We start from the raw sequence: 61019 nt of genomic DNA on the forward strand, positions 1-61019 counted from the left end.
CCATGGTTCTGCAACAGAGGGTGGGCCCTGGGCTGATCTTGTCCCCTCCGCTTCCTGAGCTGAGGAGCTGGGTGAACTGGGAGGAGCGTCGCTGTGGATGTCTGGCTGGAGCACTGCAGGGGGACTCTCATTTGGTGGGAAATGACATAACTCCAACTCAGGCAAAAAGGCCCAAGTTGGCCCATGTGCCAGGAAAGGCTGGGGGGCCACTCCTGGGGCTCTGGCATGATGGCCAGGTCCCGGTTGCCCTGTGCCTTGTTTCCTTCTGTGCCATTGCATTCCCAGCAGGCCATCCCCAGGTCGGGCACGGATGCTGCGAGGCTCCAGGCTGCCCGCCCAGGAGCTTGGCCACCCCAGCTGAAAGAGAGAGCCCTTTTTTCTTTCTTTCTTTCTTTATTTATTCGACAGAGATAGAGATAGCCAGCGAGAGAGGGAACACAAGCAGGGGGAGTGGGAGAGGAAGAAGCAGGCTCCTAGCGGAGGAGCCCGATGTGGGGCTCGATCCCATAACGCCGGGATCACGCCCTGAGCCAAAGGCAGACGCTTAACCGCTGTGCCACCCAGGCGCCCCGAGAGAGCCCTTTCTTAACCAGCTTGAGTCACACTGGCCTGGCTGTTCACTGTCGCCAAGTGGTGGCACCCTCTGGCGGGCCGGGGGGCCTGAGGCACAGGGAAGCCAGGCAGACTGGGGGTGGTGGGTGGGACTGCGCTGCTAGAGGCGGCCCCAGCCTTCCAGTACTCACCATTCCTGCCGAAGGAGAGCCCCAGCAGCGGGAGCCAGGCGGGAACTCCCTGGGTCACAAGGGCCCGGAGTCTCGCTCCTGGGGAGGCCTGGCCTTGGCCCCAGATCATAAATCAGCTCGTAGGAAATGATGGATAACGTTGGCTGGGTCTGACCCAGACACAGAATTTGCTTTTTTCTTGTTCCATTGTGTGTGTCACTGTGGGAAAGGAAGGGGCCGCTCTGGGGGCAAGGGGCTCAGGATTTAGGTTTCTGGGCCCGTCCCCAGAAAATAAGAGGCTGCGGGGGCCCCCGATGTCAGCTCCATCTGGGGCTGTGTCCTGGGGGTGCGGGGGCAGCGTGGCCGGTCCCCGAGCCTCCCTGACGCCCTGCCCCCAGGTGCCCTTCTTCCTGTTCATCGTCTTCGTGGCATACACGCTGCTGCCCTTCAGCATGCAGGGGGCTGTCGTGGCCGGGGTGGTCTCCAGCCTCTCCCACCTCCTGGTGCTGGGAGTTCTGATGAAGGCCTTCACGATGCCCAGTGTCCAGGTGGGACTGCAGGTGAGGTGTGCCCAGGCGGCTGGGGGCGGGGCAGCCAAAGGCCCCTGCGCGGGGGCTGTGGTTTGGGCCTGAGGACGGAAGAGGTGGGTGTGGGTGAGTTGGTCCTGAGGCCTCAACGCCTCCCAGGGGGCTAGGGAAGCCGGCCCCCCAGGGGCAGGGGTGAGCCCTGCGGCCTTTCTTGGCTGGCCCGCGGTGCCCCAGATGCTCTGGCCCTCCTCCCCGAGTCCAGCGCGCGGCTGTGAGGGTGAGTCTCACCTGCAGAGCCCCGTCTCGACAGGGCTGGGAGTATCATCGGGCGCCCCGTCTTGTCTTTGCATCGAGTGACTGAGACATGCACAGGTTCGCGGTGGTCCCCAGATGGGTTTTCCTCTGACCGGGCCTGGCAATGGCTCTGGAGAGCAGGGCTCCGAGCTCTGGGCACTCATTGGGGCACCATGCCTTCTGTGACTGTCCTCGGTGCCCCCCTTGGGCTCTGTGAGATGATGCACTTGGGCTCCCCTGGTCTCTGGGGCCCCAGCTCTCCAGCTGCAGAGAAGGAGGGCCTGAGACCTGGTCTTAGGGTCACAGGGACTCTAGGGCACCAGCGCCCGTCTGGGCTAACGTTTTCCTGCCTGCCCGCGAAGGGTGCTGGCCCTGGAGGGTGGGAGGTCAGGGAACAGGGACGGGGTGCCATCACTGCGCCAGCCCGGGGAGCAGGCCAGACTGAATGCTGAGCCCACGCTTGGCTCGCCCCCAGCTGCTGGCCAACGCTGTCATCTTCCTGTGCGGGAACCTCACGGGCGCCTTCCACAAGCACCAGATGCAGGACGCCTCTCGAGACCTCTTCATCTACACCGTAAAGTGCATCCAGATCCGTCGTAAGCTGCGCATCGAGAAGCGTCAGCAGGTGTGGACGCTGCGTCCCCCTGGAGCCGGAGCCTGGCCCTGCCCGGCCCTCCCGGGCCCCACGCCCCACGCCCCACGTCCTTTCTCTCTGCACGTCAGACACTCGCTGAGCAGCGTGTGCCTGGGGCGCGGGGCGGGACACCCATGCCGGCCTCACTGCGGGGGGGCTGCAGGGGCTGTGGGGGGCCGGGCTGGCTTGGGGGCAGGACGCAGGCTGGCGGAGATGCAGGGGGCCGTGGGCAGAGCAGGCAGGACCCCCGGAACACAGAGGCTGGGCCGCCGAGCTTGGGGCCTGACGTCCCTCTGCCTGTCCCCCTGGGGCGCAGGAGAGCTTGCTGCTGTCAGTGCTGCCGGCCCACATCTCCATGGGCATGAAGCTCGCCATCATCGAGCGGCTCAAGGAGCGCGGGGACCGCCGCTACGTGCCCGACAACAACTTCCACAGCCTCTACGTCAAGCGGCACCAGAACGTCAGGTGGGCAGCCGGCCGGGCCTGTGCGCGGGGTCCCCTGGGGCGGGGGGCTGGCCTCAGTCTCCCCATTCGTTTCCCCAGGGGACGGGATCAGATCCGATTGGTGCCGGGGGAGATCCAGTAACCCCCTAAAATTGTCAGACTCCATGCCTAAGTATGTCGCTGGGGAAGAAAGGGGTCCTTTCAGGTGATGCTCAAGGGAGCACAGGTCCCCCAAAAAGAGGTGAAGTCTCCCAGTCCTTGGCGGATCCCAAGGGGCTATAGCATCTTACTCGAAGGCACGAGGCTCAGGGACCCGAAGATGTGGGTGCCATGAGCTCACAGACTCCGGCTCTGGGAGGTCGGTGCACGCTGCCGCTTGGCTTCCAGCAGGCCTCAGCCCGAGCCTCGGTTTGCTCACCTGCGGGATGGGTCCTCCCAGGAGCGTGTGTGTAGTGTCGGGCGTGGAGCTTGGCTTGGGGGAACGTGGAGTCGTATCCCTCCACACGGTTGGGTTTGGAAGGTGTGAGGCGGCCGAAGGATGTTCTGAGGCACCGCCATCCTGTGGTCTGCAGGGACTGGGGCCTGGGGGAGGCAGTTCTCAAGGGCCCTGCGACTCTGGGGCTGCCCCCTTTTGCCTCAGTGCTGAGCCTCTAGAATGTTCATTCCTCCTTACGGCCCGGAGCCTCCCTCCCATCCCTCCGGAGCCTGAGGAGTTGCCGGGGCGATTGGGGTGAGGGCTGGCGGGCGCTCAGGGGCTTCCAGAGACCCGGCTCTGACCCCCGCCCCCCCCACGCCCCAGCATCCTCTATGCCGACATCGTGGGCTTCACGCGGCTGGCCAGCGACTGCTCCCCGAAAGAGCTGGTGGTGGTGCTGAATGAGCTCTTCGGCAAGTTTGACCAGATTGCCAAGGTGAGCCCGCGGGCCTTCGTGCCGGCCCCTTGCCCCCGGGGGTGGCGTGTGCCCCGTGCTGGGCCAACGTGGGCGCGCGGAGGCCCCGGCTAAACTTTAGCACTCCGTCTGCAACTGCTTCAGAGCGCTCCATGGTGCAGGTGAGGTTGCGTGGTGGCCACGACAGCCAGGACCCCATCCCCAGAGAGAGAGGCCGCTGGGGAGACTGCCAGTATGCACGGGGGCACGCTCAGGAGCTCGGGGAGACAATCAGGAAGGCTTCCTGGAGGAGGAGATGCCTCCATCTCCCTGCACAAGGGCAGCGGAAGCCGGCCTCTTGGGGTGGGGGGGGGGCGGGTGGGCTGGGGAGGGCCATGCAGTGCCAGGCCTCTCCCCCAGTCTGCCCTCCGACAAGACCTCTGGTGAACCGCGTGCACATTAAAGTTTGAGAAACCTGAAAAGAAATGCTAAAGAGGAAAAGGAACAGTTCTGAGCAGAGGGAAGAGCGTGTGCAAAAGCCTGGAGGAGAAAGAAGCCTCCGAGGGCCCTTGGAAGGGATGTGGCCCAGCGTGACTGGGAGGAATAGGAGCGGATCGAGGGGCCAGGGGCAGACGTGTGAGGATTTAGGGCTGAAGTGAGGGGAACTTGACCTGAAGCCACTGGGGAACGTGGCAGGTGCTGAGCGGGGGAGGGCACTGGGTGAGGAGGGGCTCCCAGGTCTGAGCAGGGAGAGGTCTGGAGATGGGCAGGGCTGTGCTGATCTGTTTGTCCTCATGGGCAGCGCGGGGGCCGTGCATGCACGCACGTGTGTGTGTACGTGTGTGCATGTATGTGTACGTGTGTACATGTACGTATACGTACGTGTGTGTACGTGTACGTGTGTGTACATGTACGTGTGTGTACGTAGGTGCGCTCGCTCATTAGCTCATCCGATGGTCCTGGGACCTGCCCGGTGGCAGCCTTGAGCTCCAGTGGCTCCTGGCCTGTATGCTGCGGGCTTTGGAGAGGGGTGTAGGGGGTTGAGGGCTTGGGGAGCACCTAAGCATCGCTTCAGGTGAAGACGGGCTTAGTGGCGGCCACCAAGTGGAGACCCGCGCGTTAAGATTCGCGGTGTGGCTGTCTGTGTGGGCTGCACATTCAAATCGCATACAGCTTCGGCCTGGGCGAGTTCCGAAGTGCCCTCAGGCGCCTCCATGTGCAGAGAATCAATGGTCTGGACCTTGGTGGGAAGCCAGTTCGGGTCCCCTACTGGGAAGACTTTCTCATGGTCAGAGCTGCTCTGTTCTAGAAGGGACGGCCTCACTAGGAGTGGCTCCTACCTTAGGGCTCACCACCGCAGAGGTGACCAAGCCGCAGGCCGGGGGGGGCCCCGGAGCACTGTCCCTCAGGGTATTGTGAACCGGGGGGCTCGGAGGGCCTGTCTAGTCTGGGGCCTTCCTCCAGGAGCCTCCTTCCATCACGATACCTCTTAAACCAGCAGGTGGGGGTTCCCAGTATCTGGGCCATGTGTGGGCTAGGGGCCTGGGCTTCCGGTCCCTGCCATCAAGCCCAGGGGCCTGCCCTTGTCCTCTTGGACGCAGCCCTCCCTCTGTGGCAGGTGCAGGAGGCAGGCCCTTTGTACAGATGGGGGAGAGGGAGGCCTTCCGGCAGCCTGCTAAGGCCTCCGTGAGGGGTGGGGCTGGGGAGTGGGCCTAGAGCCGGCATGTAGCCCCTTATTCAGAGCCCCTAAATCCCCACCCCCAAGGCCTTGGTATGTGTGGTTACCTTTGCCAAGGGCTGACAGAGGGTCTAGTGGCCACAGTACTACCTTTGATGGAACCTCAGACAGCCTGCCTGGGCCCCCCGCCCAGGGGTATTCTCCTATGTGGCCCCAGTCTCAGTGTTCACTTCCATCTTTCTGTTTTCTCCCCACTCCCTAGACCCTGCTGGTTTGCATCCCTGGCCGCCTAGCCATCTTTCGGGGTACCTTGATGCCTGCTGGCCCCTTGGCTTGTGGCCTCTGCCACCCGTCTTCATATCCTCCACTTCCTCCGCTCCAGCCGCACGGGCTGCTTTGCTGGGTCTCAAATAGCTTTCTGCCCACAGGGCCTTTGCACATGCTGCGTCTTTCATCTGCCCCAAATGCTCTTCCTCAGATACTGGTGTGGCTTGTTCCCTCAGTTCCTTCGGGTCTTTCCCAAATGTTACCTTTTCTGGGAGGCCTTCTGTGGCCTCCTGGAGCTTCCTCTCCCCTCCCACCCCTCATTTTCCTCCGTAGCACTTATCACTAGCTGGTGTCTATGGATTTTGTCTAGTTTAGCATCTAACTGCCACTGGTGTGTGAGCCGTTTGTTGTAGGGAGTTTTGTCTCTTTTGCTCACTGTTGTGTGCCAGTGCCTCGGGCGGGGCCGGGTGCTCAGCACACATTTCAACATCGCAAGACTGAATGAAGGGAAGACGGTCTCCCCCAGAGGCACTCAGGTGGCCATCCTTAGTAACACTCGCTGTCGCCCCTGATGTTCGCTTTGGGGTTCCTCCTGGAGGGCCCTCCGTGTCCCTAATCCTTTTTCCAGGCCTGGAAGCAGCTCCTGGTGGCCGGTCCCCCAGAGGAAGCCTCTGGCCAGGAAGGAGTCTGGCTCCCTCTGAAGGGTGAGGGGCAGTGGCTGGCATGTGTGGACCCCGGTTTTTAGCCGTCTGCCGACCAGGCCCCTGCTTGCCTTGCCCTGCAGGCCAATGAGTGTATGCGGATCAAGATCCTGGGGGACTGCTACTACTGCGTGTCGGGTCTGCCCGTATCCCTGCCCACCCATGCCCGGAACTGCGTGAAGATGGGCCTGGACATGTGTGAGGCCATTAAGTAGGTACCATGGGCAGGCCCGGGGCACTGGGGCCTGTCCCTATCACGGACCCCTCCTGCTTCCCAAGGCACGGTAGGGAATGCCTTGTACCCACTTTGCAGATGAGGAAGCTGGGGCTCGGGGTGCAAGTGGCTTGCCTGGGTCCCTCCTCCACCCTGGCTGGGATGGGGTGACGGGACTGCTCTGCCCAGGCAGGTGCGAGAGGCCACGGGTGTGGACATCAGCATGCGTGTGGGCATACACTCAGGGAACGTGCTGTGTGGGGTCATTGGGCTGCGCAAGTGGCAGTACGACGTGTGGTCCCACGATGTGTCCCTGGCCAACAGGATGGAGGCGGCTGGAGTCCCTGGGTGAGGCTCAGCGGGCCCGTGGTGGGGTCAGAGGCCGTGGGCCAGCTGCGGGCTGGGCGGGGAGTGGGGGGGTTGGTCAGAGTGGGGTCAGAGATGGAAGCGATGACCTCGCATTGGGGGAGCCAGGCTGGGCTCTGGCCTGCTCGGCCCTGCGTGCTGTTCGTCCCCGAGGTGGGTGCCGGCCTTCTCTGGGCCCTGCTGCTCTGACTCGGGGCTGGTCCCCCGCAGCCGGGTGCACATCACGGAGGCGACGCTGAACCACCTGGACAAGGCGTATGAGGTGGAGGATGGGCACGGGCAGCAGCGGGACCCCTACCTGAAAGAAATGAACATTCGTACCTACCTGGTCATCGACCCCCGGGTACGAGGGCTCAGAAGCAGCGGGACGGCTGGCGGGGGGTTTACGGGGGCCGGGACTGTGGAGGGGAGCGGGGTCCACACCCCGGGGAGACCCCCATGGAGGGAGTGATTTTCTCTTCCAGGCTGTAGAGAGGTAGGGAAGAGGCCCGGCCGGAGTGGGAGTGAGCTCCCTGTCCCTGAGTGTTCTAGGCTCCACAGCTTCTCTGGGCCTCAGTGAAATTGCAGTGACAACAGTAGGAAGGGGGGGTAGGGCTCAGGAGGGGGTAGGGCTCGTGTGAGCGAGGCATTCACCACAGGCTGGGCACCTCATATACGTTCTGGAAATGATAGTCACTGCTAGTTTATTTTCCAGGGGGTGGTCACCCATTTCCTGGATTTTTGAAAAGACCCATTTGTGAGACATGCTTTGGATGAGACGCAGGAAAGCAGGGAACGGCCAGGGGGCCACGAGGCAGGAACCTCGGCGTGTCGTGGGTTCTGGCCCCCACCCCATGGGTGGCCGCCCGGCGGGCTGATGCCTCCACCTGCCGGGGGGCCCCACTTTCGTCAGGACCCCGCGGTGGAGGCAGCTGCCAGGCTGCTCCGAGGCCGGTGGGCCCTGGTCTTGCCCTGCGCCCACACAGGCCCTGCTTTCCTGCCGCGGGAGGCCAGCTCGTCTGGCGGCCTCAGTGAATCATCCTTGGGGCTTGCTCAAGAATGTCGGCCACGACGGGCTCTTTCCAGCTCCCTCTCTCTCTGGCCCTGACTGTCCTCTGAGCTGGCCCGACTGCCAGTCTCGGGGGGGGGGGGGGGGAAGGCCAGCCTGCGAGCCCCCCGCCCCCCCTGATGTTCCCCAGGGACGGGAACTGTTCAGCAACCTCCGCTCCCCGGCCGTGGGCCATGGATGCTGAGTTAGCATCTGGGGAAGCCCTTTCTGGGCACCTCGGGGCTGCGCCCGCCCCACAATCATGGAACACAGTCCAGCGCCTCACCCTGGACCCCACAGCGCTGAGCCCTGCCCTCTTCTCTGAACGCTTTGCCCTTCCTTCCCCTGAGTGCCCTTCACCCCGTCCCCTGCCCTCAACTGCCAGGCTCCTTGTACTGCAAAGAGCCCTTGTCACTGCTGCCGTCTCTGCCCGAGGCCTCTTCGCCCACTTGCCAACGCTCCCGTTTATTCTCTCTGCGTGTGTGTTGTTGGTGTGAGCTCCACGCGGGCAGGCTCAGGGCAGGGGAGCCAATTTTCCAGGCCGTGGAGCAGGTGTTCAGAGAGCGTGTGACCCGACGAAGCAAGGCCGCGGCCGCACGGCTCTCAGCCCTCGCCCGGGGGGCAGCCCGCTCAGCAAGGCTACGACTGACTGGTAGGCGAGCTCCGGTTTCAGATAAACAATGAAGATGTTTCTAGTGTGAGTGTGTTTTGTGCAGGATTTAACTGGGCATCCTACATTTTTTCCAGCCACCCTGCCTTCCCCGTCTTTGTGAAATGTCACTTATTCACATAGTTGAAAATTCAAAAAGCGCGAAGGGGGGGTTGTGGACAGTTTCCCTTACGTCCCTGTCTGCAGCTGGCGTCCCTGCTAAAGGGGACAGTGTGGTTGAGTTTCCCTTCCACAGAGGTGCCGATGCACACGTGAGGAGTCGAGAGACTGTCTTCGCCCTCACCAGGCCGAGGGTAGCGTGCCCGCGACCGGTTCGCACCTTGCTTTCTTCACCTGATGACATAGTTCGAGGCCTGCCCTTCTTGGCGCACAGACGCTCAGGGGTGCCTTCTTTGTCCTTGTGGCGGGCCTTCCCCAACTTTGGCCTCTGCATGTTGTCCAGAGGAGGCAGGTGGCTGGTGCGGGTCACCTGCGGGCTGGTGAAGGTCGCAGGTGCACCCCCTCCGGGGCCCGCTTTGGAACAGGTGCCTTTTTACTCAGAGCTGATGGGTCTTTAGTGCACATTTAGTTCTCAGGGAGTCTGCAAAGTGCCAGTGACCCTGAACTTGAGCGGCTGGGTGCCGTGGTGAAGGGGAGATGGAGACTGGGACCTCCCCTCACTCCAGGGCATGTGGCCGTCTGCGGGGCCCCACACAGCCTCTGGTGCCCTCTCACAGAGGCCAGATTCCAGCTGGTCCCGCTGGCGAGGCCGATAGGCGCATCTCCGGGCTTAAAAATGTTTCTATCCCCAAAGGAGGCTGGAAGTTTCCAGGCAAGCTGCCTCATGTGGATTAGCGAGTGTTTGTGGCCCTAGATGCTGGCCCTTGTGGGTGTTTGCAGAGACCCAAGGGGACAGGGACTCCTGGAGGGCGGGCACCTTCAGAGGGTAAGGGGACCTGGAGATGGTTCCAGCTAGTCTCCGGCGGACTTGGCGCTCTTTCTCTTCTCTCCCCCTTTCACAGGCTGCCCATTCTCCCCAGCAGGGAAGGTCCCCAGCTGTTGCGCTTATGGTGGGGGGTGGTGGGCAGGGGGCCGTGGAGGAGGCCGGGCCTGGCTAACACCCTCTCCCTGGCATAGCAGGCTCATGGCAAGTAACGGTCCCTGTCGTGGTGTGGGGGCCACACGAGGGGAACTCCCTGGAACGCCGCCCGGGGGGTGGGGCTGGCCCCTCGGTTGGCCGGCTCTCCGGGTTCCTGGCCAGTACTGCTCTTCCTCCAGCTGCTCCCTTCAGGAAGGACATGCGGCGGCCACATGTGGGTGGGCTGGGTAGGATGCTTGTGGCTTTCCTGAGCGCTGTCTCCCCAGGGTGTCCCCATGGGGAGAGGCTAATGGGCTTTCAGACCCCAAGGTGGACAGCGTCTGGTCCCACGGAGCCTCCTGGGCCTGGCGGGATCTTGGGGCTTAGGACTTTAGCCCGATCTTTCCCTGGGGAGGCGGAGAAGGGTCTGAGGGGCTGTGCACAATTGTGTGTAACCCCCGATTTCCTGGTCACCTGGGAAGGACAGGGCCCAAGCTGGGACCTCCCCTGCAACCCAGCCAAGGAGTGCACTGGGCCACAGCCGGACCCCAAGTGGTTGCAGACCCAGCAGCATTTCTGCCATTCTCTTTCCACCAGCCTAGCCAGCGCTCCGGGCAGCGTGGTGTTTTGGGGGGAGCAGGGTAGGGGCGGGGGCCCCTTCCTGGGCTGACAAGGGAGGGGACGGGACAGGTCGTGTCTGTGTCTGCCTGCAGAGCCAGCAACCGCCCCCGCCCAGCCAGCACCTCCCCAAGCCCAAGGGGGATGCGGCCCTGAAGATGCGGGCGTCTGTGCGCATGACCCGCTACCTTGAGTCCTGGGGGGCCGCGCGGCCCTTTGCGCACCTCAACCATCGTGAGAGCGTGAGCAGCGGCGAGACCCCTGTGCCCAGCGGGCGGAGGCCCAAGGTAGGACCCTCCCTGCCAGACTGCTCGGCATCTGCCCCGCGTGTCCGAGGGTGTGGGACGGACTTTGGGGGCCCCTCACTGCAGAGTAATTGTCCCCTCTCCCTTCGTTTCCAGACCATTCCCCTGCGGCGCCACCGCACCCCTGACAGGTACGTGCACTGTCCCCTCCTCTGTCAACCGTGGCCTGCCTTCCTGGCCAAGTCCTGCCCCAGTTACCCCCTTAGGGTCTGCCCTCTCCAGTCAGGCTGCCCGGCCATTCTCTGTCCAGGAGGGCAGCTTGGAGGGGTTGTGGCTTGGAATCCGAACTTCACGGTAACGGGGTGCCTGTGGTGTCCCCACGTCATCACAGGGTCAGTGGTTGGTGTGAGGGAAGTCTGCGGCTGGAGGGGGAGAGGCCTTAGAGGTCCGCTGTCTGCTTCTGGCTGGGCTGCTGGCCAGCTGGGCCTGCTGCTTGGTGCCAGGCCTCTACTTGCCCTCTCTGGGCCTCAGTGGGACCCTCCTGTTCCTCCGCCACCCTACACAAGGCTCTGGGGCCTCCTGCAGGCATCTGGGCACCCAGAGCGGGGGGCCGTCTCGCGCACACTCCTGCCTTTGGGCCAGTTGGTGATGCGGTTCGGGTTTCTGATCCAGGAACACGTCCCCCAAGGGGCGGTCGGAGGACGACTCATACGATGAGGAGATGCTGTCAGCCATCGAGGGGCTGAGCTCCACGAGGTGGGACCCCGAGACCTCTGCCCTGTTTCCCCCTCAGACGGGGGTTCCCCCATATGGCCAGGCCCACCTTGTGCCCGTGTGCCTGGTGGCCCAGCTCTCGCTGTCTCCATGCTGGCTCCTTTGCCTCCCGGGGGGCTGCCTCCTGAGGCTCGACTTCTGCCTCCCCCTATCTCCCTGCTCCCCAGGGCGGGGCCCCATCCCCCTCCCCATCCCCCGTTCCCCATCCCCTCTTCCTTTCTCCTCCTGAGGACGGGGCCCTGCTTCCTCCCCCTCCCCATCCTACACTTTCCCTTTCCGCCTTTCTCCTAAGGGTGGGCCTTGTCTCCTCCCCCACCTCCTCCCAAGGCTGGGCCCCCAGTCCCCGCAGGCCCTGTGTCTCACTGCCGTGCCTGCCACCCTTCAGGCCCTGCTGCTCCAAGTCTGATGACTTTTACACCTTTGGGTCTATCTTCCTGGAGAAGGACTTCGAGCGAGAGGTGAGGGTCCCCCAGCAGCCCCAGGAACGGGGGCTCCAGGCCCAGGGTGGGGTGCAGGTGCAGGCCACGGGGTGGCCCACACTCCCACAGCCCGGCCGGCTAGGGGGTGGGTGGGGACCCGGTCCAGCCTTGCTTGGACGCTCTTCCTGTCGGCCTCGCTCCTGTACCTGACGTGCCCCGTTGGTGTTTCTTCCACTTGGGTTTGGGAGACCTTAGCCCCCCCCACGTGCTAGAACCTCAGCTGGGAAGGGCCAGTGTGCGCCTTAGTCTGGTTCTCCCATCTGTGCTACAACTCCGTGCTTTTGTGGCCTTACACAACTGTGTACTGATTGACTGAGCGCCTACTGGGTCCCGGCCATGTCCCTGGCACACGTGTGTCCTTGAAAGCTCACATGGCTGGACAAGGTGGCCGCTGCTACCTGCTTCACAGACTTCAGAGCCCACCTTGGCCTCTGGCGTGGCCCGAGAGGGTGGCCCCAGGCCACGGGGCTCTGGTACTGGGACCACCTCTCTCCCTTCTCAGCCTCTAGGATTGGTGGGGGGGGCGGGTCTTCCTCTGGCTGGCACTTCCTGAGTTGGGGGCTCCCTAGGCGAGGAGCTTGGGGTCCGAGGGAAACCTGCCCAGCAGGCCTTCCAGCAGCTCTGTGACCCCAGGCAGGCTGCTGGACTCTCTGAGTCCTGATTTGCTCACCAGCAGCAGGATGTGGCCTGATCATGAGATCGTGCCTGGCGTAGAGGGCACGAGCAGCACGGGGTCCCCCCTCCACTAGCTAGGAGCTCAGGCCCAGCCTTACTCCTGGGTTTGGGGAGACGACAGACCCACCACCAGCCCCAGAACTCAGATTTGGTTCCCGTCCACAAGCTTGGGGCCATGGGCTTCTCAGGGACCTGGGAAATAGAGACAGAGACCTGGGTGGGGAGGGGGAGGGGAAGGGATCAGCTCTGAACATCAGGGACCTGAATGAAGGTCATTTGGTCGTGATGATGTCCCATCATCACCTGGAACTCAAGGAGGGTGTGAGGTTTTTATTTTTGAAGATTTGTTAGAGAGAGAGCGCGCACGTGCCCGCATGCATGGGGTGGGGGGGAAGGCAGAGGGAGGGGGGGAAGCAGACTCCCCGCTGAGTGGGACCCCGAGATCATGACCTGAGCCGAATGCTTCACCCACTGAGCCACCCAGGCACCCCCAGGGTGTGAGTTCTGATTTGAGACGGGGCGGGCAGTGGAGGGGCCGGAGCGAGTGGCCCTGACCACCCCGTCGCCCCCAGTACCGCCTGGCGCCCATCCCGCGGGCCCGCCACTACTTCGCCTGCGCCGGCCTCGTCTTCGTCTGCATCCTGCTGGTCCAGGTCCTGCTTGTGCCCAGGTCAGTCGGGCTGGGCGGGCCCACTAGGGTCGGGCCAGGAGTGGCGGGGGCCTGGTGGCATTCTGGCAGGGTCCCCAGGAACCCTGTGTGCACTGCCCGCCCAGCAGGATGTGACCTGAGCCCTGGAGTCCCAGAGACTGGACCGGGGGCTGTGGCCCCACACCTGGGCTCACCAGGGCTTCCTTTCGTTTCCATGGAACGTGCCTGTCCTGTCAAGCCACAGGCCTCCCCAGGCTCCTGAGACCAGTGGGGGCCTGTGGGCATGTCGCCGCCTGAGGTGTTCGCTGTCCTGGAAGGGCAGACCCCCTGAACCGTAGCTGCCGCCAGCTCCCTCTTCAATGTGGGAAACTGAGGCTTGGCTTCACGCCCTATCCGGGTGCCCGGCCCCTGCTGGCGGTGGATGGGAAGGGGCGTGGGGGGGAGGTCACAGGAAACGAGTAAGGTCTGCTACGTGATTTCTGGAAGGGTGGTGAGACCGAAGGACCCACTAGGATTGGGGTTTAGGATGTGCTTCCTAAGGACGAAGTAGGAAGAAGCCCTTCTGTCTGGGACTTGGGTGCTGGCCGCGGGCCTGGAGGCTGCGTGCCCGCCGCTTTCTTAGATACATGGCCCAGGCCTCATGGGTCATGAGCGGGGCAGCCGGAGCACGGTTCTCAGAGATCCCCTTTGCTGTGCGTAGCTGGCAGTCTGGGGGGGAAGGAGGCGACCGGGGGCCCGAGAATTGGGGCGCTGGGGGGTTGGGGAGCACACCTGCAGCTTGGCCCTGGGCAGGTGGCCCCCCAGAACCAGGGTTTTCTCTCCAGGATGGCGGCTCTGGGTGTGTCCTTCGGGCTGGTGGCCTGTGTGCTGGGGCTGGTGCTGGGCCTGTGCTTTGCCCGTGAGTTCTCGGTAAGTGAGAGGCCCCTGGCCGGGCCCCGCCCTGCTGGCCCTCCGCGCCCCTCCTGCCCGGGCGATAGTTAGCAGAGCGCTTCTCCCAGGAACCCCACCTTCCTGGGCTGCCGGCGGCCCCCAGGTGGCTGCTGCTGTCTCGGGCCCTGAAGGTGGGAACGTCCCTTCTGTCTGTGCACCCCATGTGTCCTGAGCTCTGGGCACAGGGCATGGCGCACCTGCGGCCCGTCCCTAGTGGGGCCCTCGGGAGCTCTCACGTCTGCTGGGCCCTTGGACTGAGGGGCCCCTGTCCTGGTGCTGAGCCCGTGACTCCACAGAGGTGCTGGCCGGCCCGGGGAACGTTGCAGGCCATGTCTGAGAGGGTGGAGACCCAGCCCCTGCTGCGCTTGTTCCTGGCCGTCCTGACTATTGGCAGCCTGCTCAGCATCGCCATCGTCAACCTGGTGGGTTCTGGGGGTGGGTGGGGACGGCGGGCCCCGGCGAGGAGCCCTCCTGCCTGTGTGGGCTTCCTGGGGGGGCGGGGAGCCAGTCCTTGACCTGGGCACCTTCAGGTTCTCGAATCCCAGTCTCCTGCCCGAGAGCTGCCTCTGGTGTAGCTCTCTGCAGGGCCCTGTGGGCGGGCTCTGTGAGGCTCCGGCCTCCTTCCCCTTCGCTTTTCTTTTTTTTTTTTTAAATTTTATTTTATTATATTGTGTTAATCACCATACAGTACATCCCCAGATTCCGATGTAAAGTTTGATGCTTCATTAGTTGCGTATAACACCCAGTGCACCATGCAATACGTGCCCTCCTTACTACCCATCACCAGTCTATCCCATTCCCCCACCCCCTCCCCTCTGAAGTCCTCAGTTTGCCTCTCACAGTCCATAGACTCTCATGTTTCATTCCCCCCTCTGATTACCCCCCTTTTCTTTATCCCTTTCAACGAGGACCTGGGGTCCCTGAGAGCTTACATGGCCAGCCCCACAAAGATGGGCTGTCCTGCATTCTGTACCTTCCTATCCTTCTACCTGGGGAGGCCCTGGCTTACTCTCTCTGAGACTCTGGTTCCTCGCTAGTGGCAAGTAGCCCTGGGCACAGGCGAGGGGGCACGCTAGAGCCCCTGCTTCTCAGGCCTGGCTCATGTGCTCAGTGCTGTGGACAGCACGTGTCCCTGCCGGTCCTCCCAGCTCCGACCTCTAGTGCCAGGGGCTCTCCGTGTCCCTGACGCCATGACCCCCACTCAGGGTCATCTGGGGAGAAGGGGGGGTCTCACAGACAATGCTGATCCCGGCTTCTCCCCTGCCTCCCCCAGCCCCGAATCGGCCTCTGATGCTCTGGTGATGGCACACGTGGGGCTTCATTTGACACCCCCTCTGCCCCGGACCCCTCCGCACCGTGAAGCTGATGCCTGTGTGGGGAGCCGGGGTGCCGGGGTGCCATGGCTCTGGTTGTGCCTGGAGCTGGGCCTGGCGGGAGATGTTCGTGCTGCTCGTGGAGGCCTCGACCCCGGCCCCGCTCAGCCCGGGCAGGTCCTGGAGTCCCAGGTCCCTGGACCACCCCTCATGGTGACCTGTCTTCTCTGTAGCCGCTGATGCCTCTCTGGGCCCTGGGGCTGCCTGCGGGCAACCAGACGATCCCGAGCCCGAGGGCTGTGAGCAGCAGGGAGCTGACGCTGTGCGAGCTCTTCCCGGTGAGTGCAGCCAGGCCCTGGTGCAGACCGCTGGGCCCCGCATGTCCCCACTTGGCCTGGCTCCTGAGCACGCTCTGCCCGAGTGCCTGGGGCCGCGGGATGCAGGAGGGTGCAGTCCAGCCTCTCCTGGGAGACGGAGAGAGCAAGGCCCAGGCAGGGCCGAGGTGGCCTCTGGTCCTGGAGGACAGGGCAGCTTCGGGGCCGGGGCTGCTTCATCCAAGGGTGCTGGGGAGTGTCTCTGGACAGCTCACCCGAGGCTGGCCCATTGACGAGGGGCCCGGAGAGGCTGGCTGGTTGGCCTCATGGGTGGTCGAGCCATGACTGGTGTCGGGCAGGCCGACGGCAGAAGCCAGGTCTGGGGAGCCCTGATGGACGGCGGCGGAGGGCTGTGGGACTTCAGGGGGCCGTGGTGAATTTCGAGCTGGTCTCTGAAGGGCAGAAAGGTTCCAGGACGGGATGGAGAGGGGACAGGGAGAAAAGTTGAGGCACTCAGTTCCAGGACGGGATGGAGAGGGGACAGGGAGAAAAGTTGAGGCACTCAGTGGGAGCCGGCAGGGCTGCAGGTGACAGTCGGGACATGGAGCCGGAGGTAGGTTTGATCTCCATCGGGGCAGCGTGAACGCCAGGGTAAGAGCTTGGTCTCTCTTTTGGGGGCAGTGGGGAGCCCAAGCATGATCTTGAGCGGGAGAGTAACATGGGCATCTGTGCCCTTTGGGAAGGGCAAGCTTGGGGCAGAACAGGAGGCGGGGAGGCCGTTCAGGTGTGTGTGTACCGCTGCCCTCGCCTTGGCCACATCCACAGACCGCTGCGGTTTTACTTTTTTTTTTTTTTCCTCCCTTCAATGAGTTCACCTGCCGTAAGTAGAAGTAAAAATAGCGAAAACAATGCGATGCTAGAAAGTTCTAGATTCTGTTGTCTACTCTTTGCTAAGAAGGGAGGACATCAAGGCAAGAGAGCAGTGCTGCAGACAGGATGGCACGCCGCAGGTCCCCCGCGCTGGAAAGGGGCTCAGAGTCAGAGTGCTGGTGCTAGAGGCGCGCCCTCTCCGGTGACCCTGGGTCCAGGAGCTGCCTCATGGTGACCGACACTCCCCCCCCCCCGCCCCAATCACCCCAGTATTACACCTGTAGCTGCATCCTGGCCTTTGTTGCTTGCTCGGTCTTCCTGCGGATGAGCCTGGAGCTGAAGGTCGTGCTGTTGACCGTGGCCTTGGTGGCTTACCTGGTGCTCTTCAATATCTCCCCGTGCTGGCAGTCGGGCTGCTGTGGCCACACTGTGGCCAACCTCACCGAGACCAACGGCACCCTCAGGTAGGGCCTGAAGCACCCTCTGTCTCACCGCCTGTCTCGAGTGTGGTCCTTGGGGTGTCACGTCAAACCGTGCTGCATTTGCCTTCACAGTCCCATCTGGACTGGACACCTGGTGGGCTGGGCTGGCAGGAGGCACGGTCTCCATTTTACAGAAGGGGACGTGACGGTCCCAGGTCTGTACACTCAAGAGCTGAAGAGTGTGACTCGTTTGCAGGTTCTCTGGGGGACATCCCGAGTCCCATGGAGGCTTCCTGGGTCCTCCTGTCTCTATGCCATTCTGGGGGTGCAGAGGGGGGAAGGCTTCATCTCTAGCCCAGTCCCCCTCTTTGAGCTGTGTCCCGGATCTCCACAGAGTTCTGGAAGGAGCAGTTGTCTCCTGTCTGTCTCTGGACAGGGGGCTGACCCCTGTGGCGTGTGTGTGCTTCTGGGGGCTCCGGGCCCCAGGTGGGTTGAGCAGAGGGGCCTGGCTCCCCTGGAATTTGGGGACCCAGAACAAAATCTGCTCCCGTGGGTCTGCTGGGAGCTACAAACTCCTTCTGCTAAACTTTCAGTCCCTGACTTGGACGAGTGTTAGGCCGTCCCCACCTGCCTGGAGTGCTTTTCCTTCAGACTTTGGTGTGAGCCAAGCTGTCAGTTCAGTGAGGCCTCCCCCACCTCCCAAACCCTCTTCTCTTTCCAACCCGAAGTCGCTTGTTTAGTGCCCTGTGTCCTGAGGGTGTGAGTGCTGAGGGCACGTTCTGTCCGTTCCCGCCTTCCCGTGGGCCCGCTCATGCATCCGAGGGCCCGGCGGGAGGGGAACGACTACGGCCTTTGCTTCGTGTCTGGCAGCTCCTCATTCTGCGTGTGGAAGGACCCGAAGGCCATGATCAATTTCTACCTGGTTCTGTTTTACGTCACCCTGCTCATGCTCTCCAGACAGGTAGGCCGGGAAGCCTGGCGGCCCGTGCTCAGCGGGGCCGCAGACTTGGGGGTGCACGGAAGACCCAACAGCCCTGGTCCCCAGGGCAGGGGTCCCCGAGTCCTCACCTCCCTGCATCGCCTCCCCTCAGGATGCCAGTGACGCTTGGTCACATAGGCCACTTGAGAACTGAGTCACAGCTGACTGGGATTCTGAGGCCACGGGGAGGTGGCCGCTGAGCTGGGGACATCCGTCGGTGATGCAGGGTGGAAGTGCTGAGGGGCTGGCTCAGTGGGCCCCGGGGTTACACGTGTGTCCCGCCCCCTGCCCGGTGTCCTCGTGTCCCCGCTCACAGCGGCCAGGACACCGATGCGCCCCGCTGTCTGCAGATTGACTACTACTGCCGCCTGGACTGTTTGTGGAAGACGAAGTTCAAGAAGGAACACGAGGAGTTTGAAACCATGGAGAATGTGAACCGCCTTCTTCTGGAGAATGTCTTGCCAGCCCACGTGGCCGCTCACTTCATTGGCGACAAGTTAAATGAGGTGTGGCGCCGGCAGGGGCAGGCCTGCTTGGGGTAGGGAAGGACGGAGGGTCCGGCCAGGCCCCAGGCTGTGGTTTCCACCCATGACGTGGGGCCGCCCGCGGTGGGTGGTTTGGGCATCAGCTGTGTGTCCAGGCCGTTGTGGTCTGGACGGTCCGTGCGGATGAAAACGTGCGTGTGTCGCGGGTTCCGTGCAGCAGCGTTTTACACAAGAGGGGACAGGTACTCGGGCTTAGGACCCAGGCCTCCTGCCGGTGAGCTTCGCCGTCCCCAGGGCTCTCAGCCTCCGCCGTGGGATGCAGGGTCCTGCAGAGCCAGAACCACCCCGAGCCCGACCCGCCAGCGCACTCAGGATCTGATTTTTGTAACAGCCCCCAGATAGGAGGCCCATGCGTAAGGCAGGCCGAGCGACACTTGTGTCGCGCCCCCTCCTCCCCTGAAAGTTTCGTGGGTTGGCCCAGGGCCGCGGCCCTGTGCTAGTTTGCCCCCTCCCTCGGCCGGCCGGCGCAAGGTCTTCTCCCCCGCCCCCTCCAGGACTGGTACCATCAGTCCTACGACTGCGTGTGTGTCCTGTTCGCGTCCGTGCCGGACTTCAAAGTCTTCTATACGGAGTGCGACGTCAACAAGGAGGGGCTGGAGTGTCTGCGGCTACTGAACGAGATCATCGCCGACTTCGACGAGGTACCGCCTGGCCGCGGACAGCAGGGTGCGGGCCCCCCGGGGGCGGGGGTGCCATGCAAATCACGGGGGACACACGCACCCTTTGCCGTGTTGTCCGCAGTAAGCACTTAGTTATCTTCTCTGCAAGCGGCAGCTGCAGGCTAAGATCAGACTTCGGTCCTTGGTGAAGGCAGTGGTCCCCTTATTTGTGGTTGGTTAGCTGCGGTCCGCCACGCGGGCTCTGACAGATGACCCCCTCCTGATACATGGTCAGAAGGTCAGTAGTGGCCGAACGCCACGTCCCAGCATTCCCTTCATGGGCCTCGCTTCTTGTCATCACAAGGAGGAGGAACGAATGCAGTACAGGAAGATTTTTGAGAGTGGGACCGTTCATGTAATTTTTATTAAGGCAGGCGGTTGTGTTACTAATCTTCCACTGTGCCGGATTTCTGCAGTAAGCCTCGTCACAGCAAGTTCGTGGACGGAAGAGCACGTGCTGTGTAGATGCAGGCGTTCACTGGGGTCTGGGAGTGGATAAGGGGGGCTGCTGTAGTTTGATTCCCAGCGAAGCCCACGCTGCCAACTGTTCCAGAGAAGTCGTCGGTTTGGACTTTTTTTTTTTAAAGGATTTGTTTTAGAGAAAGAGAGCTCGTATGTGCGCACACAAGTAGGGGGAGGGGCAGAGGAAGAGAATTTTAAGAAGACTGTATACTCATCATGGAGCCCAACATGGGGCTCGTTCCTAGGACCCCGAGATCGTGACCTGAGCTGAAACCAAGAGTCAGATGCTTAACTGAGCCCCCCCCTCCCAAGGCGCCCCTGGGCTTCATTCTTAGCTTCAGACATTTGACATTCCTGGGGAGATCCTGTTGGGCTATGCTTGCCCCTTAAGGACAAGAGCCCAGACGCAAATGGGAGGGCCAGGGGCAGGAGGAGGACCCGAGGCCTTGCCCCTGTGTGGACTTGGCTGTCCGGTCACAAGGGGGGCCGAACGTGAGGGATGTCAGCATCAGGAGCAGTAGCGGCAGGGATCCCCCTTCTCAGGCCGTGGGGCGTCCCTGTCCCGCAGCTGCTCCTGAAGCCCAAGTTCAGCAGCGTGGAGAAGATCAAGACCATCGGCAGCACGTACATGGCAGCTGCAGGGCTCAGCAGCCCCTCAGGGACTGAGAACCAGGTACGGAGCGGAGCCGGTGGCCTCACGTCCCAGCCCCACAGTAGGGACATTCAACAGGTCTCAGCCCTGTCACCTGACTTAGAGGAGACACCCCCTCCTGCCCTGTCCTGGGGGGGGGCAGAGGGCCTCAGAGCTCAGCCTGGGGGAGGCGCCTCATGCCACACGACACCCGGTGGGGGCGGGAAGTCGGGGCAGGGGATCCCCTAGGTCCCGTGTGCAGCACTCTGTCCCCGCAGGACCTGGAGCGGCAGCACGCACACATTGGCATCATGGTGGAGTTCAGCATCGCCCTGATGAGCAAGCTGGACGGCATCAACCGGCACTCGTTCAACTCCTTCCGCCTCCGAGTTGGTGAGGGCCCAAAGCGTGGGCGGGCGGGGGGGCGGGGCAGGCCGTGCGTCCTGGCAAGCCTGCGCTCGGGCCTGAGGGGGTGCTTCACTGTCTGGTAGGAAAGGTTTGAGAAATCCCTCTTGGTCTTACAACACTGGTGATGGGGCAATTATTCTTTCTTTGCATTCTGTTTATAAAGTTACCTTTGAAAGTTCTGAGTAGAGAGGAACAGAACACTACAGAAAATGGAGAACCCAAAAATCACCTTCTGTAAACCTTAAAACATACTGAGAACAAAGCAGAGTTATTGACCTAACTACTCCGTGTTAACTAACAGGGCTGGTACTCAAAGCCCATTTACTCTTTGTTGGGAGATGAGCAGACACTAGAAAAGTGCTAACCTCAGCCAGATTTCTGGAGCAAGGAGCCGGAAGAGGGCTGCCTGGGGAGTGCCCCTCCCATACCCTGAATGAGAGCTCCTGTCACGGGCTTGGGAAGCCCCCTCCAACCCCCATTTCAGCTGTTGGTGCTTTCTGTGGTTGCTGCTGGCCTCTGTGGGCTCCCACTAAGGGCAGAGCCTGAGGCTTGGCCTCTGAGACTCAAATGTCACCTTCAGGCATAAACCACGGGCCCGTGATTGCTGGAGTGATTGGGGCACGAAAACCTCAGTACGACATCTGGGGAAACACGGTTAACGTCGCCAGCAGGATGGAGAGCACTGGAGAACTTGGCAAGATCCAGGTACAACTCAGCTGGGTAACCTGTGACCACAGGGGGAGGAACTTCCTAGAGGCGCGGGGACCCGGGCATCGATCAGCTATGTGACTCCAGCCCTGACGTGCTTGAGGGACACCAGACGTGTGTGCTGCTTGGGGCTGATTTCTGCCTGTCCCCCCACAGCAAGTGTTGTTCCTGCTTCCCAAGACTGTTGTCCTTTTCAGGTTACTGAGGAGACATGCACCGTCCTCCAGGGACTAGGTTATTCTTGCGAATGCCGGGGACTGATCAACGTCAAAGGCAAAGGCGAGCTGAGGACTTACTTTGTCTGTACAGACACTGCCAAGTTCCAGGGGCTGGGACTGAACTGAGGGCTTCTGGTAGGTGCATAACATGCTGGAAGCGGATTTCCTTCCGTGAGACAAGCCAAGGGGAGCACTCGGCCCCACACCAGTCACAAAGGCATTCCACGGGTCTGGCCATCACTACCCCAGCAGATGGCTGTGTGTGGCTTCCTCGGACTTGTGCTAGAGGATTTCTGGAAATGTGCATCAGACCCCAGCCTGAGGTGACCACGGAGCCGTGCCACGCACAGGCAGCCGGAACCTCCGTGCCGCCCGAGTCTTTGCCATAGCCTCTAGACAGCGTGGAGAGGCTCGCTCGTGAGGTTCAGATGCTCGGTCCCCTAGGTGCTGTGGTGATGTCAGCATGAACCGCCCATACCCTGCCTGGCCTGCGAGCTGCACAGTGGGACCTGTCTTTTCTAGGTACGACACTGGGACGAGTCCTCCAGGATGGGCTGGGTGCTCCTTTCTCCCCAGCGGATCAGCCATGGGAGTCTACATTTCTCACACAGGCGTTCCGGTGACTACAGCTGGAAGGCTGTTTTCCATCTGTGGTTTCTAGGGAGGAAGAACCCCCGTGGACAGTTGTCACCTCTCGTCATCACTAGCGTGTGTCTGTTTTAAATGGGTCTACTACTAGTGGAGGTTTTACCCTTTACTGATATCTTAGATGCCAGACAAAATCTCTTCCTCCAGCGTACTGTCTTTTTAACCACGGACACGGGAGGAGAACCTACCGTCCAGTGTCTGTTTCTGGATCGGCCCAGCTGGGGGTGGTGAGGCCCGGAGGAATGTGGCAAGAAGGCAAGCGGCGGCGGAGCCCAGGAAATAAGGCACCACCTCCTAGCCCTCTGCGACCGCTCCCGCGTGTGCGCGGCACTGCCCTGCGGTCTTCCGCTAAATCTCAGCTTCTGCAGTGGAAAGGAGCGGAGTCCGTGCAGACGGGACGCAGACAACCTGTAGTGCTTCCTTCCTTTTCTTTATTCCTCACACCTAACTTGAAGAGCTGCCAAATGAAAAGCATCCACTCCACGGAAGCGTGCAGAGGGTCCCAGACGTGGGCAATGCTGAGCCGTGGGAATCATGGCAAGTGCGAAAAGCCAGGTCTGCAAGATGCGTCTCCCAGCGCTTCAATTCTCAGAGTCGGAAGTCAGCTTGAACTGTGTTTCCAGGTGAGAAGGAACCCATTCCTTTTTCTGGCTCAGCTTTGCTGCCTCCTCACCAGAGCGCGCCCGGGGTTTCTCACACAGCTGCATTTCACTACAGAGCAGGGATTCCCAGCTCGGGGGACCTCCGGGAACCCCCTGCCATTACAGGCAATCTTGCATATGGGAGACTTCAAAAGCGGACACGGGGTTGCAGCCAAGGGCAGGGAGGACTGGAGCTGAACCCGCTGTCTGCTCGGCCGGGTCTGCAGGCTTATCTGCCTGAGAAGGGGCTTATCTAGTTTGCACAGAGGAGCGGATGCGCGAGCGCGGCTCCGAGCTTGTGCGCCACTGGGAGAGAGGAATGAATTACAAGAACTTGCTGTACAAAGGAGTTTTACGGCACAACTGCTGTTAAGGGGAATAACCTCACTTAAAAACGGCTTTTATGCACCAACTTTTCATATAGAGGGCTGGTTTCCGGCGGGTACTACACTGCAACCCGTACACTTAAATCGGCAGCGACCAGGACTGCTGGGCAGGGCTCTCCTGGGAGGTCGGGAAGGTTCTGTCACGGATACGATGGCAGACACACCTAGGTGCGCTGGGTCTCTCTGAGGTGCGCCTACTTCTACTCTTGCAATATTCAAATTACTTTTTTCCTCCAGCAACAGAAATCCTAATCTGGAGTTTAAAAAGTAGGTATCAGTCCTATCTTTTTATTTCCAATTCACGCACAGTCCTCCGATAAGCACAATTTTGGAAGTTCTGAGTTTCTGATGTGCTGACCAATGTGTGGAACGGACCCTAAAAGGCACCTGCGGTCACTTTTGCTCAGCGTGTCTTCTAGGGGCCGGGCCCCTTCCTCACAGGCGTTGTTCTGTTTTATGACAGGACAAGTATCTTTTCTAACACTGACCTTTCCCTAGGGGTCATGGGCCGGCATGAAGGTGCCTCCCCGACTCTAGTGAAAGTCACACCTGAAGTTTTCTGGTTTTCTCATTCAGAAAATTTCCTAACAGAAAAAAAGATCATTAACCACGGTATACATGGTGTATATATAATAGGTCATGTCCACGAACAGGTTTTGACAAGGTGCATACCAGTAACTAGGAAGTATTCTGCATACTGAATATTTATAGATCTGTAACATTTGTTTCAAAATGTTATACTTCATTTTTATAAAGCACCAGTGTTTCTACTTTGTTTAGCCTTTCATACATTAAATCAGCAATTTGGAAAATCTAAATGTCCTAAAGTGTTTTGAATTTCAATGTTTTCTTGGTCTATTTAAAAAAATTATAATCGAAAGATATTAAACTCTAAAAAGACGATAAAAATACATAACAATTTTGAAGTTCTTTTGGCATACGGTTTTCAGTAGGTTTTTAAAAGACTGGGTTGTCTAAGACAATCAATTTTCCTTCACCCCACTTGTTCTTGCTAAATGTTCGTTTTTCGAAGCCAGGAAAATAAAAATAAAATGGCTTCTAGCTGGGGATCTTACAGGGGCTCCCTGAAGCAGGCTGCCATGTGCTGCCTGGTTATGGAAGAGGACCACATGTCTCCTGGTCTCCTACTCCGTTATCTGCTCAAGCAGCTGACCTTTGTATTTCAGATAAAAGGAGAGGACTCTTAGTTCAGGGGACACGCTGCGGTGGTGACCTGGGAGAAACAGTAAACAGAAACGTAAACTTTCCTTTAAGCTCCATGATTCCCTTTCTTATTTAGCTTCTCCTTTTATGGTAGTTCTAAGTGACACTCTCAAAAATGGAAAAAATAAACCAAATAGGACTACCAGACAGGTCAGTGCTATGAAACTCCTCGTGTGAGGCACCTCATCTTTCTACAGGAGGACATCATCCCCATCAGGTATGCAGGGGACATAACACTAAAAAAATAATTTTAGAATCTATTAGTATTTGTTTTCACAGTGTAATGATGGAAAATCTCGATGGGCATTTTAAAGAAGCGTCTAAGCTTCGGTCCTGCCTGTGAGCCCTAAGAAAACGGCACTGTGATTGATTACTCTGACCCAACTGTGCCCGGGTCCCCTCCGCATGGCAACAGGTCAGAGTCCGTCCTACTCGTTCCTCGTGAGGCCCTTCTTTGAATAAATCATCTAGGTGAAATCTGATAAGTCAGGAACTATTTGGCAAATGCGGAAAAATGAGGGAATTCAATTATTTAGGGGACTTGCTGCTTTAAACGAAGGGTCCTGAAAAGGCTGTTTTATTTCCCAAGTGTTGTTTATCACTTCATCCTCAGACCCAACCCTGGGGGAAGGTCAAGGGGCAACTCAGCTGACAGTACAACACAGCTCATAGTCCCAGGCTCAGCTTTATTACCTAATACAAGTCCAATCTCTGGAACATTAAAATTAATTGTTCCAAAGTTTAATTAAAAACACAATTTACAAATATTTAATATCTTCTGAAAAGCATTTCCAAGTTAAGAATGCAAAAAATATGTACATAATATATAATGAAATACCAGTGAGCTTCAAATCCCATCAGGTCCATACTCGGCAACATCAGGCTTTTTAGGTTCTTCAAAATCTGAAAGGAAAAGCTATGGCTCATTCAGCACTTTTTCCCTTTTAATTAAAAGGTAAAGGTATCATCTGGAAGAATAAGTGCTGACAGCCCTTCTTTACCACGTTCAAGGTTAAAGACTAGATGTACTACTAAGGGTATCATTGTAGGGTTTTTTGCAAATGTGTCAAATCTTTATTTCCTTTACGTCTTGTCTAAAGAATTAATAAAAAGTTTATACAATATCAACATAGACAAAAATCTTTCCAATGTTACTTGAGGGGAGAGGACTGATGTTCCTTTTACTCATAAAAGCCCTCCATCCTCCCAGAGACACAGGGCACGTACCTTCTGTTAAATCGACAACGTTGTTTTCCACGATGGGGGAGGGGATGGAAATCCCCATTGCTTTTCGAACTCCATACGTGCTGACAATGTCGCCTGGAGTGACTTGCTGTGCAAGTTCTTTCAGATTACTGGTCACCTGTTCAGCTAGGGAAAAGAACAGAAAAACAGTTCTAGGTGTTAAAACGTGGTTCCTTTACGTAATAATAAACAAAAAACGAGAGCAATATGAAGCTGACCCTGGAACAGCAGGGGCTGGAGCTGTGCCGGTCCACAGATAGATTTTTTTTTTTTGACAAGCACAGGACTGTAAACCTATTCTCTTCATTATTAACATTTTCTTTTCTTTAGCTTTATTGTAGGAAACAGTATATAATACGACGTACAAGATATGTGTTAGTTGACTGTAGGTAAGGCTTCCAGTCAACGGATGACTATTACAGTAAACTTTGCGGGGGGGGAGGGGAGTCAAAAATTACATGTGGGTTTTCAACTGCACGGGGTGGGGGAGGAGGGAGGTCATTCGGCACCCCTAACCCCCAGGTTGTTCAAGGGTCAACTGTGTAAATGCAAAAAAGAAACCATCCATGGTTCACTTCAGCACCACCTGACACCGTATCACTTCTCAGACGGTTTTCCTTTTAAGTACCCCCGATTCTCCTCTCACCGGAGGCGTCACATACCGAGATGCATTTCCCTGTAGGAGGGACCCAAGAGACAAATCATGTTGGGAGGGGGTCTGGTGCTCAGACGCTCGTTCTGGGCTTCCTGGAGCTCTCGGAGCAATCTGGTGGTCTCATCAAGTTTCCTCTGGAACATTTCAGCTTCTGTGTGGTGTGAAGAACAACACACTAAAGAAAACACGGACACACTTGTGTTTGATCTTGTGCAGTAAAGTGAGTCCTATGCTCTGGGGTTTTGCTATCTACTGAGTAGTCCTCTCTCCTCAAAGGAGTAATCCCCCTCGAACGACATCAACACCAGAGACATGCTTTACTCTTCACCGAAGCATGGCCAGCCAAGATCTTCCTGTGGTGAATGGCTGTATCAATGTGGACTAATGTGATATTAAATCGTGACTGCCTGGGGTCATGAAGTGACACTCACCTTCAGAGTCAAAAACTTCAACAGGAGCACCAAAATTTGTAACTGCTTTCAGTGCTGTGAGCCGGTCCTGATTACTGGAGTCTAAACGCCCTGCTGGCTCTATTTCTGTAATCTGCTTTTAAAAAGAGGGAAAAAAAAAAAAAAAAAGGAAAACAGGAATTATTTGAGCTTGCTAAGCCCCGACAGTGCTAGAATGAGAAATCAGTAAGATGGCTTGTGTTTACAGACCAAGTTAGTCCACCTATTTACTCTGGAGTTAGAATCCTGAGACCTACAAAACCATCTTCCCAGAACACTCGTAAGTGCCAGTCCCCCATCCGGGCCACACGCTATCCACAAATGCATACTTCCCGCTCCTGAAGTGATGTGTCTTACACAACACCCATCATTTGTTCCATCTGGCAGGCACTCTAAGATGAAAGGAATAAGAGCCTTGGTGGAGAGCTTCTGGGCGACTGTGATGAAGCCTCATGTTTCTGAGGCTCGCAGGCCACGTTTTGGCCCCCAGTGCATATGCTTGCACTCCCACAGTGGAGTCTGAGCACAAGCTACTTCCTGGGTCACCTCCTGGCCCCAAAGCCAGACTGTCAGTATTACACAGGGGAGAGAAAATCCTAAAATGGGTGGAGTTTTATTTTTTGGAATGACAAGACTCAGAGTTTCCATAACCTCAACACCGCTTTTGAGGAAGTGATTAGCCCAGATAACAAGTCACCAGATTAACGGTTCCTTCCATTTAGACTCTGGCGTTGCATCCCAGATGTTTATGTGAACCCCCGATTTCTCCACCTACTTAGGCGAAGAGTGTGTGGGGAGAAACTCAGTGTATACTCATGGCTTGGCGTCTGTGCTGGGCCCTCACCACCCCACTCGATAGGCTGGTCACTTTTTACCCAGCCTCCATTCCCATTCTCAAGACTTCTCGTGTTCCTGCCCCCTCAACTAAGCACATGGCCTTGCTCAAGCCTCATTCCTGCAAACACGGTTCTGTGGATACCACTCCCACCTGCATCTGTCCTTTCGTGTGCTCATCAAGTTCTCCTTCCCCTCAGTTACTGGGCTCACATCTGTCTGCTCTCACGTCCGTGCCTCCTCCACTCATTTAACTCTCTGCCGCCTACCTCCGTCCCCACCCATTTTACTGACCCCACTCTGATGAAGGCTACAAATGACAGCCTCCACTCTCCTCTCGCTGGGCCCCTGTGTAGCAACGGACCCTGCTGGACTCCTACCCCCCGTGTCGTCCTTCTCGTGGTTTTTCTACCTTACCTACTGGTCTTCTCCAAGGTTCTGTCCTTCAGCCTTTACCCAGTGTTCTCTCTGGACAATCTTGTTCACTTTAATAACTAGAGTGAAACCTTCTCTTTATGCCAACAACTTCCAGACCCACACACCTGCAACCCAGATCTGGGGGTTCCCCTCCCACTCCAAACAACACCCTGAATCACCCGGCACGGGACGCCGAGTGCAGCTTCTCTCCCTGCCAGAGGGGGGCGCCATTCCCTGCACTTTGATGGGAGCTCACGATGTCATGATGCACCTCACACACCAGGTCCTATGGACTTGACTCCTACTGTACTTGTCTTTACTGTGTATCTTTAGTCCCTTCCTCTGCGTTGCTACGCTCCTCAGTGTTTTGCTCAAACAAGCCCCAGAACTCTTCACGGGTCCCTTCCTCCAGCCCCTCTCCCCTCCACTTTCCTCAGTGCTGTCTTCTAGGGTAAAACCTCAGCATCTCGGCACTGCCTATAGCCTCTCCGTCGCCAGGGCCTCACCTGTGCAGGCCTCCCCACCTCCCCTCCTCTGCCCAGGCACCCCGCGATCACACGCCGACTGCGCTCTCTGCACACGGGCCCCGTCTGCTTCTGTCACTACACGTGCAGTTTCGGCCCACTTCCCACTGCCTGCTGGGAGAAACGTCTCTTCATCTTTCTAGGCCCGGCATGCTCTCTGTGAGGATCTCCTTGGGTACGCGGAGCAGCTGGTGCCTGCAACTACGTTCCTACAACGTGCACAGTCACGCTGAGCGGTCCCCGGGGCCGGCCCCCCGCCTCACATGCTTGTGGGCCACACTAGCTGCTGCTACGCTCCCCATGGGTGAAAGAGCGCTTTTATTTACGGAGATACTCAGTAAATAATGTTCTTTTTAAACAAAGTTTCATCATTTAGGTCTTTGAGCTCATCCTCCATTTAAATATTTTTTATGAAGAGTAAAATATAATCACCTCCATTTCTTTTGCTGTGTCAAGGGTCCTGGTCTGGACTTCATCTTCAGGTGACGGCTGGAAGTATAAAGACAAACAACTTTTTATTAAAAGATATATCAAAGAGGTAACTATCAAGGAAAATAAAAAAATATTAAGAGTTTCAAGGCAAGGAGTAAGAATATGGATATTGGAATTTAACTTTTTTTTTAAAAGATTTTATTTATTTGACAGAGAGAGAGACAGCCAGCGAGAGAGGGAACACAGCAGGGGGAGTGGGAGAAGGAGAAGCAGGCTCCCAGCAGAGGAGCCTGATGTGGGGCTCGATCCCATAACGCCAGCATCACGCCCTGAGCCCAAGGCAGCCGCTTAACGACTGAGCCACCCAGGCGCCCCTGGAATTTAATTTTTAAATCAAAAACAAATTAGATATAAGAAATGGCACTTTGAGAGTATTTGTGAGTCAAGAGCACCTATTACTGGTAACTTCAAGATTGATCTCTCTGTGCCTGAGCAAAAAGCTATACACATATATGAAGATATCTGGTAAACCGCACAGAAGTACCTAATTAATGGAGTCGGTTTTCAACAACAGGTGAATCTATGACAAGGAGAAACTAGGAGGCACTCTGGGGACTATTTTGCATTAAGGGAGCAATATTCTCGGATAGCAGAGGATTACCGTAAAACATTCAAATGCTACGGAGAATGTGAAAGCTTCCCATAATCCTAGCTGTCAGAGACCACAAACACCTAAGCAACAGACAAACGTATCGTGTGCGAAAATCAAAAACGATGTGATCTTTTTTTTGAAAGGCTGTATTATGATTCTTTAACCAATTCCCAATTTTTAAAAAAATTATAAACAACGTATCCTTATATGTAACTTTTTAAAATTTTCTATGATATAGTCTGAGAAGAACTGCTGGATCAATGGACAGAGAAACTTTCGATTTGAAATCTATTGCCCTACCAACCAAATGAAAGTTACTCAATTCTAGCTCCAGACTATCACTTAATTCAGACTGATGAGAGGGTTAGAGGAAAAATATTTCTGAATGGATGTGAAGTGGCATGTTTTTTAGGTCACGTGAGGAAAGCTGTTCCTGTTCGAAGACTGTACAGCAATCCTCACTGAATGTGAGGTGGTGATGGGCACCGATGAGAGTCACCAGGGACCAGCAGCCACGTGGGAGCAGAGGGCAAGGGAGCAGCAGCCATAGCCCTTGGAAAGAGCTAGGACCCCCAGTGACACAGGGTTCTTCTAACTATGGTGACAAGGACATCCTGGAGCTTGACTCTCCTCTATTCATCAGGTGGAACATTTTCTGGTTCTGATCTTGGAGCCAAGGGTGTGAATCATTCCAGATGATGAACTGTGTCCAATTGAACTGGAGACAGTTTACAAGTGTTAATAGCACAGAGCAAAGAGGAAGCTTCTTACCTTCTTCCTTGTGGCTCCACCACTGTGTTGTTACTGAGTAATAAAGAGGAGGACATTCTCTATCACTTCAGGCAACTTAGTTTCAAGCCAGTGAGCGAGACTTCCCTTTTTTGTTAGGGTACACAGCACCAGCCGACTTCTGAGTTGTCAACCCCATTCTGATTCCTACATTCCCAAGATCAGGAGATAATGACAGTCTTCTGGCCCTCACAGACCCTGGTAGCTGACTTACCCGTTTCCTTTCATTGTCCTCCACCCACGGTCCCCACCCAAGCTGGCCTGGCTTTTCAGGGGAATGCAGCTCAGCTGTCACCCTGGTGACTCCCATGGTTTCATAACACCGAGTGACTAATGCTGAGAGCCAATAATAAATTACCCGTTTCTTTAGCAGCCTTCTTACCGTCTCCAACTCTTGCAGGGTTCTAGAATGGCCTCCTTTTGTTAAAACATCCAGTAAACTGTCTGCCATCACATAAGGATAATCCTGGCATGTGGCCAAAAACTCATGGATGCTGAAAGAGAGTGTTGGGAAAGTCACTTCCATATAAATCACCTCCGTTAGCTGAATCTTCCTATCCCAGTCAACTGTTTCTGTCAGACACACCTTAATTTACACCCACGGTGTAAGAATTTCTGTCTGGGTACAACAACCTATTCACAGATTTACCAGTGATAACCTTTAACATCTTGAGTGAACTAAACAATATCAAGAAGCCAGTGAAATGAAATGCTCCTAGGGAAACCTTCAAAGAGAAGTAAGACTCTCTCAATGACGGAGGCTCCAGGCCTCAGTCCTGGACTTACTCCTGCCCTTTGCTTCCTCCCTAAGGTGACCTTATTCACCTCAGGACTTACACGTGTCTCAAGGGAGTCTCGAGGTTACACCTCCGGTCCGGACCACACCCCTTGGATATACACGGGTCTACCAGTGTTTCAGAAGGATGTGGCATTTAGGGCACTGACGAACTGGTCACTCACCTGAAATCACTGGGAAGGTCAGAGTCTTCCCCATAGGCTGAATAGATTAGATCCGAATCATCCTTGCTGATATTTGCAAATGTGGAGTCATAATGTGGAGCGTAAGAACTGTAGGGTCCATAATTCAAGTATAACACTGTCGACAGAAATCAAATTCAAGTGACTTTTTCCCCACAAAGGGGAGACAGAGGAAAGAAAGCAGAAAACTCATTTTGTCTTTTTTTTTTTTTTAGATTTTATTTATTTATTCGACAGAGATAGAGACAGCCAGCGAGAGAGGGAACACAAGCAGGGGGAGTGGGAGAGGAAGAAGCAGGCTCCCAGCGGAGGAGCCTGATGGTGGGGCTCGGTCCCATAACGCCGGGATCACGCCCTGAGCCCAAGGCAGACACCTAACCGCTGTGCCACCCAGGCGCCCCCAGAAAACTCATTTTGAATACTAATAGCTGATTTTTCAGGTTCTTCCAAAGTTAAGAAAACAGCTGATGCATGTTGCAAAAACAGAGTTAAAGAAATGGTAATTATGCTTCTCTCCCCTCCCCTTGCTGCTTGAGCTCAGGAGAGAAACACGAAGCCTTACCTGGAGTGACTTTGTTCCTTTTGTCTTCCTTGAACCCCTGCAAAGTATTCACTCCTGACTGAAGCCTTCCAGTTGTCATTCCCAGTCTCACAGGGCAGTAGCCTGGTTCTGGAACAAAAGAGCGGGCACCGTGTGGGGGGTGCACGTGGTAAGGAGCTGAGGGGTGCTCCGCGGGGTGTCTGCATGCACATTGCTTTGTGCCATCTACGTGACTCTGTCCAGGAGCCCGGGTGGCCCTTCCTACACCCATCTTTCACCTACAAAAATCTCAGCAAGGGAGGAATGTAGCTAGGACCTAAACCTGGTCCTTACCATTATGCTCTACTGCTTCCTGTAATTCTTTATAATAACGCTGAATTTCACTTAAAAAAAATTAAGGATTTAAAGGTTGAAATTTTACTTTGATGGAAGTAAACCAGTAGAAACGGTTAGCAAAAGACTAAGGAAAAATACCTGATAAAAGACAAGAACTCATAACTTATTCAGGAAAAACTGGTCTCTACGAGTCATGCTAGTCTACCCTGGAGGAGGCTGCGGCCACAGGTGACCACGGCGATAAAATGAAAGCACCAGTGAGAAAGGTTGCACACCTAAACTGAGTGTTCTCTCCCTCTCAGCAAGCAGTCTGGAATTTGGTAGGAAGATGAACCTGAGAGGCGAACAGGGGCAAAGCGTCCACCTCAGACCAGGACACTGGCTCTTCGGGATCTGATGCCATGTGAGGAGCCAGGTCAGCCCGGGCCACACTGAGTCTGCCTCCAGGAGCGGGAAATGGAAGAGAGCACAGCAAGGGCAGACAGACCGCTGGACACAAAGAAAGGGGCAGATCTTAAGGTGTCACCTAAATCGTCAGTTGCATCTCCTTAGCACCAAATTTTCACCACAGCTATACTAGAAAGAGCAATGTTCTCAGTCTTGTGGCATTTCCTTTGATCCAAGACCATATCAACTTCTACCGTGAAAAGTTTGCATAAAAGCCAAAAGTGAGGTTCCCCCCCAGACAGCACCAGTGCCTCTTCTACGTGAAGGAACTCCACCAGCATCTCAAGAGCGGGGCGCAACGTTAAGGATGTTAACAGGCGCCCTGGTGTAGTCCTCAAATGCGTCAGGCTCGTCCCGGCTGCTTCTCTTACCCCCATGCCCTCACCCTCAACTCACTTTTTTGGGACCAACCTAAACATCACCTTGCTAAGGAATAAGGAAGCCTTCTCAGACCCCCACACACTAGACGGGTCCCTTCTGTTGTGTCCTGTCACAGCTGCCCTCTTCACACGATGGATCTCATTCGTGTCTCCATTCCCCACCCCACAGACAAAAGGCGCAGGGACTTGTCTCTCCCGTTCTGTTCCCTACTACACGTCGCTCCACCGCCAGCTCCCAGGCCTTGCCTGCAGCAAAACGATAGCTATGGAGACTGTTCACTTAAGTGTCACCGTTCACTTCCACACGCCCGGTGATCTCGCTCATAATAGCAACAGGAGAATGGGTATTTACAAAATAACATTCTCACATTTGCTTATCCCAACACATGATTTTCCTCCCTCGGACGAATGACAAAGTTCTTCCTACATCAAATTTCAAACTATTCCCTATACTATCGCCATTAAAACAGCATCTGAGGAAATAAAAATATGAATGGGGTTCTACAGCCCTGCTTCCCAACCTTTACAAACTTTCTACCAGCCACAGAGAGAGACACGGTGTCATCAGGCATGTATTACCCATGACTACTAAGGTACTACGGGGCATACATATTTGCTCTATTCACTGAAACTTAAAAAGCCGGTCAAATTCATTATGTTATAACGTAAGAGGGTTTTGAGATACCTCCCAAAATAACTGAGTGTACATACCATAGTCTCTTAGAACCAGAGCTAGAAAGTACGTCATTTTTCGGCTTTAATGGTGGGTCTGACATTCCAGGGACTTTTTATTTTAAAGAAAACTGGATCTCTATAGTACCTGCTTTAAGATGAGGTAAAGCCGTGCTAGCTATTAGCACAAAATACACGATGTCTAGCCAAGTTCTCTGGGGATGACCATACAGTTGGATTGCTCAGTATCGGGCTTGCTGTTTGAAAATGTCACCCGGGCTACTGCTCTTTGCCAAATGGCAAGATCATGCACATTCTGATCTGTGAACTTACCTCCTACAATGGGATCCACAGGATGGAGAAGCCCCAATGTTGTTGTTCCATCTGGTTTTCTCCTTTCAAACTCACACTGCAATGACCCAAAGTATTCGAATGTCATACACCATTCCATATATACCACATTCATCTGCACATGTATACGTATCTATCTCACACTAGAAAGCCTTACTTAGATTTAATCAAACCAATATTATGAGTTACTATTGTTACACGGAGATACTGACTTTCCCACCTCTGGCTCCATACACACAGGAGCTAATGGGCTGCAGGAATGAAGGTTCGGGAAACCTCAGGATGGTAAAGAGCTGTGCGGGGCCTTCAGGACCCTCCGTTCTGCCCACTCTATTAAAAAAGGAGGCTACTGGAGACCAGCAGAGGGGAGCGGCCTGCCGAAAATCATGTATTAATCCATTTGGCTTTAAAACTAATGTGCTAAACAATGATTTCAAGAGACCAGAGTATAAATGTTCATTTTCCAAGTTTAGAACACATTAACTTCACTAAAACCCAATAACAGAGGAAAAGATTCATCATGTACTTCACAAATACATTATTAAAATTTCCTTCTCTGGGTATTGTACTGAACCGCTCTATGGCAGGTATGGGTTAGAAGTGCACAAGCAATCTGAAACTGCAAGCCGCAGACGACCAGACAGTAGGCAGTGCAAAGAAAAAGCCCAGTCACCTGGCTGTTAACAAGCCGCCTGGTCAGCTTTCCTCCGGATTCCTTAACGATGCGGTCGATCTGCTCCCGCTCTCTTTCTAAATTATTGCTCTTGCATTTATCTTCAAGCATATCTTTGTCTTTCCTGAAAACACACATTAATACTAAGTAAAAAAAAAAAATAAATAAGATGAAAACATTAAAATGAGTTCCAAACAGCAGCACAACTCAATTGGAGGCATTTGCACTGCGGTCGCCAATTAAAGCTTTGTTCCTCAGTTGCCCAGTAGGGCCCGTAACACACTCGTAGCAAGGCAAACCCAACACCCTGCTTAGTTCCCTCCTTTGTGTGTCCGGTGCTGTTTGTCTTGAGGGTTTTTCTCAATATAGTCAGACAAATGTCAAACATATTTTGAAGGGGGAGGGACACATCATTTTCTTTTTAAAGTCCAGCTTCTAAATTAATTAATTATTTATTTTAAGATTTTATTTATTTATTTTGACAGAGAGAGACAGCCAGCGAGAGAGGGAACACAAGCAGGGGGAGTGGGAGAGGAAGAAGCAGGCTCCTATCAGAGAAGCCTGATGTGGGGCTCGACCCCAGAACGCCAGGATCACTCCCTGAGCTGAAGGCAGATGCTTAACGACTATGCCACCCAGGCGCCCCTAAAGTCCAGTTTCTAAATTTAAAATGAAATCTATTTAAATTGTACAAATCTTAGAAATAGAATAGGTCACAACTTTACTTTCTTTGCCTTATACCAGCAGAAATCCCAGACTACTCACTAGAACCCTGTTCCAGAGCTGCAGGGGAAGTGCGGTGCCTCCAGGCTGCGAGGCAGTCAGTTGTGGGAGTGGGAGTGGGGGGTGGTGGGGTGGTGGTGGTGAACACGACATAACTACGTCCGGCCATGACCAGGGCTGCCTGGGGGGACTGGGGCTGAGATACTGCTCCTGCCAGGTGATGTCTGGTGGAAAACACGCACACACCTCGGCAACAGCCCATGTGTTTAGGAAGTAGCTTCAACCACGCGTAGGTGGCATTTACAGTCTCAACCCCTTCATGGAATGAGGTTAACAACTACAGATTTTTTCCTTAAACAGAGTTCTATTTCAATAAATTCACTAAGTCCCTAAAGATAATTTATTAGTTTTAAAACTACTTTCATAAGAATACACATTCAGAACTCTTTTCTGAACGATGTTTAAACAATTCCATACAGTGCTTTGTATGAGAAGACGGGGATCACGTCACCAAAATGGACTTTCATACCAAAACCCAAGCAACCATGGATAGACCTCGACTTGGTCTTCCCAAGGCAGGCACTGAACCAGTATTCTTCCCCCTTACTGGTCTGAAAAAGATAGCTTAACTTAAATATTCCAAAGATTCTTTACTTTTTGTTTTCTTTATTGGGACTCTTGAAGGCTTGTGCTTCGGGATCTCCAGAGTCTTCCCTTTCTCTCGGCCAGCAGCCGCTGTCCTCCCCACTCTGCGAGGTGTCTGTTCTATCTTTCTGCTTTCGACTTTTTTGCAAGTCGGCCATGAATTCTATGCTCTGCTTCAGGCTCTGAATTCTCTCCTAAAAATATTCAAGAATATTCTCATTGCATATTTGTCATTAATTTTTAAAGTGATGCATTTCTTTCTCACAATGTGACTTTGCACTTACTCTGTCATTAACTAGGGAAGAGAAGCAATTAAATGTAATTACGCCAAGAGAGTATGTTTGGAAACCAGGACAATACAGTCTATTCCTTCAACTCAGATAATTTAATTTCCAACATAAGAGAATGCTTTTTAACTTGACTGCATCATCAAAACGTTCAAAGAGGAGAAAGCATGAATAAATACTAAGAATTCTTTGTAGTATTAGCCTTAAAAAGGAGAATTTAGTTTAATAGCATGTTTAAACTTTATATTTAACAGAATGGCTTATCTTTTGAAATTTAAAAATTATCAGATATTTCAAAAGCGAGAGGATGTGAACATGGGAAGCACCCTTATACTCTGGTATCCTAGGAAAACCACTGAGGATGCTGGCACTTTTCTCTGTGTGAAAGCAACATGCTCCAAGGAGAATAAAAGGTTGCTAGCATAGTTTCTTTCCCAGAAAGCATAATGTTCTTCTTACCAAAGAAGTCTTGTTTCCATTTTGTGAAACATGTACTTAATTTTCCACTGCATTGATATGCTGTGAAATTTTCTTTGTGGTTAAGGGCTTGAGGTTTCTGGAGGCACATTTGTTTCTAGCGACTATTCTAACTTTTAACTCTGAGCACTGTCACTGGATAAGATATGGAGTGCAGTCTCCTTAGCGCTGCTTGGCAACGCCAGGGAAGACTTTTGCAGGATAACAGAAACAGAACTGGAAAGGACCAGAGGTCATTCAAATAAGAACAACATAGCCCAGAAATGCTAAATGCCTCACCTAAGGTCACAGAACCAGTGATGAAGGCCAGGCCTCCAGGGTCTCACGAGGGGCCCTGTCTCATCACACTGCTGAATTAGCAGTGCAGGCTGTGAGAGCCTCTAGAACACGCACCTGCTATTTTTACTGAACTTTTATTTTAAAGTAGTCTTAGAACTATCCAAGTACTATATTTCATTGTAGACAAAGATTTGGGTAGAGGAGAAAATACAAACCTTGTTAATTTATCATTATGCCGCTATTTCTCTAAGCATTACGCATACTAGCAAATTAGAATTACGCTATTTGTTAACATGCATTTTTTCATTAATAAATTACAATCATTTTCCCTCCGTATCACTAAATACTCTTTAAATAACGTGTTTTTACTTAGTATTTTATCCTGTGTACCATGGTCTAATTAACATTCCGCTTTTGGACATTTAGATTATTTCCAAGTTTCTACTATTACAAATAAAAGTCTCATGAACATCACTGTAAAAAAATCTCTCCAAGAATATCTTTTTAGGATAAATTCCCCAAAGTGGGACTGTATATTAACTACATTAAAAAAAAAAGTTCCTAGAAGTGGAAACCCTAGGTCATCAGGCTTTTGATATATACTGCCAAACTGCTCTCCAGAAAAGTTTTATCAATGTATATATCAGTGTTTGAAAGTTTCTCTGAATCCTTATCAAACGGAATAGTATTTAAAAGAATTTGCCAATTTGATTTTTAAAAACATGTCTTATTTTAATATATACTTAAAAAATATTAGCGAGTATGATTATCTCTGGAACTCTTTATCAGCCACTTGCGTACGTCACTTAGGTAATTCCTCACCCAGCTCTCTCTAGTACCTGAATCAGAGGCTGGCATACTGCAAGGGCTCAATAAATGGTGTTAAAGGAATGGGCTTAGATCATGAAGTTTTCAGTTATCTTCTTATTTCCACTCTAGACTTTTATAAAGCAGAACCTACATTAAAAACATTTTGGAATTTTTAAAAACATACACAAAATTAAAAGAATTAGAGAAATCTTCTAAATTTCAACACAAATCATTGAAAAAGCTGAGTTTCATTTTATTTTGAAGTCTTTTTTTTTTAAAAAAATAATGAAGATGTCTCCAAATCAGCATATTTATCAATCCTCAATTTTACAATATTAAATGACTGAAAGGGCTTGACTCTTTGCCATAGCTAACACTTGGGTGCTTACACATGCAGCAGGCATGCCTGCCTGGCTTCACGAGGCAAGGACTACTGAGGCTGAGGAAGGCTGCATGGCCTGCCTAAGGTCACTCAGCGTCTCGAGGGCACAGCCAGGACTCGAACCCTGATTCCAAAGCCACTACGCTACAAAGAGTAGTCTGTACTATTTTGTTTGTAGTATAAGACAGCATTCTAGTGTTCATCTAGGAAATCAAAAAAGTTATTTGACTATGTCCATTCTTTATAAAAATGCCTACTAATAGTCACCATTTGTGTGTAAATGAAAAAAATGATAAATGACTGCTCTACAATCTTTACATTGAACATTCAAAACCAGTGCTCTTTTAAAAAGACACCATTCATGGGTGTGCTGGGCTCCCTTGGGAGTACCGCTATTAGAAGAGTTAACTCAGAAGATCTAAATTTAAACATTTAAAAATCACTGTTGTAAGGATCCCTCCCATTTAGGGTGGAGAGAACAGTCAACAGGAAGCTATAACACAGGATGGGTAGGGCTCCTCAACAGGAAGAGATCTGAAAAAAAGGAAGACAACAGAGAGAGAAAAGGGAAAGTGGAGAAGAAAGTTTATTTTCTGTGCTTCCAGCCATCCCACCCCCAGTAAAATTCAAGAGATACTGGAATCTTTTGCATGTTATATTAACTACATATTTGAAGAAAAGAAAATAATGGTAAATCAAAGTTGATAAATTTACCTGGGATACTGAAAATTCAACTTTCTCCCCAAAATTTAATGTACATATTTTGGAGTGACTACAGACTACATTTGCAGGGTGCACTTTTATTTCAAATGTAATAACAAGCATTTGTAGATTTTTAAACCTGAAATATGGCTTGGGTCTGGATTCTGAGTCTTCCTGCAAAGAGTGGGATAAACATTTTATAGTCCCCTTCCCTTTGTAGATTTTGCCAAAGATGGGTAACTGGTTCACATTACAGTTTCCTAAGTCTGTAGGAAAGGGCAGGAACTGATGCTGTCTGAATATTAGGAGTGCAAGAATAATCATCAGTCCAAATGCTTTCCTTTCCTCAGTTAAATGGATCCAAGAATCTTTTTAGAGCGAAGCACACAGACATCTGCACACCAAGACAAGTCTTTAAATGTGAAAGTGCGATACAGATGGCCACTGTAACAAGTGGGAAGCCATGTGCATCTACACGACTCGTGCTCACTCTCCTGTAACTCCGTGGAGTCTGGGCCCAAGCTCTTCATTCTGATTTCTTTCTAATTCCTCCTGTCTTATACCCCCGCTCATCTCTTTTTCGCAAAATCCCTCTCCTGCCTTGCTCTTCTTTCTTGTAGTCTCCTGCCTACTCTAGCTCTTATCGAGAGTTGGCACCCTAATGTTAGCAATTATCTTGGGAGACCGCACTTTAAACCACCTTCTCCACACATGAGAACACCGAGGCCCAGCGTGGTTCATGTCTTGCCCGAGGTCCACAGTTAGAGCAAAGAGCTTAAGCCAGAACTCCGACTTCCTGTCGTGGTAAGGCGCCAGCATCATCTCAGTTAATTTCCCATCCTACTCAGAACCGTGAGTAAAACCTCAGACTCGACCTATCTAGCGAGCTCTCCTTTGCTCCCAGCAGGTGCAGAGTGAGCCCCTCAACTTCCGCACCCCCCACCCCCGCCTTTCATCAGCGGTTGTTCTGAGACAGCACGTGTTTTTTTCTGCCATTAACCTCTCTTTTGAATAAACTGTCATGTTTATGCTGTCTCATGAAGCTTGATGGTGAAGTGTCCCTCCCACCTCAGCCACCTTACTATGGTACCAGTTCTGGTCTTTCCAGGGAGAGTGCTCCTGTGGGAAGGTGGCAATGAGCACGTTACTGCTCGCTGAAATTTTCTTTCTTTGTATCGGAAGGAGTTCCTGTGCTTCAACATCAGAGTCCACCCTTCCAAGGGAAGTAGAGAGCTTTCCCCCTAAAAGGCCTCGTAATTCACCGAATCAATCTTATCCTGGAATGCAGGGTGATGTTTCTTTCACAGCAAATATCAATCTGGCGACTAACCAATTCAACAGCCTCTAAATAATTAGTAGTGAATGCCAATATTTATTTGTATCAATTCCAAATGAGAATTTCCTGCTTTAATTTTCTTTATATGAAAACTTTTTTCATTTACTATTTCCTACTTCAATGCAATCTGCCTATAAAACTAGTACCATACTGGATCTCTATCGCTCTAACCAAAAAACAAAGGTTTGTAGATCTTATAATAGTTACTATTTATGAAAAAGAATTTCCTTTACCTGGCTAAGAATTTTCATCCCTGAGTGCAATAGCTTCTTTGCAGCTTTATAATAAATGGTCTCGGGTTTGTTGTAAATCATAGCATTAGTACACATTAGTTTGAAGTTATCCTGCAAAGAGAACATCAAGGAGAAAAATGCATTTAAAACAAAACATTAAGCACCTTCTTGTCCCTGTTTGAAATCATTCAGGTCCTTGAAAAATTAAAACAGATAAAACTAACAACCCTATCCTTTTCTTTCACTGTTTACTAAACAACATTAACGCAATTTATGCACGCTTCAAGACTAACAAAAGGAGTACTGCTAAGTTACCTTAAATATTCTACTATACTTCTTTCCAAATTCTTAAGACATTTTATAATGAACTACATAAACCTTTAGATCCCAAGATGAATTTTTTTTTTTTTTAAAGATTTTATTTATTTATTTGACAGAGATAGAGACAGCCAGCGAGAGAGGGAACACAAGCAGGGGGAGTGGGAGAGTCTTGAAGAAGCAGGCCCACAGCAGAGGAGCCTGATGTGGGGCTCGATCCCATAACGCCGGGATCATGCCCTGAGCCGAAGGCAGACGCCCAACCGCTGTGCCACCCAGGCGCCCCCCAAGATGAAATTTTTAAATGGATTTCTTCACTATACTCTTACTGCACACAAAAAGAACCGGAAGAAAATACTTCTATTAAACAGAATAATTTTGGGGTTTGTTGTTGTTTTTAGAGAGAGAAAGCGAGAGTGGATACGGAGGGGTAACGGGAATGGACAGAGGGAGAGAGAGAATCCCAAAAGCAGGCTCCTCACCCAGCACAGAGCCTGACGTGGGGCTTGATCTCATGACCCCGAGATCGTGACCTGAGCCAAAATTAAGAGTTGGACCCTTAACTGACTGAGCTACCCAGGCACCCCTAGAATAATCTTAACTGAGTTCATATAATTAAAAAATATTACTTCTAGTTTTAAAACAAACAGCTTAAGTTTCCATTTATGAATCAAATAATTTCAAATCTTGATGAAAACTGTGACAGGGCTAAATTATCACAATATTTTTTAGGAAATCCAAATTAACTGAACAAAAATATTAAAATATTTACACTAATTTTAAGTGTTTGGATACTATCCTAAGCTAAACATAATTTGCAGAATGCTACAAAATCATGCCAATGTGAAATAAACCATACAACCTCAAAGAGTTGGAACATGTAACCAGAGTAGCCAGATTATCAAAACTATACTTTTGGGTTAAATTTCAAAGTACCTACATGTGCTGGAGAACTCAATTCCACTGCATAGTTCCATGGTTAAGTAATTTTTTTTTACATCATATAAATGTGGCAGTGATTATGCCAAGGTCTGAGTTAAAATGGTAAAAACCCAACAACAAAAAAATTCCCCCTAAACAAACTCCTCCTCCATATCCAAAACAAACATTCAAACCCCACTGTTTAATAACTAGTGACGACAGCTTAGGACATTTAAATGGAATAAAACAGGCAGACTTAGTACTATCTGAAAGCGTATGAGAAGACAGACTCCAGGGTCACAAGAAGTCTGGTATTAAAGTGGATGAGGTATGTGTGGATCCTTGTCCCTGCTGAAGTCTCTAATCAGTAAGAATTTGCTAGATCCTAGATCTTTCAGAATGTGATGAAAGTCATGCATCCACTCCTCAAGCATATAGACACACTTCAGGTTGAACACAAAATTTTTCATGTGATTTTAGCAGGTTCCCCTTAAAGGCTCATCCGTGGCTTCCATCCAGAGGACCCCATGGTAAGGACCCTTGCTATAGATTTTCTGAAAAGCTTCCATTCCATTAAGAATTATTAAATATATATTTTGGGAAATAGAGGCAAGTGAGGGAGGACATCAGATGACTATTACTTATACCAAGGGACCACTGGGAAAGAGACTATTGGATTATTATACTGATCTGATCTGTTAAGGCAATCTGTAGATCCCATGAATCTTAACTGTCATGTGCTGGACTTTGGGGTAATGGCACTTGGTCATTCAAAAAGCTAAATGACCTTTCTGCATACTTTTCAAGTAATTAAAAAAAACCCTGAAGAACCTAGTGAGCTGATAAGCTAATTAATATTACATCAGGCTATTGATTTTTCCCCAAAGGAAAACGTAGTAATGTAGAAAACTCCAAAAAGTGAAAGTATTAGTTTATTTCAATTACAACAAATCTTAATAATCATTTGTGCAAAAACACTTAGGGGGCACATTTCTACTCTCTCCAGTCATCATAAAAGAAAGATCAGAGGAAAACTATTCACTAAAAGAAAAAAAAAAAAAAAAAAAACCCTGTGAAATTTTTTTCCAGTAAGCAATAAGGAGGTCAGAAATATGCTGAAACAAACCGTTCTAGCCTAATTTTCACCAGATGAGAAGTTGGGAAAGTTTCCATTTCTCTGAATACAAGAGAATGTAATTCAGGTTTCCAGAGTAAGTGGAATGTTATCTATGCATTCAAATGGACAATAAAGATAGAATTAAATACTGGTTTTATTCATAAATCTCACCGATCAATATGTGGATTAAAAAAAGTAAAAAGATAATCTGTAACTGATCAGGGTCTAGCACTTAGATAGGTCAGGTGAATACTATAGTGTTCACGTAGGAAAAATAAAGGCAAAACCAGGTATTATTTAAACCAGTTAAGTTTGGGTGGTTTGATACAGAAAAAATTTTTAAGAACATGTGGTTCCTTTCTTTGAAGGTCAAAATGAAAAGTATACTGCCGAAATCAACATATATCATGACTACTTAAAGACAGAAAAACTTCCGCTGTAACATCAGACACACACATCATCCTCTCGTGCCTTATGGGTTCTTCACTTGTAAGTTTTTAATTTCCTTCCTCTCTTTCGAAGAAAATATGCTAAAAAAAAAAAATGCAGCCAAATTGAGTTCAGGAAGCAACTGACTTTCATCATAGAAGTGTAATTAAACTTTCGATTAACTATTTCTGGACAAGCCAACTTATCCTCTATTTAAGAGACACGCTACACCTTAGTTGTTTAGAAACAGGAAAGGAAACTACTCTGTCACAACTTTCATTTAAGTATCAATTTTATCTATATTGGTCTGAACTGAAAAATCAGATATTTTTTCATTTTAAAGGTTGAAAATAAACATTGTAGAACACAATGAAATTCACAATTTTTCTAAAATGCCCCCAAATAATAAAAGACAGCAGATGGGTTAGTTTGTCTGGTTTTCTATCACCAAGCTCAAAAATGTTTTCTGAGACAGAAAAATATAAATATTTTGGATATTAAAATAAACTTAATTCTCTGCAAAATAAGAGGTCAATGAGAAAGTTTCCTATTACCAGAAATGCAGATTTCTACCAACACTGTGTATATACAGTATCCAAGAGTTCGACTCTCAACTGAATAGTTATGTTACTTTGTATTAGGTCAATTTTCCAATCACAACATAAGTAACCATAGTTACCTTTAGTTCTTCTATGGACTGGTAATCATTGTTCTTAATCTTTTCTTTCATGGTGCTAAAATCCATTGGATGCTTAATAATCATGGAGTAGCCAGGAGCAATAAAATCAGTCACAGGAAATGAAAAGAAAGCACTTGGGTCTTTTCTGTGAAGAAACGAAAAAGGCAGTTTTATTTCTACTACAAACAAATCTGGTCTAAGGGCATAAGTCAGAAGAACCATTTCAGTGTAGAAAGAATTTATAGTATGCTAACATGTTCTTCACTGCAAATTGAAGGAATGATTTTATTTTTTTAAAGATTTTATTTATTTGACAGAGAGAGAGAGAGAGAAAGCGAGCACAAGCAGGGAGAGTGGGAGACGGAGAAGCAGGCTCCCCACTGAGCAAGGAGCCCGATGTGGAGCTCGATCCCAGAACCCTGGGATCACGCCCTGAGCCGAAGGCAGGCACTTAACTGACTGAGCCACCCAGGTGCCCCTGAAGGAATGATTTTAAAGAGTCATAACTAATAACTAGGTTAAGATGTTTTACATACTAGTTGTACCCTGAATACAGTGAAATCTTTTAAAATATGCAGCCTAATTAATCGGTAGCACCTCCTACACAGGGAAAAATGAAACAAAATAAAAGATCTAAGGCTAACTGACCAATGTCTTGGCTCTTGGGAGATAAGCACTATGTATTTTTATCAACCATAGGGGAGAAGACAGAAAGAATAACTCTAACTGCACATCTGCAACCTTCCATACTGATTTATAATTGTGAGCTCGGATTCTTGGTGGGCCACAGAATTCATGTGAGTATCTATATTTTCTTGATCAGTGGATCCGAGTTCCAGTGTGTGTAGGGGAGTACTCAAAAAACGGACATTAAACAAGTCCTCATACCACCCCCAAACTTAAGAACCAGTGCTTTCTACTGTAGGCTCTCAATTCTGGCTGTGCATGAGAATCAAGAGAGGAGCTTTAAAAAAAAATTCTAGTTGCAGCGGGTGGGGAGGAGGTGGCTCACCCTAGACCCACTACATCAGAATCTCTTGGGCAGGAGGGTTTGTCCAGGCACTGGTACTGGTAGGGATGAATACCGGTATTGCGGTATTTGGCACTGGTAATTCTAGTACTGACAGGGTTGAAAATCACTGCATATGATGAGGTCATTAGATTGATTTTTTCCTCTGGAAAGCTGGCAAACCAAAGTTTTCTTACTCCAAATAATCGTAACAATAAAAATGGTTTAAAAAGTAGTAATAGGAGCAACTTTTAAAATGTATTTACCACATGCAGGCCCAATGGTAGGTGCCTGATGTATTTCATATCTAACCCTTACAAGAGTCCTCAAGGTGGTGGCAGCCTCACTTAGAGATGAGGGAACTGGGGCTCAGAGGTCAAATCTTTTGTTCTAGGTCATAAATCTGATGGAAGTTAGAGCTGGAATCTAAACTCAGCTATTTGTTCTTCCTTAGCAGGATGCCTAGGTTGTGAGACTAGAAAATAAATAAGCCAAAACACAGTCAGTCCCTAGTAGTTACTATGAATAACAACACTGATCATCTCTGGAGGACCTCTTCAGAGCCAATTATCCACAGCCCCCTAGAATCGGTCATTTTAACAGAACCCTAATCAACTACACTGTTTATCAGCATTTGGGCTGAGCCTCAAGGATGATGAATTAGTAAAAACCATTCAAAAAATGTAGCTCTGGGTTCTAAACCCCAAAACATTTTGAGAAATGTCAATGTCCTTGGACTGAGACCTTTTTTTTTTTTTTTCAAAGATTTTATTTGAAAGAGACAGAGATGCATGAGCAAGGGGAGGGGCAGAGGGAGAAGCAGGCTCCCCACTGAGGAGACAGCCCAATGTGGGGCTCAATCCCGGGACCCTGATCTGAGATCATGACCTGACCTGAAGGCAGACACTTAACCAACTAAACCACCCAGGCATCCCCAACAGAGACCTTATTAAGTGGATTTCTTTTAAGTTGACATCATTAAGCTACATCCCAGTTTTATGTTACAAAAAATACAACTTCAAAGGCAGCCAAAACACTTTATGATCATACATTCTAATAGAGTTGGAATACCTACTGCTTACCTGTTCATATTTAGGGACAAGTAATGAATGACTTATTCGAGTGCAAAGACTTGAGATGTAATTTTCTCAATTATCCTGTAACACCAAGAAGGGAGGGAGGCCACTAACTTTTCATCTTAACTGCAAAGCTGAACAGGTGCTGAATACAGAGAGCACAAGAGGCTTTAACTTACAAAAAGATTTGTAATGTGTTCTGGGGTTGACACCGGAGGACAACCCAGTGAGAAGAAAGTTCACTATGAAAATATATGCCCTCTATCCATGAATCTTCTGCAAATAATATGTCTTTGAGCTGAAAATTCAAATTCTGAGACAGGTATCAAAAATATGTATTTTAATAAATACAGAGTTACTCTTTTCCCCTTGATTAACTTAATATTAGTTTAATCTAGATACTGTAATTTTTAGAACAAAATTTTGCATGTTAGAGACGGTCAGAAATCCTCTTTGTTTCTTCTCCCAGACTTAATAATTATTGAATATTCACAGCACGATAAGCACTGAACGAATATATAGAAGGTATTTTCATCTATTAGCAAAGTGAAAATATCTGTATTGTTTATTCCTGGTTTAAAACTTTAACATCAGAAGTTACTTTAAAGAGAAATTTGCCATTAAGAGTATTATGTAACACTCTTCAAGTTGCCAGTTAAAACAAACCAAAGGAGAACATTTAAAAGTCAGCTTCTTAAAGTACTTTCTACTGCCAGGCAAAATATTTATCATCCACTTTAAAATCAAGTACATTTGGATCTAGGCCACAAAATGTGGCTTTAAATAATCAAAAATAGAGAAGTGGTTTGGATCCTATATTTCCCATTTTAGTTTCCAAGTTATAAAAATGTTGGAAAAAACATTTACCTCTGTAATTGTCTCATCAGCTGATTCAAAGCTTCTTGAAGGGGTGTCTGTTCTACTTCTAAAGCAAAGGAAAAAGAGAAAATGTTTTCAAAAAGGAAGATTCTACAAAGTATAGTTTATCTTATTTTCTTTCTATGACTTACCTCGTAACTATCATTAAATATCTCATACAGAAATTCTATTTCTCTTACAAATATACTGAAGTATGAGAATATCAATTCAAAATTACAGTGAATTTAAAGGTCTTATGCAGTGACAGAAAAAAGAAAACTTAAAAAAATTCAATTAAACAGCTTTTGAAATTTAACTTAAAAACTAAAAACCCACTCTCCCTGGCTACAACCCTTAAAATAATTTCAGCCTCCTTATTCAGGGAAGTTAATTCAGAGTTATTCCAACCTTCTTGTTTGGCTAAAGAGCTTGTGAGAGGCTTCTCAGGAGGCAAGTCTAATCTTACAGGGGCCTGGCACTGGAGGTCTTTTTCTGCCTCATTCTCCACACGGTCCCGATCTCGCTTCTTTTTATCCTCCTAAATGGAACAAAGGGAAATAATTAAGAAATACTTCAGAATTAATACCTTTAAAACAAATAATACTCATCTCATTGGAAAAAAAAACCCCAAAATAAAGAAAAAAGACATCACTCAGAAGAAAATAGATTCTTAATAATGAAATCTTAATGTATTTTACTGCCATCTACTGGAAAAGGAGAGAATAACAGTTCATACAGGGGGAGGGGGAAGTAGTGCTTCTATATCCTGGAAATAATCAATTAAAAAAATACTACTATTCACAAAAGCAAGATAACATACCTAGGAATAAATCTAATAAAAGATGCCCGATACCCTATAGGGAAAAATTATGAAACATTACTGAAAGATCATTGTGGAAGGCCTGAATAAAGGAGATATACCATGTTCATGAATTGAAAGACAGTCAATTCCCAAGTAATCTATAAGTAAAATGTTATTTCCGTGAAAATTGTAAGAATTTTTCAAGAAATTTGACAAGCCAATTATATAATTTATCTTGAAGACTGAATCAAGAATAATCCACACAGTTTTTTTTTTTTTTTTTTTTTAAAAGATTTTATTTATTTATTTGACAGAGATAGAGACAGCCAGCGAGAGAGGGAACACAAGCAGGGGGAGTAGGAGAGGAAGAAGCAGGCTCATAGCAGAGGAGCCTGATGTGGGGCTCGATCCCATAACGCCGGGATCACGCCCTGAGCCGAAGGCAGACGCTTAACCGCTGTGCCACCCAGGCGCCCCAATCCACACAGTTTTGAAAAAATCACTATAAGTTGTATCTTATCAGATAGTAAGTATTTATATAAAGTGATAATAATTAAGACAATGTGGATCTGACACAGGGACAAACAGACCAACATATAGAGTCCAGAAACAGACTTGTACACATAGAAAAGTCTTGTTATATCAGAGGTGGCATTAAAAATCAATGACAAAAGGGTAGTGCTGGGATAGCTGGTTATCTACATGAAAAAGAAAATAAAATTAGATCTCTACCTCATATCAGAAGCAAAAGGAAATTTCCAGATAAAGACTTAAATGTACAAAGCAAAGCTTTAAAACTTCAGCTAAATATAAAGAATCTTTATGACCCAAGAGTAAGGAAAGATTTTCTTACCCATAAGCAAAGCCAAAAGACTAGCTATAGACTGAGATAAAGTACTTGAAACACAAAAAACTCGTATAAAATACTAGCAAAAATTACATGAAGAGCATTTATTCAGGTAAAATTCAGGTAAAAAGGGAAATGGGTAGAAAATAGGTAAAAGATATCACAGGTAATTCCTAGAAGAAACCTGAAATATCAAAAAACATGAAAACTAGCGCAAGCTCCCGAGAACTGTGGGAATTATAAATTTAAAAACCAGAAGGCACTTCCTATCTCTCCGACTGGCAAAAATTAAAATGTCTGAAAATGTCAAATTTTGATAAAAATGTAGAGAAACTGGGTTCTCATACCTTACGGGTGGGTGAGTAAACAGGTATAACCGCTAGGAGAACCATTAACAACACCTGGTAAGGCTGATGATTCCTTTATCCTACTTCTCAGCTATTCTGCTCCTGGGCATACACCCTAGAGAAACTTCTTTTCACACAGTATACATGAAAACAGGTATAAGAATATTTACTGCCACACTCTGAAATAGTAAAAAATTATGAACAATCCAATGTCTAAAAGGAAAATGGCTTAATAAATTATGAATATTTACACAGCAGGTGAAAAGAATAAGCTAAAGTTATATTGTATCAAAATGTATAATGTTTCGAAACCATTTCTAGAGACAAAAGTTGAGAATATGTGTTATCAGTTTTGTAGTTTGAAAATGTGTAAGCGTATATTATTCACAGATCTACGTAGAAGTAGTAAAATTACAAAAACAAGTATGCAAGTGATGCAAATGAAACTCATGATAATGTTTCGCTCTAGGGCAAGAGAGAGGAATGGGATTCTGAAAGAACACACAAAAGGCTTCATCTGGATCTATACTCTAACTTCTTTAAAAAACAACAACAAAAAAGCCCCCAAACCAAAAAAATCAACCAAAAGGTACAATGTTGAGATCTGCTAAAGCTGGGTGGTTGGTATCCAGGTGGTAGTTTCATCGTTGTTTTCTTTTTTTTTAAATTTGTAAAAAAGTTGTCCAAAAATGTCTATCTTATGCCTCTGAGAATCCAGATTCTCAATAGGATCTTATCGCCTCCAAAACTATTTTCTTGGCTTATGTCCCCATTTATTGTCCTAGAATCTAGAGCAGTGGTTCTCAAAGTGTGCTCCTTGAGCAGCACCATCAGCTGGGAAATTGCTACAAGTGTAAATTCTGAGTTCCCATTGTGGCTTTCAAGCTTCAGTGTGCATCGGTATCACCTGAAGAGTTTGTTGAAACATTAATATCTTGGCCCTGTCTCCAGAATTATCCATCTAGTAGGTCTAAAGTAGAGCCCATGAGTATTACCAACAAGTTTCCAAGCCGTAACAGTGTTGCTGCTACAGGAATCACACTTTGAGTATCACTGATACCAAGCTTCCCTTCTGAGGGTCCAAAGCATCTAATACAGAATATACAACTGGCTTAAAAGCTCCAGAGAAAAATGCTATAAACTGTACTCATCATGCACTTGATCTCAGCTACCATCAAGTTGATTGGTGTCTGTTTTTTATGGCTTCGTGGCAGATTCTGGAGCAGCAAATTTTGACTTTGGAAAGTTTTGTATCTTTTGCCCGGGAAACCTGGGATGAACCTTTTGCAGGCTGGCAGGTTTCCATCTGTTCAATGGAAAAAGACCCCCTAGAGACACAGATTCCTTCTTATTAAATGTAAATTGTGGAGTGAGGACAGCTTGGAAGGCAATAGGCACTCTCCTAGGTGGAAAGAACCAGGGCCATAGTTCCAGGAATCTAGAGCAGGGGTTGGCAAGCTTTTCTGGTAAATGGTCAGATAGTATATAACTTAGTTTTGTGGTCCATAAGGTCTGTCACAACTACTAACCTTTGCTGCTGTGGCATGAAAGCAGCCAGACAATACATAAATGAATGGGTGTGGCTGTGTTCCAGTAAAACCTTATTTATAAAACCAGGTGGCACTGGCCATGGTTGGCTGATGGTCTATAGGCTCAAGTTCTAGCCCAAGCTTCATCCTTAACACACTCTGTGACCTTCTTAGGCAACTCATTTATCATCAGGCCTCTTCATCATCCACAAGATAGAGATTTAACTGATTTTATTCATTCTAGAAAGTCAATGAGATGGTGAAATGAGGTCAAGTAATAGAAAAATTGAAAAAGTACCAAAGGAAGGTACTACCTAATAATGTTATCTTGTCAGCCTGGTCTACAGTAACCACCTTAGTTTCACTATGACAAGAGAATATAGCCTTCTGGGCTAGGGTCCAAAAGAGAAAGAGATTATAAAAACCTATACTTGGACACTACCCTAAACTGAATGGAGATATTGTAATGTGTTACTGCCAGATTAGGAATTAACAGACCTGGTACCTAGTTTACCAGAATGTGACCTTGAACAGGTTACCCCACTTGCTCACTCAGTTTCACCTACAAGAGGCTTTGATCTCTCCAGTTCCTTCTCACTTAAATTTCTGATTTCAACCTTCTTACTTTCTTCATGATTCAGGATATAGTACAGAATCTTGCTGTGAATGTCCCATACTAAACGTCACACAGATATATAAAACCAAAATTAACACAGTTACACTCAACAGTTAGTACATTTTGCCAATTACACATAGAGAATGAAACAAAAATACCTGAGCCTTTTAACTTCAGGTAGCCAAGGAAGAAGGGTTTACGGTCATAGTTTATAAATGGGCTCAGATTCTGGCTTGCCACTTATCAGCTATCAGACTATAGATACACTATATAATTTTGGGGAGACTAATTTTCTTATCTTTAAAATACAGAAGAGGGGTGCCTGGGTGGCTCAGTCAGTTACGTGGTCTGCCTTTGGCTCAGGTTACCATCTCAGGGTCCTGGGATCCAGCCGAGCCTTGCTTCAGGGTCCCTGCTCAGCAGGAAGTCTGCTTCTCCCTCTGCCACTCCCCTGGCTTATGCTCCCTCTCTTTCTCTCAAATAAATAAAATCTTAAAAAAAAAACCACACACAGTTGTACCTCAGAAGATGATTTTGAGGATGAAATAAGATAGTGTATGTTAAATTTCAGTGAAGTATTTACTCACAGCGTTCACTTATTCATTCATGCATTCAACAAATAAATGAGGTTCTACTGTGTGGACACACTGGTGGATAAAACACACACAGCTCTGCCCTGAGGCAGCCGAGAACGGAACAACAGAGACACACATTAAACAACTCATTAAAAAACCCAAACAGATTTCATGGGGAGAATAACTGTTGGGTGAATCTAATTTAGACTGGACAAGTGTGGGAAGGCTTCTATAAGGAAGTAACATCTGATCTGAGATCTGAAGGATAATATTTAGCCAGGCTGGGGGTGGAGGTGGGTGGGTGGAAAGAGCATTCCAGACAAGAGTAACTATCCTCTGCGTAAGAACGTCCAGGCAGCGGAGAGGAACCACGGCTATTTCTGTTAACTACAAACATACTGGACTTCATTTCAGACTCTATTCACAACTCAATGCAAGTTATTAATTTGTGAATGGCACTTTCGAAGCAAATCTCTGTTCATTTTATAATACTCATTGCACTATATTATAAACACATCTGCCTCTTGCACTGGAGTTCCTTGTGGGTAGGGTCCCACGTTGTTTTCAGCTCTGTACCCCCAAGCTCAACAACGCCTAATACATAATACTTGCAGAATTAATTAATTACAAGAGACAGCATGAAACAGGAATGTGAAAGCATGCAAATTAACAGCAGAAGTCCTTAGTTACAAGTACTGTCCTTAGTTACAAGTACTGTCCTTAGTTACAAGTACTGTCCTTAGTTACAAGTACTGTCCTCCAGGTTAACTACTTTTGGAGGAGAGCTAGATATAGATACATAGATCTCTAGCTATATTCAAATAATGCTTCCGACGTGCAAAATAATTCCAGAACTTCCCTGTAACAGGTGATTTCAGAACGTAATCGAAAAATCAGTCTTACTACTTTGAAGGGATGCCTCATTTGGGCAAAACAGCATCAACAGACTGAAAACAGCATCTGCTGCACAATTTAGGTGTTAGGTCTCCTATCCTTCCCCCAGCATCCCGAGGCAAAATGAGAAACACTTTCCTCTGGACTCCCAGAACACTTTATTTATACCTCTGTTAGAATTTACCAGGCCATGAAGTTTATCTATCCTTTCACATCTGATTCCCCAGCCCAACTCTGAGCTCCTCCTATAGGGCAGGAACTGTATTTTATTAATCCTCATAGCCTGAATCTAGTAGAAAGTCGGGCATACAAGAGGTGTCCGGTAAATGTACACTAATAAATAGCCTTCCCATCAGAGGACCACCACCACTCCCAGGCTTTTAGAGTCCTTCCTTCTGTAGGGGCGCTGGCTAGCTCATTTGGAAGAGTGTGTGACTCTTGATCTTGGGATCAGGGGTTTGAGCCCCAAGCTGGGTGTAGAGATTACTAAAAAAAAAAAATAATAAACTTTAGGGGTGCCTGGCTGGCTCAGCTGGTAGAGTATGTGACTCTTGATCTCCGAGTTGTGAGTTCAAGCCCCACGTTGGGTGTAGAGATTACCAAAAATAGTAACAATAAGAATAAACTTACACACACACACAATAATAAACTTACACTTACACACACACACACACACACACACACAAACAAAAAGAGGATGGCCTCAGAAGGAAACCAGAATGGGAGGATTTTCTGCCAGGAGATCCTGGGTGTGGAAGATGTCACACCAAACAAATCAATGAATTGTTTTGACAGAATTTTCATTCTGCTTAATTACAGTCATTCATTTCTTCTCTCTAGTTATGAGCTATCTCATGCTCTATGCCTCAGTTAGTCGAGCAATACAATGAGATACCTACAGTACCTATCCCATAGGGCTATTTGTAAGAAGACAGTAAACGTACTGGCATACAATAAACACTCAAATGTTAGTTTTGAGTGTGTAGTTCCCTTGGAATCTGGTTTAGTGCTTTACTAAAACAGGTGCTTACTGGAATTTACTGTATGTGAATAACAGCTTAAAATTTTCATTAAAAGTTTTAACCTCAGCTTTATAAGTAGTATCCTATATGTTAATGCTTATGATTTAAAATTTTTTTAAAAAATATTTTATTTATTCATTTGACAGAGATAGAGACAGCCAGCGAGAGAGGGAACACAAGCAGGGGGAGTGGGAGAGGAAGAAGCAGGCTTCCAGCGGAGGAGCCTGATGTGGGGCTCGATCCCAGAACGCCGGGATCACGCCCTGAGCCGCAGGCAGACACTTAACAACTGAGCCACCCAGGCGCCCCATGATTTAAAATTTTTTAAAAACCTCTCATTTTATCCTGGTAAGCTCTCTAGCAAAGGGACTAGTCTAACTTCTTTGAGCACCTAAACCTGAAGCTGACTTGCAAAGCTGTTAAAACAGAATTTGGTTTAGGACTATGTTTTTCAGGGGCGCCTGGGTGGCTCAGTCTTTACGCGTCTGCCTTCGGCTCAGGGCGTGATCCCAGAGTCCTGGGATCGAGCCCCACATCAGGCACCCTGCTCTGCTGGGAAGCCTGCTTCTTCCTCTCCCACTCCCCCTGCTTGTGTTCCCTCTCTCACTGGCTCTCTCTCTGTCAAATAAATAAATAAAATCTTTAAAAAAAAAAGGATTATGTTTTTCAGGAGTACAGGTCTGAGTTTCAATAAAGGAATTTAGAGCTCTCATCTGAGCTCTTTCTGTTAGAAAACCTCCTAGGTAGCTCTCCTTACACCCAGCCTCTGCTCCTCAATAGCTGCTAGATGCTGCTAACAGATTAACATTACTAAGGCTCAACTTTTACCATTCTTCCACTCGGAAAGTCTCTGACTGCTTAGTGTCATCATATTCAAGATGAAACTTCTTCCTCTGACACCTCACCTGCCGTTCAGGTCTCATCCTTTACCCCCCTTCCTTTAAAAAGAAAACTCCTTTCTGTGCCCTAAACACACCCTCACACTTGCCCTGCTCCATGCTACTGTTCTCAGTCCTCTGCTGCTATGCAGCGTCCTAACCTCCAAATCTCTCTGCAGCACTGTGGCGTTCTCTTTAGGCATCAGCTTCTAAATCAGTAAGCAGGTGAAAACTGGGTCATCAGATTACCTTTGAAAATCCCTGCAGTAGCCAATAAAGTACAATACTCATGGCTGTACACACAGAATCCTTTACATTTAATTGTACAAGAAGAAAAGAACCTATGTTACAAATATAGCTCAGAGTATACAGTTGATCCCATGTTGCTTGAACCATGCAGTGTAACATCACTATGTTCTGACTTCTAAAGACTGGCTCAAATGCGGCCTCCTGAGCAAAGTCTTCTGTGATTCCCCCCACCCAGGCCAGGGCCTCTGCAGAGCCTCGGAGCTAGAACTCTCTGCCTCTCTTAGGGCACTGATTTTAACTTCTGAAGTACTGCGAAGGGAGTGGAGGGCGATGCCCCTCTAACAACTCTTTTGTTAATGACCTCTTGAGGGCAGGATTTGAGTTCTTGTTCTGGCACTGACTGTGCGACTTTGAGCAACTTACTAACCTCTCTGAGCCTTAGTTTTCTCATCTGTAAAAGAGAAGATAGCATGATCTGGCACGCCTACTTTCGGACATATATCCAAAAGAACTGAAAGCAGGTTCTTGAAGAGATACTTGCATACTCACGTTAACAGCAGCATTATCTGTAATAGCCAAAAGATAGAAGCAAACCAAATGTCTACTAATGATGGATAAACAAAATATGGTATATTCAAACAACAAAATATTATTCAGCCTTAAAAAGGAGGGAAATTCTAACACCTGCCACAACATCGATGAACCTCCAGGAGAGTATACTAAGTAAAACAAGCCAGTCACAAAAAGAGAAATACTGTGTGATTCCACTTCTATGAGACACCTAGAGTAGTCAAACTCATAGAGACAGAAAGCAGAATGGTGGCTACCAGGAGCTGGAGGGTGGGGGATATGGGAGTTGTTTAATGGGCATGAAAAAGTTCTGGAAATTGGGTGTACAACAATGTAAGTATACTCAACACTACTTAGCTGGACGCTTACAAATAGTTAAGATGGTAAAGTTTATGCTATATATATTTTACCACAAATTAAAAAAAAAGAGCAATAGTAATACCAGCTTCATAGGTTTATAGTAAAGAGTAAGGAGACAGAACATACATAAAGCAGTAAGCACAGAACCCAGCAAGTAATATGTGCTCTGTGTAAAGTGTTTACGTGGTTTTTTAGTAATCATGTGTGTGTTGTTGTTGTTATTTCACTTAAAATGATTTTGTAAACACTTCTGTAGTTTCCATAAATCACATTATCAATGTAATGCCCAACACAAAATTTTACCTATTGCCCCTCAATTTTACTTCACTGTCCTCTCGTGCCTGTATTACTAGACCAAATGACGTGAGCATTTTTCATCAGCTATTATTTTATTTGTTATATGTGGAAATAAATAACTTGAAAATGTAAAGCTGGATCTTTAGGAAAGGGTGATGTTACATATAATAAGAATTACGCCAGCACAAAAATTCTTGCTCATCACTCAGCATTCCAATCCTCAGGGAAAAAAAAAAAAGCCAATACTTTCATAGGGATGGTGTCTAAATTATGGCCTGATTAAAACAAAGGTATATATATATAGTATTCCTAATGCTCTGGTTGGTATGAAATGCCACCACTCTACATAGAGAAATATAAACAGATACTAATAAATCTGTTTGGGCATTTGAAACTAATATAACCAGGGCCTTCCCTACTCACAAGAAGAATATCATTTAACTCAAACACTTTTGAAAAATTATAGGGTTTTATGTTGTATGTGTGTGCTTTCCTAAAACTTTATCTTCCACAAGTAACAGATCCTTAAATTTTATTAGGCTATGAGGTCTCCACCCTCTTCCCCAACTCAAAGACATTTCCCAGCCTCTCTAGCAGCTAGGGTGGCCATGTGGTTAAGTAAGTTCTGGGTGATGAAATATAAGCAGAAGTTCCATACGCCTTTCAGAAACACGCTTTAAAAGGGAAAGGGCATATGTTATCTTTTCCCTGCATCCTTCTTCCTTCCTGCCGCGTGGAACTGACAGAAGCATCACTCGTCCCTCAGAACCATACATCCCCCAGCTGCTCCCAGTCCCGTGGGTGTCACACAGCTGATTCTCCCCAAGAAGACACCAGAGGCAATTGCTGTTCCTAAAACTCTCTGGAGATTCAGAACATAGCTCAGAGAGGAGTGTCCTTCTAAAGCCTCCCTACCTAGACAACTAGCAAAAGAACACCCTCTCCTCATCCCCAGTCTGGCCTGCAAAAAAGGGATGACCCAAACAGCCTCTACAGACCCAATGACACTTCAAAGACTGTCCCCTGGTCCCTGGCCCTGAGTCCTGGGGAAATGGGACCTTGCACAAATCCACTTCACTTCTCGAGTTTCCATTTTACCTTCTATAAAATGGAAACTAACCCACCTGCCTATTCTGCAGGGTGCTCTGTCCAAGTAAGACTATGAGCGCAAAAGCATCTTAATTTACAGTGGAATCAAAATATAATGAAGGCTAATGACATTGAGAGCCACAGTCAAGAAAGAGCAGAGTGGCTGGACCAGAGGGGGAGAATTCCAGGAACTTATCCTGAAGATATCCTTACAAAAGTATATAGAGATTTGTGTCCATGAGACTCACTGCAGCTTTATTTGTAACATTTTGACATAATATTATATAAAATAAAATATGGTACATCAATACAACCGAATACTATGTACTTAATAAAAAGAATGAGGAAAGTGATAAGAGAAATGAAGAACACAAGCATATCAGCTGGTGTTACGGTGCCAGGACTAAAATCAGAAGTGGTTAAAAGGGGCGACCTCACCTCCCAGTTAAATGAGATGACCAAAGTACAGAAGAGATGGGATAAAAGCCACCCACACACCTGGGAGATGAGAGGCAAGTAGAGGAGCGTGCAGATCACAGACAGCAAGCTACCGCCTCCGTGCAGAAGTGGACACTTCGGAGAAGAGTTCAAACCCCAGGAACCTGGAAAAGCTCAAACCTGGAGCCACCAGGAGCCAGAGAGTATGGAGACTGGATACCAGTCAGGACTGGGGAGAGATGCTGGACTGAAAGCAGAGCAGGGCGTGGGAGGACCTTCAGTCTCTTCCTCAGTTGACCCCCCAAAATACCAGCAGTCAGGTAAAATCTTTGTTGCAGGAGGGATTTTTCTCTGGAGAACAGACATTTGGGGGTTCCACCAAAACGATCAGGTCTCAACTTAGTGACTCTATAGCTGACAAACTGTCTAGATACAAAGTATCTCATCGTTCATCGGGCTTTTGTGCTGCACACTGAAATACAGAGTAGGAAGGCTCAACAGATAACTAAGGGATGCTGTTACTGTAAAAAGAGGAGACCAAGAAAATAAACTGAAGAACTTGAGGGGAAATAGAGACAAAGCAGGGAGCAAAAGAAAACTTAACAGGAAGGAAAAAAAAAAAAGGCAAAAAACCCATCAATTAATATCCTCTGAGAAAAACAAGAACAGGGTGCTATTAAAACAAAGACAATGAGGGGCCCCTGGGTGGCGCAGTCGTTAAGCGTCTGCCTTTGGCTCAGGGCGTGATCCCGGCGTTCTGGGATCGAGCCCCACATCAGGCTCCTCCGCTGGGAGCCTGCTTCTTCCTCTCCCACTCCCCCTGCTTGTGTTCCCTCTCTCGCTGGCTGTCTATCTCTGTCGAATAAATAAATAAAATCTTTAAAAAAAATGAAAATAAAATAAAACAAGGACAATGAGAAGAAGATGCTTTCAAAATTCTAGGAGACAGTAATTTTCAATCTGGAATTCCATGCTGAGTGAAACCATCAGTCTACAGGAGCTGACTGTATGAGGGTAGAATAAAGATGTTCAATCACATAAGGACTTAGAAAAACCTACCTCCTATGAATGCTTTCTTAGGAAGTTCCTAGAGTTCAGATGCCACTAGAAAAAACGAATAAATCAAGAAGACACAGGATCCAGGAAAGAGGCAAAGGAGGGTCCCAGAAAGCCTAGAGAACAATCCAGACTAGAGCAGGAAGGCATGGAGGGCTATAAGATGGATGTCTCAAGAAAAGGGGAACTAACTGGCCACGTGAAAAACAGAAATCAGATGGGTTTTATAAATCAGTCAGAGTTTGGGAAGAATTGGTACATGATAACCAAACCAATGAAAGCAATTAACAAGGGATCAAGACCAGATCTGTATTTATTATACTTGTCACCAGTGAACAATAATTAAACAATGAATACTGATTTAAGCAACAACTGTGATATACCTATACTGGGACAATGCAGGAAGGGAAATTGGGGGCAGGATGCAGTATGAGAACACTAATTTAAATTCTCATCTTCTATAACAGATCAGTAAAAGATGTAAACTGATAAATCAGGAAACAACAACATAAACCTACATTTAAAAAAGGCGACAAATATCCAAAGAAAAAACTAAAAAGTTTGGGAAGTAAAACTCTAGGCTAGGACAGGAGACTGCTTTTGTGTTAAAAGCCTCAAAGTACTCTTGACTTTTAAAAACTATGTTCATGAACTACTTCACAAATAACAAAAAATAATTAAAAAAAACAAACAAACAACTGGTTACCTCTACAGAGAGAGACTGTGTGAGGGACTAGGATGAGAAAAATTTATTGCCCTCCTTTTGTTCACTTCTGTACTGCTTGAATTTTTCTTTTTTTTTTTTTTAATTTATTTATTCGACAGAGATAGAGACAGCCAGCGAGAGAGGGAACACAAGCAGGGGGAGTGGGAGAGGAAGAAGCAGGCTCCCAGAGGAGGAGCCTGATGTGGGGCTCGATCCCATAACGCCCGGATCACACCCTGAGCGGGCAGACACTTAACGACTGCGCCACCCAGGCGCCCCGCTTGAATTTCTTAAACCACATGCATACACGGCTTTTATAACTTAGGAAAAGAAAACAGTAGATAGTTCTATATGTATTGTCACAGTCTAGCCAAAGGCAATTAAAAATTGAAACAAAAAATAACAAACTTAAGAAATTCTAAAGAGTTTCTAAGATTTTGTGACTTATGATGTGTTTAATCACATGGAACAGAACACTGCTATTATATATAAACATAAGAAAAATTAAAAAGCTAACTTATGGAAATCTATTTTTAAGACACAGTAACTAAGTCACTCAGTGACAGGTTACGGTATCTGGGAACTACAAAAGTCTAGGACAATTCCAGATACATATATAATCAACCATGAGAGTTAATTATTATTATTTTGTGATAATAACATCTTGTGAACCAAGAGACCAGCTACTTTCCCCCCCTTTTTCCTATGGAGGGATCTGCATATGGTTAAGAAAATGCTTATTTTTATCACTGGCGTCATACCCCTTAAAGGTCTCCCATCGAGCTTTCTCTTCAACAGACTCAAGCTGTAAGATCAAAGCTGCTCCTTACATATATCTACCGTTATAATATTTACTTCAGAACAAAACCTGAGCCCCAACAGACCCCTATCACTTCTGAGCCGATGATTTTTGACAAAGTTCCAACACCGAGGCTTTTCTAAACGTGACTTTTACCTTTCCTGGGTGGAGAAAGTACACAGCTCCTGAAATTCAGGGCTTAGCTGCTCGCTCACCTGCTGTGAGTGTAACTAAGAGGATAATTATATCGAGAGTTGCTGAAACTCACAGCTGATTCATGCTTCTGTGCTGCCCTGTTCCTCCTCAAAACAAGGCAGATTTTACAGGCGTTTTAGCGTCTCGCTAGACACAAAGAGAATAAAGTTAGGCCGGCAGCGGGCGGCGGGAACTCTTGAAAAGTGGTACCACCAGCAACGCTGAAGCCACAGAACGACATTTACCTTTACTCGTCTCCGTTTTCTCCCCTTTTCTTCCCCTGGAACCTGCTTCTCTCCTTTCTTTCGCTTTTTCCGCTTTCTGTCCTTGTGTTTGTCATGATCGTTTTTGTCTTCGAAGAGGCTGGAGTCGTGCCCCGAGCTGCCCGTGGAGAGCTCGGTGACTTCGTTCCCTCCCACTTTGAGGACCAGCTTCAAGGGCTTCTCTACATACTCTTAAACAAAAGGAGAGAGCCTCGGTTACGGGCGGGACGCGCCGGGCAGGGGCCACAATGCAGAGGCAGCGTGGGCAGAGGGAGAAGCCGGAGCCACGGCCGCGGCGGCTTTGGACACGCAGCGGGCGCCCAGCCAAGCACCTGTTGACTGACGGACACTCGCCCAGGGGGTGCCCCGAACGCTGCGGGCCTCCGGGGGCCGTCTCACACCTCCCGGCAAGAGTCCCGCCGGGGGCCAGGGGTCTGGGGTTCGAATGCTGCCCCCGCCTGCGGTCTGCGCGGCCTCCGGCGGGCCGCGCCCCCTTCGCGGGTCCCGGCCCGCCTCGGGAGCTCGAGGGTGGTCTCCAAGGAGCGAGGACCCTCCCTCCCCCC

The 61019-nt window shown here is 49.2% G+C and overlaps 2 protein-coding genes across 12 annotated transcripts in view; one reads left to right on the forward strand and one right to left on the reverse strand.

Moving 5' to 3' along the window:
* Positions 1 to 23862, forward strand: part of ADCY7 (adenylate cyclase 7) — a 42765-nt gene extending 18903 nt beyond the window's left edge. For 8 of the 11 annotated variants that reach the window (XM_034637813.1, XM_034637819.1, XM_019794106.2 and 5 more), the window contains 23 exons: positions 1121 to 1282; positions 2019 to 2168; positions 2494 to 2642; positions 3421 to 3532; positions 6220 to 6347; positions 6540 to 6698; positions 6927 to 7059; positions 10184 to 10375; positions 10490 to 10524; positions 11006 to 11089; positions 11493 to 11565; positions 12834 to 12931; positions 13735 to 13819; positions 14137 to 14262; positions 15387 to 15491; positions 16608 to 16801; positions 17630 to 17720; positions 18089 to 18244; positions 18778 to 18924; positions 19973 to 20077; positions 20314 to 20428; positions 21024 to 21148; positions 21349 to 23862. In XM_034637813.1, the coding sequence (XP_034493704.1) occupies positions 1121 to 1282; positions 2019 to 2168; positions 2494 to 2642; positions 3421 to 3532; positions 6220 to 6347; positions 6540 to 6698; positions 6927 to 7059; positions 10184 to 10375; positions 10490 to 10524; positions 11006 to 11089; positions 11493 to 11565; positions 12834 to 12931; positions 13735 to 13819; positions 14137 to 14262; positions 15387 to 15491; positions 16608 to 16801; positions 17630 to 17720; positions 18089 to 18244; positions 18778 to 18924; positions 19973 to 20077; positions 20314 to 20428; positions 21024 to 21148; positions 21349 to 21495 (2871 nt within the window). In that variant the 3' untranslated portion in view covers positions 21496 to 23862. Of the gene's footprint in view, positions 1 to 1120; positions 1283 to 2018; positions 2169 to 2493; positions 2643 to 3420; positions 3533 to 6219; positions 6348 to 6539; positions 6699 to 6926; positions 7060 to 10183; positions 10376 to 10489; positions 10525 to 11005; positions 11090 to 11492; positions 11566 to 12833; positions 12932 to 13734; positions 13820 to 14136; positions 14263 to 15386; positions 15492 to 16607; positions 16802 to 16891; positions 16975 to 17629; positions 17721 to 18088; positions 18245 to 18777; positions 18925 to 19972; positions 20078 to 20313; positions 20429 to 21023; positions 21149 to 21348 lie in introns of those variants that run through there. The other 3 variants (XR_004618888.1, XM_034637820.1, XR_004618889.1) reach the window with 3 other exon arrangements.
* Positions 23863 to 24934: 1072 nt separating this feature from the next.
* On the reverse strand, positions 24935 to 60648 carry BRD7 (bromodomain containing 7; the record flags this gene model as incomplete). The annotated part of the gene is made up of 16 exons (XM_011218422.3): positions 24935 to 25171; positions 25496 to 25639; positions 26176 to 26319; positions 26600 to 26711; positions 28825 to 28881; positions 30648 to 30759; positions 31226 to 31361; positions 31806 to 31913; positions 33953 to 34028; positions 34644 to 34767; positions 36021 to 36205; positions 40518 to 40628; positions 43982 to 44126; positions 46934 to 46991; positions 47333 to 47462; positions 60439 to 60648. Coding segments are annotated over 16 exons (1908 nt in total), but the record flags the coding sequence as incomplete, so codon positions are not given.
* Between the last annotated feature and the right edge of the window lie 371 nt (positions 60649 to 61019).

The sequence above is a fragment of the Ailuropoda melanoleuca genome, chromosome 12 (genome assembly GCF_002007445.2).
Source record: "Ailuropoda melanoleuca isolate Jingjing chromosome 12, ASM200744v2, whole genome shotgun sequence".
NCBI classification, from domain to species: Eukaryota; Metazoa; Chordata; class Mammalia; order Carnivora; family Ursidae; genus Ailuropoda; species Ailuropoda melanoleuca.